The 72,089-nt window shown below is 37.1% G+C and overlaps 1 long non-coding RNA gene and 3 pseudogenes across 4 annotated transcripts; 2 read left to right on the forward strand and 2 right to left on the reverse strand.

Annotated features, from left to right (window-relative positions):
* Positions 1–6,468: 6,468 nt before the first annotated feature.
* On the forward strand, positions 6,469–18,928 carry LOC120099256 (uncharacterized). Of its 3 annotated transcripts, XR_015647085.1 has the most exons (5): positions 6,469–6,586; positions 15,408–15,584; positions 16,614–16,821; positions 17,558–17,613; positions 18,285–18,928. It is a non-coding gene; the product is annotated as an uncharacterized LOC120099256 (long non-coding RNA). The 3 variants fall into 3 exon arrangements; XR_015647083.1 differs by lacking the exon at positions 16,614–16,821; XR_015647084.1 differs by lacking the exons at positions 15,408–15,584; positions 16,614–16,821.
* Positions 14,016–14,862, reverse strand: Rps2-ps23 (ribosomal protein S2, pseudogene 23; annotated as a pseudogene). Its single transcript, XR_015646629.1, has one exon. The product of XR_015646629.1 is annotated as a ribosomal protein S2, pseudogene 23, transcript variant X2 (transcript).
* Positions 18,929–39,101: 20,173 nt separating the features above from the next.
* Positions 39,102–39,699, forward strand: LOC147998283 (glyceraldehyde-3-phosphate dehydrogenase pseudogene; annotated as a pseudogene).
* A 28,285-nt stretch (positions 39,700–67,984) lies between these two features.
* LOC134484088 (large ribosomal subunit protein eL29-like) lies at positions 67,985–68,452 on the reverse strand (annotated as a pseudogene).
* Between the last annotated feature and the right edge of the window lie 3,637 nt (positions 68,453–72,089).

Here is a 72,089-nt window from a genome sequence, read left to right on the forward strand (position 1 = left end):
TGGTAGGGGATGTTCTGGGCTTGGAAAAGGGCCAGGAGAAGGAGCACCACCCAGTCAGCACCAATCTCCAAGGTCAATTTAGTTAAGGTCTTCTTTAGGGTTCTGTTCATTCTCTCTACATACCCTGAGCTCTGGGGACTATATGCACAATGGAGCTTCCAATCAGTCCCTAATATCTCTGCCAATCCCTGACTTACCTTAGAAATAAAAGCAGGACCATTATTTGATTCAATAATCTTGGGCACTCTGAACCTCGGGAAGGTTTCTTCTAATACCTTCTTGGCTATAATAGTAGCTGTTTCTTGCTTAGGGGGAAAAGCCTTAACCCATCCAGAGAAAGGTATTTGTAACACTAGAAGATATTTGTAACCATATTTTCCTAGCTTAACTTTTGTAAAATCGATCTCCCACTATATTCCAGGCTTCTTTCTCCTAGGTCTCTTGCCCTGTTTGCTTTTTGCTGCATGAACATTCAATTGCTGGCATAACTTACACTGTTCTACTGTTTCTCTGACTAAAAACCTAAGGTCTGTTACATATACCTTAGATCCCTTGAGTACTTGGATGAGCTTCTTATCTTCTAAATGAGTTCATTTATGCATTTTGCCAAGTACATCTTTTGCTTCCTTTCTGGGGAGTATAGTTCTCCCTTCTAGTGTGTGCTGTTGTCCTTCCTTCTCAAAGTAATAGTTGGTAGGGTGGCTAGCAATATAGACAGGTCTTTTCTTTTGTATATTCTAAATGAAGCCTTCCTTTTTAGTTCAGTCCCATTTCCCAGCAGGTGTTTCTTGCAGATCCATAACCTGGATAGTATCCTGCATAGCCACTTCTCGAACCACTTGATATGCTTGGTTGTTGCCTCAGGCCACTGAGTCTCTTCCCATCTGATGTCATGGTCAATGAATAATACGCATAGTTTCTGTGGCTTCATCAGGGCATTCACAAAATCCAAGATATCTTGATTGTTTTTTTATTTCTTTTCCCTTTGATGTGACCAGTCCTGTCTCTTGGTATATAGCCCCGTGGACTGGACGTGGACTGTGGCAAAAGCATAACTGCTATCTTTGTATATGTTAATTGTCTTGTTGGTCCCAAGTTTCAAGGCATTGGTGAGGGTAATTAGCTCTGCTTTCTGCACTGATGTGCTGGTGGTCAAGGGGTAGAGGTTCAGCCTAGATGACATCTATGCCATCCACCAAGGCAGCACCCACTAGTCTCTGACCTTCATAGAGAAAACTGCTCCCATCTATAAACCAGGTAATCTCAGTTCCCAGCAGGGGCTGGTTGGAGAGGCTTTTCCTTCACCCATGGGCTTCTGGCAGAATTTCTTGACACTTGTGCTGTGGTAGCTCAAGGTGGAAATCAGGCAGCAAAGTGGCCAGATTGAGACCAACTGGTAGAGAAAGGTGATTTGGTTAGACTTCAGAAGCAGAGTCTGGTAGTGGGTCACCCTGGCATTCATCAGCCAGCAGTCAGGATGTTGCTTTATTACATTCTCCAGAGCATGTGGTGTAGCCACCATCAAGCTTTGTTCCAAAGTCAATTTATCAGCATCTTGGACCAAGGTGGCTACTGTTGCAATAATTCTAAGACATAGGGGTCACCTAGCTGCCACAACATCCAGCTTTTAGGATAGGTAGGCTACTGATCTTTTTTTCCAACAGTCCAATGTCTGAGTCAGAACCCCTTTGAAATTCCATTATTCTCAGCCATATAACACTGAAAGGGCTTGGTGACACTGGGGAGCCCAAGTGCAGGGACAGTAAGTAGGGGCCACTTGATGCTATCAAATACCTCCTGTTCCTCTTTTCCCCTCTTAAAGGGCCCATTACACTTAGTGAGCAGGCAAAGATGGGCTGATAATTCTGCAGATCCCGGAATCCACAGGTGACAAAACCCAGCTGTGCCTAGAAACCCTCACATCTGCTCGGGGCCTGAAGGTGGAGGGATGTGGAATATAGTCTCCTTTCTGACTTCTGAGAGCCAGCACTGCCCATTCTTTAGGAGGTACTCCAAGTACCTTACCTGTTTTTGGCAAATTTGAGCCTTCTTACGTGAAGCCCGATATCTCAGTGTACCCAACTCTGATAGTAGGTTCTTAGTCCCTTTAAGACATTGTCTCTTGCTTTTGGCAGCCAGGAGAAGGTCATATACATACTGCAAAGAGTCACCTATATGTTGGCCTCCTAATAGGGTCTCAGGTCCTCACGAAGTGCCTCTTCAAGGATGGTGAGTGAGTTTTTGAATCCTTAGGGTAATCTAGTCCACATACCAGTAGTCCCACCCTCTGGGTCTTTCCATTCAAAGGTGAACTGTTCTTGACTTTGGGGTGCCAAGCACAGGCAGAAGAAAGCATCTTTCAAGTCTAAGACTGTATACAAAATTCTGGAAGGTGGCAAGAACTCAACGGAGTGTAGGGGTGAGGCACAGTAGGGTGAATAACAACCACACAATGGTTTACCTTGTATAAATCCTGGACTGGGTGGTAATCATTAGCGCCCAGCTTCTTAACTGGCAGGAATGTTATATTTCAGACTGAACTGTACTTACATAACGCTTCAAGCTGGAGGAGCCTGGAGATGTGTGGCTTAATTCCTTCTTATGCCTCTCGAGACATAGTGTATTGTCTGAAAGACACTGGGATAACCTGCAATTTAAGTTCTACCATGATGGGGGCAGGAGTTCGGGGGGAAATGACATTTTTCTTTGCCCATCCCTGCCGCTTCTGCCCAGGCTGACAGGAATGTTTCCAACTGACAAGTCAAGTCCTGGTTCTGAGTAAAGGTAGTTTCAAGTAATTTATACTCATCATCTAGTCCAGTAGTCAGAACGTGTATGAGATCTCCTGTATGAGTTAGTTGCAGCCCATCAGGCAGGAAATGTATCTGGGTCCCCATCTTGGAGAGTTAAGTCTCACCCCAACAGAGGGTAGGGACAGTCATGGATGACCATAAATGAATGGGAAACCCAGTCCATCCCTAGGTCCACTGTTCTTTAGGTAGTCTATGAATACATTTTGGTACCAGTTGCTCCTTGGACCCAAGACTTTTTTCTAGGAAACTGGTCCATCAGCTTAGAGGAGGACTGAGTGTTGAGTCCCTGTGTCCACCAAGAATTGAGTGGGTTTCCTCTCCACTCTCAGAGTTACCATGAGTTTGGGAGAGGTGGTCCAAACCCTGTCTCTGCTAATTACTGTCTTCACCCAGAGCCAACACTTTTGCAGTCTGGGCTCTCTTTTCCCAAATCTTGGAGCCTACCTGCTTCTGCTTATTGGGGCACTCCCTGGCCCAGTGGCATTTTTCCTTGCAATATGCACATTGATTTTTTTTTGAGAGATTTTCTATCCCTCCTGATGGAAGGGGTCCTTTCTTCCCTAAACTCTCTGACTACCATAGCCAAAATTCTCTGCAAATTTTTCCTGTCTTTTTTCTTTCTTCATCTGCCTTTCGTCCTCTTCCTTTCTCTTTCTTTGCTCCTCTTCCTCTTCTCTTTCCCTATTATGATAAAGCTCAGCAACCCACACAAAATCTCTCAAGGACTTATCCTATAGTCCCTCTAGCCTCTGAAGCTTTTTCCTGATATCTCTAGTAGCCTGGTCTATAAAAGCCTAGATACAGTAGTTTTATGCTCCTCACTTCTGGGGTCATAGGGTATATACTGACGGAATGCCTCCATTGAGTCACTCTAAAAAGGCTATAGACAACTTGTCTAGTCCCTGCTTTAAACTCAGGTACCTTGGTCAAATTAGTGGGTCATTGTTCAGTGCCCTTGAAACCTGCCAACAGAGCCTGGTGCTAGATCTTTAGGTGCTACTTTCCTTCTGCCATATTAAAGTCTCAGTCAGGTATTGTCAGGGAAAATCTTCTGTAGATGACAGCCTGGACAATTGATGGTGCCCCTGTGTCTGGTGTCTGAGGGAACATTCTTTCTAGCTTCCTGCATTATCCTCTCTTGCTCTTCGGTCATGAAGAGCACTCTCATGAGTTGTTGGACACCATCCCAGGTGGCTGATGATTAAAAACAGTCTCAAAGAGATTAATCGTCCCCTTGGGTTATATGAAAGGGAGGTGGGCTTACCAGTTGTACAAGCTGGCCAAAGAAAAAGGCCAATATTGCATGGCCTGATAACCATCCTCATCTATGAGCCCGTAGGCTCAGAGGGGGAGGGCTACTGTTGTATCTGGTGACGTGGCCCTTTTGGTTCAGATATTCATGGTCGGTTTTGGTTCTCAGGGTTCTGAAGGTTCCGAGAGTTCCGAGGGTTCCTCCCCACCCTCACCCCTTGCTAGGGCCAGAAGAAGGGGATAAGGGGATGCTGGACAAGGGTTCAAGGAAGATCCTTGAGGAGAGTCTGTGGGAACTGGGGCCATGATAGGGGTAAGTGGGTGGAGCATCTATTGGCAGCAGGTCCATTGTGGTAGGGTCCTAGGAGGATGTTCTTTACAGACTTGCTGGACTCTATGGGTTCTCTTCTCATTCATGACCAGGGCCGTCAAGAGTCTCGGAGACAAAAAGTCCTTTATCCAAGGGGGAAGGGGTAGGAGTCCTCCACTAGATACTTCCAGGAAATTATATAGGGCACTTGGTCTGGATGCCCGAGGGATCCTGGCTTAAAAACTCTTTGCGTTATAGCTTTGATCACCTGCAAGTCGAAAGTCCCTATGGGTGGCCACCCACTCCGAAGGTTGGCCATTCAGAGGAGCAGGGAATAACTAACTTGCATTTCTTTACTACTACTGACAAGTCTTTCCCTAATTTCCCTCCAGTAGTTAACTAGGGTGTTTAACAGGGTAGATTCAGTTTGTTCCATGTCCAAAAATAATCTCAGTCTAAGTCCAAGAATACACATAAAGACAATCAATGCACAGACAGCTCACCCCTGCCACGGGCACAGAAACCAGGTTATAGCAAGACTTGGTCAGCTCTTGCCAATACTGTGGCTTGCCATTTCCAAAAGAAGCAGCTTCTTCCCAACTCCCTCCAGTGGGCTGAAGTGTCCTCCAGATTCCCCACGTCACAGCTTTAAGGCATGTCTGCCTGCTGCAATTGACCACACCAGACCAGAGGTTTTCCTGCAGACACCATGCTCCAGCGCCAAAAGTGGAAGCAAAAGACAAGAGAGACAAACACAATTAGGTACCTGTTGCAGAGCTCAATCTTTTCCCCTTCGATCAGTATAACTGGTGGTCACTCGGGGGTGGGAGGTCTACTTGAATCCCTTCTTTTTTTTGTATTATTTTATTTTTTCTTTATTAACTTGAGTATTTCTTATTTACATTTCAATTGTTATTCCCTTTCCCGGTTTCTGGGCCAATATCCCCCTAACCCCTCCCCTCCCCTTGTATATGAGTGTTCCCCTCCCCATCCTCCTCCCATTACCGCCCTCCCCCGAACAATCACGTTCACTGGGGGTTCAGTCTTAGCAGGACCAAGGACTTCTCCTCCCACTGGTGCTCTTACTAGGCTATTCATTGCTACCTATGAGGTTGGAGCCCAGGGTCAGTCCATGTATAGTCTTTGGGTAGTGGCTTAGGTCCTGGAAGCTCTGGTTGCTTGGCCTTGTTGTTCAGATGGTCTCGAGCCCCTTCAAGCTCTTCCAGTCCTTTCTCTGAGTCCTTCAACGGGGGTCCTGTTCTCAGTTCAGTGGTTTGCTGCTGGCATTCGCCTATGTATTTGCTGTATTCTGGCTGTGTCTCTCAGGAAAGATCTACATCCGGTTCCGGTCGGCCTGCACTTCTTTGCTTCATCCATCTTGTCTAATTGGGTGGCTGTATATGTATGGGTCACATGTGGGGCAGGCTCTGAATGGGTGTTCCTTCTGCCTCTGTTTTAATCTTTGCCTCCCTATTCCCTGCCAAGGGTATTCTTGTTCTCCTTTTAAAGAAGGAGTGAAGCATCCATATTTTGGTCATCCTTCTTGAGTTTCATGTGTTCTGTACATCTAGGGCAATTCAAGCATTTGGGCTAATAGCCACTTATCAATGAGTGCATACCATGTGTGTTTTTCTGTGATTGGGTTACCTTACTCAGGATGATATTTTCCAGTTCCCTCCATTTGCCTATGAATTTCATAAAGTCATTGTTTTTGATAGATGAGTAATTTGAATCCCTTCTTGAATTCCAGATGAATCCCCAAATGTAAGCCCTCCCTCCCGATACTTGGTCAATGTTACTTACTTCAAGATGCCCCAGAGTGAGACAGCAAGATTCAGGTCAATGCAGAAGCAAGAGGTTTATTTTCTGGTGTATCAGGATGATCCTCAATAAGTCCCTCAAGGAAAGTGACCCAAACAGCTATAATAAGAAGCTTTTATACTTTTTAGGGGTACAGGTTACATCAGCAGGGTTACAGTTTAAACTTATTGCCTAAGCATATTGACCTTTGAAACTATTGGCTAGCAAGCGTGGGCAGATTATGACATATATTCAAACTCTATCTGGAACCAGAGGGTCAGGTGACTATCAGTCAGTACATTCTGCAGTTTTTCAAGAATGTTCCTGTTCCTCTCAGATGGAGAATGGAACTTGGCCTATCTTTGACCAGAGGCAGAAAGCTGGGACTTGGCCTAGTCTTGACCCAAGGCAGGTGGGTATAAGGCTGGCAAAAGCCTACAGGGTCCTTCAATGTGTGTGTGTGTGTTTGTGTATGTGTGTGTGTGTGTGTGTGTGTGTGTGTATCAAACAACTCTTTTTCAAACCTATATGAATTTCTTTATGTTCTTTATGTATGTAACTTTTATTTGCCTGATGTAATTGTCATCTCAAATGCTTACTGCTTAGAGGTCTCACCCTTCCTAGTTCTTTCTGAATTCTAACTGGCTGGTTCAATTCAGCTGCTGTGAATTTAAAATCTCTCCAAGATGACTGGTTCAAATATGCTTTTCTTGGCTTGGGTCTCAATTGCTTTCCTTGGAAAAAATGACCCTGAACTCTATGACTGAACTCTCAACTGAACTATATGGAACTATATGGAACTGACTGACTGGTTCAGCTGATCCTGAGTTGCTCTTAAATAGACTCTTTTCCTGATTGTTCTCCTAAAAGTTGGGTATATATTCTCTCTGACTCATCCTTTTTTATTTGATAGAACCTAATTCTATTATACAGATATTATATCTATATCAATATATTAGATATAGATTGTATCTATAATGTAGATAATATAATATATAAACTAAAGACAATGTATAATTTAATTAAATATATATTTTATGTATTATATAATTATGATATATAGTACATATAATTATAATTTGTTATATTTTATAATATATTTTATTATAGAATATGGTTATAGACATCTATATCTGAATTATAGAATTCAATTCTATATAATTTAGAATTTATAATTATATTTATATAATATAGATAATGTAGTATAATATAGATGTAAATAAATCTATTTAAGGGGCAGACAAATTTGTCACTTCATCTGACCCTGAATTAGACATTTCCTTCGAACATGGCTGTTTCCTTCTACAAACTAATTTTACCTTCATTGTTTGGTATAAAAATTTGTCCGAAGGACATTTCTGTATTCCAGACAGAAGGATTAGTGTTGTGTCATTCCAGCTCAAAAACAGATCTAAAAGGTCTTTGGATGTGACCCTTTGCTAGAACAGCCAAATTGTTGGATTAAAATTCCTATACATCTTGAAAAAAAAAACAACAGTAGATGAAGAAGTAAAAAGAAAGTAGAAGGGCAAGAAATTCAAGGGTATGTTAGTGAGTTTCTTCTTTACATAGTGCAGTTTAAATAGAGGGAGTGGTATCATTAGAGAAAAATTCTATCCAGGTAATCTTGTAACCTATAAAAGGAAGTAGCCCAAGGGATTTTCTCCATCTAAAAGGAATCAACAATCCAAAGCTTGTGCAAATCCAATTCAAGGAGGGGGCCTCATTGAATTCCAAGCAAATAGAAACATTTGACACCTTTGACCACCCACTTAGATCAGGCTTTAAACTATAACACTACTGGAGAAAGGGGTTGCTGTATTTCTTCCTACATTTAAGGAACTCCACTGATGCATGTGGCAGTAGAGTACTTGCTTGGAGGGCTAGAAAGGACATTGCATGATACTGTAAAGGTGAGATGTGGCTTGTTTTGGAGACCCCAAGTTGTTGGAGATGTCAGAACGATGGGACACCTGCCAGGGAAAACTACATTCTATGGAACCAGCCAGGACAAAGAGATGTGTTGGAGTCCACAAAGCTGGATGGAGATATAAAGAGATATCACAGTCTGGATATGAATTTTTTTTCCTGCTTTTCTGGGATTTGGTCTTGTTTTCGTCCAGTATTTTCTCATTAAAGAGTAGTCTTTTTGTACTTTTAGAATGGTAATGTATATTCTGTCATTGGATATGTTAGAGATAAGCAAATTAATTTTTGCTTATACTTGGTGTACAGTTAAGAGATCACCTTAAATCTCAGAGGAGTTTTAGACTTTGGGGGTTTAAATAGTCTTGAGACTGTGAAAGACAGCGATTTTTGAAGTTGGACTAAGTACATTTTGCATTATGTTATGGCTACAAGCCTATGAGGTCCAGGGAGTGAAACGTGGTGGTTTAAAAAAGAATGATTCCCAAAGACTCATATATGTTAATGTTTGCTTTCTAGTTTACTGACTGTTTAGAAAGGATTAAAAGGTATGGCCTTTTTTGGATATGGTGTGTCACTGGAGGTAGACTTTGAGGTTTCAAAAGACTGGTGTCTGGTCTAATCTCTCTCTCCCTCCCTTCCTCCCTCCCTCCCTCCTCCCTCCTTCCCTCTCTCTCTTGCTCTCTGCTTCCTATATAAGCACTTAGCTATATTGCCTTAACTCCAATTCTTCCTGCCTTTTGCTATGATTTCTACTGTGATGATAATAGACTAACCTTCTGAAACTCTAAACAAGTCCCAAATTAAATGCTACCTCTCATAAGTTGGTCATGCTGTCTCTTCAAATCAATGGAAGAGTTTCTTGAACTTTTCTTATAGTTTTAATTTATAAACATGAGACCAGTACTTTCATAAAATAAGTACATAACTGCCTATCTGTTGACTGTCTTAATGAGTGAATGTACCTCTTAGACTGAGTTCTTGTATTGATGATAAAAGATACTAATTTAAATTTAAATAGAATCTAGAATCAATTAAAATATTGAAGAGTTGGATAATAAAAGAGAAAAATACAACAGTAGGATAAGTGACTAGTATGTAAAATTATAACACTAGCAGAACTGTTTAGAAATGTTTCTTGCTTATGTTGTCATTAGGGTTTTTAGAAGAATAAGTGAAGAGTATAGGAATATCAGATAAGTAGAGACAATAAAGAATGAATTTATCCTTCAAATGGAGTTCTTTTATAAGAAACTCCACTGTCTTAGTTACTATTCCATTGCTGTGTAGAGAACCTATGACCAAAAACTGTATAGAAGATAGCCTTTAATAACAAATAACAAAAAAGATTTCAAGAATTTGAAAGGAGCTAGGGAAATATGGGGGATGTTAGAAGAAGGATAGGAAAGCGAGTATTGATGTAACATTATCTTGATTAAATATTTAAGTAATAAAATACATATGTATATGAAAAACACAAATTATAATATATGCTATGTAACTCACATGTGCCTCAAGGACACATGCAAACAGAAGGCAATGAAGTGGGAAGTATAGTCCATGTATAAGAGAGTATGAATATCTTTACACTTATTAAAAAGAAGGACTTTTCATCAAAATCTCGCAAAATAGATAAAGGGTGTACTTAGATAGTTCATCAAATGGACTTAACGATTCTAAGAATATATGTCCACAATATCAAAGCGCAAAGATGTTGGAATAGTAACAAAACTGAAATAAGAATTAACAATATAAGAGTATGCAGTATCAATAACTCATCCTCAATGACAAATCACGAGTGTCTTTTATTCACATATGTTTAAAAGATAAGCTTGAAAGATATAGACTAAATGTATCCAAAAACCACAAAAAGCATGACATTTATCTGCAGCATTACATACATTTTCTTAAGTATTTTCATTGATAATTCTTCAACTACATCATAGATTAGAAAAAAATCACATTTTCATAAACTTGGTAATGGGACTGAAATTGTAACAAATACTTTTGATCAAATTACTTAAAAGAAATAAACAATGAAGCACATTAGGACATTCACAAATACATGGAAGTTAATCATCTGTTGATTAACTAATGGATCAAAGACAATATGAAAAAGGAATAAATATTGTAAGACAAATAAAATGGACATATAAAATACCATTGAGTGTGAAAAGTAGTTCTAATAAAAAATCTCTATAAATTGAATAATGCTAAGAAAAACATTTTAAATGAACTTCTTAATTTTACAACTCAAGTTAGCTGAACAAAATATGTAAAAGAAGACTCAATGCAGCATAAAAAGTGAAACTGGAAATTCACAGAGGCAATAAAAAACAAGTACTAAAATGACCACAATAAATAAAAAGAAAAAGAAATAATGGATTTTAAACACAAGGACAACAAACTTGTTAGATTAACCAAGACAAAAGGAGAGACAAATCAAAACAATGAATGAAAGAAGAGAAAAATACAATTTTTGTCAACTTGTAGACAACATATTATTTTTTTATTTCTGGATATTATAATTTCACCATTTCCCTTTTCTTCCTCTAGTCCATACTATATAAACTTCTTGTTCTCCTTGAAATTCATTGTTTCTTTACCTTTAGTTATATATGTCTGTGTGTATATCTAAATATAGGATAACACAAATTGACATGGTAAAATGAGGGAAATGTAAACATAGAATTACAGTCAACTATGAAATGATGAGAGCAGGACAAATAATCTTCCTCAGTGGAAAGCACTGGATTCAATACCAAATGCTCATCCTGCAAACATACCTGCAAGAGGCTTTATATGGATATTACAATTTATCTAACTTACATAGGGAGCATTTCCAGACAGCTATTAATGAGGATTACAAAACTTTAAATAAGCAACTTAGAATAAACGGATATATTCCTAGAAACAAGCTATCAGGGCTACATTATGAAAAAAATACAGTATCTGAGCAGATAGTAAATAAGACAAAGAATGAGTAGCTAAAAAGCCCTATCATGTCATTTGACTATTATATTCTGTCAAGATTAAGGAAATCAATTTGCACCTTTACAAAAAATGGCAAAAAAAAAAAAAACTCATCTAAACCCATTTCAGAATCACAGCATTGCATTGCCCTCAGAAAAAATATACTTTGAGAAACGAAAATCATAGGTTAATGTGTCTGGCATATCTAGAAGTAAAAATACTCAAAAAATCAATGGCAAACAAAATTAAATGGCATAAAGAATGATCATACATTGAGATTAAGTGAAATTTTCCTCTGGGATGCAAAGGTTTTTGGGTGTGTGTGTGTGTGTGTGTGTGTGTGTGTGTGTGTGTGTGTGTGTAAATTAATGTTACATACCAAAATAACAGACAAATGGATTAAATTTTCATTATCACAGATGGATGAGAAAGTTATTTTTAAAATTTAATAAAATTTTATGATAAAAGGTCTCAACAAGAATAATGGTTTCAAGAAATATATGTTCAATAGTAGATATAAGTGCTAAATACTAATATCTTCAATATGCAATTTTAATGTTTTTCCATTCAGCTAATAAACAAGATATATGTGTTCATTTTACTTGATTTCATTCTGGTCTCTGGCTAGAGAAATTTAGCAAGAATACATATAGATCATCCAATATGAAAAAGAAAAAGTTGACTTGTATTTTTTGTTGTTTACTTGTTTATTTGCTAATAGAATGATCTTTGTACTGAAAACCCAAAATGTATACTTTAAAAGTACTAGAACTGATAAAAAATTTGAGGCATATCAAATCAAGTTTAAAAATCAGTTACATTTTGTAAAATACAAACTATTCATAAAAACAATCTGGAAAAGATGTCATTTGAATTGAATCACAAAGAGTGACATGCTTAGAAATAAATTTAATCAAAGAGTTACCTGAAAGGTCTTTAAACTGAAATGAATAAAATGTTAACTAAAAGCACAGAACTAGAATTCTATTTAATATTAACGAATGGTGAATCAATATTGTTAAAAAGTTTATATGTCCCAGAGAAATTCAGAGACTCAATGCAATCTCTATCAAAATTGCAATGGCATTTTCACAGGTATATGAAAAAGATCCAGAACTTTTCTGTAAGTACAACTGGGTCAGAATAACCTACATAATCTTCAGGAAGGACGAAGCTGAAAATACCTTATTCCCTATTTTTCTAATAAATAACGAAGCCATAATAATAAAAAATAACAATAGAACAACATGTGTATATTCTGAACAAATTTTTGACAAGAACTTCAAATAGGAATAGGTATTCTTTTAATTATAAAGATCTGAAATCATGAAGAAAGAAGAAAAGGTTTTTGATATTTGTTTTCATAATAACTTTTGGGATATGAATGTACATGTATCAGGATCAAAAGTAAATATATGTACTGGAGAGTTGGATCAGCAATTAAAAGCATGTTTTCCTCTTACAGAGGACCCAGGTAGGCACCGACCACCCACATGAAAGCCTATAGTCACCCATATGAAAGTCTACACTAACCCATAACTCCTGTTCCAATGGATCTGGTGTCCTTTCCTGACCCTTTTTGGCACCAAGCATGCATGCGTACAGTACACATACAAACATAAAGGCAAACATTCATTCAAGTAAAAACTAAATAATTTTAAAAAGCTTTTCAAAGTAAAGATAAATAAGTGAGAATACACAAAATTTAAAACAACAACAACAACAGCAACAACAACAACAACAAAACAGTTCTGCAGAGGAAAAAGTAAACCAGTTATCAAGGAGGAACAAAGGCAATATGTGAAATGGAAGAAAATATTTGTAAACCAATATTTATTCAATAGAAAAATATACTAATAATTTACAAACCTAAGAAACTAAACATACAACATTTTTCAAAAATAAAGAAAGATTCAGACAACCTTTAGGTTGTTTGTGGGTTCTAAAACTAAAGTCCATTGTCTGAAGCTGTTAAACATCACTGATCAGCACAAAAATGAAAATGAAAACCAAACTTACCTATCACCTCAACCCATAAGGACAGCTACTATTAAAAAGCAGGTAATAAATGTTGGAAAGCATAAAAGAAGCAAAGAGGGCTCTTCATAAACAATAATGAGAGTGTAAATAGTAACGACTATGGTAATATGTAGTACTTTCTAAAATATTAAAAAATATATATAAGTATTACTTGAGTCAAGTATCTTACTACTCAGAACATATCCAAAGAAAATGAAATAAATTTGGGAAACTATATGTGCTGATAGTGTGAGATTTTACTATTATAATCAATTCAAAATGCCTGCCTACTATCAAACTATCATACTGCATATTTTAAACACATTTCTGTCAGTTATAATTAAGTGAAACTGAAACAATTATGGTTTTAAATTAATGATATTTGTGTTTCATGAATTCCTCTTGTTCTGAAATGAGCACTTACTATAGATTAATTACTATATTCAATTATATAAGCTATATAATTTCCTTATACCATAGTATTTAATGGTTGTTATCTCATGGCCCAACAACCATTTGTGAAACATTCCTTCTAGAGAGTGAATACTCTCAAATCTACAAAGACCTTATATTGGAACATAGCTAAAAAATCTCTGGGAATCATCATAATCATCATGTTTAAAATGAGAAAAACTATATCCCTTGTGTTCTCTCTCTCTCTCTCTCTCTCTCTCTCTCTCTCTCTCTCTCTCTCTCTCTCTCTCTCTCTCTCTCTTCACCCCTCTCACCCCTCTCTTGTTTACATGAAATCGGCAGCAAAAAAGTTATTCTGAGTTATTCAGCTTCTGTGATATTAAGTAGTTTTTTAATTGCTTGTACTACAAGCAATTAAGGTTAAAGGAGTTATTGTGGTGAATTGGTGATCCCATGTAATTAATTATTTTTTAACAGACTTAATTCATTTATTTTTCTTGTATAAAAACCCTTATGTGGTAGCCACAGCTGGAGCCTGGGTCCTCTGAACAGAGACTCTGGTGTGGGTTTTCACAAGATGGTCAGTGAATTCCTGATAAGGAGACTTGGTGAACACAGTCTCTTTCCAGAGGTCAGGGGTCAGGTAGCTGTAGGTCTTGGAGATGGCATCAAAGGTGGCCTTGGCAAAGTTGCCCAGGGTGGCAGTGCAGCCCCAGGCTGAAGTGTAGCAGTCATCTATACCAGCCAACATCAGTAGCTTCTTGGGCACAGGAGCAGAGACAATGCCAGTGCCTCTGGGGGCACCAGCACAGAGTCCCAGCGGCCTGTCACTTTCCATGGCACAGTGTGGGACTTGCCAATCTTGTTCCCCCAGTAGCCTCTCCGCACTGGGACGAACAAAAGCTTGGCCAGGATGATGGCCCCTCGGATAGTAATGGCTACCTCCTCGGAGCACTTAACACCAAGACCAACGTGGCCATTGTAGTCCCCCATAGCGACAAAAGCCTTGAACCTGGTCCGCTGGCCAGCCGGAGTCTCTGTCTGCACTGGCATGATTTTCAGAACCACATCCTTTAGAGATGCACCCAGGAAAAAGTCAATAGTCGGAGACTCCTTAATGGGCAGCGAGAACAGGTAGATCTCCTCCAAGGACTTGATCTTCATGTTCTTAACCAGGCGGCCCAGCTTTGTGATGGGGATCCACTCCTTGTCTTCAAGGAGGGCAAGGCCATGGCCTCGGGCAAGACTGAGACCTCTAAGGCCGCTGCTGAATCCTCCGCGGAAGCCGCCTAGGCCTCCTAATCCTGGGCCCCCGGGTCCTAAGGGCCCTCCCGCTGCACCGGTGTCATCCTCCATTTGGTGTTTTCCCGAAGAAGAAGTGATTATTTATTTTTTAAACAAAATAAACACACCTCTCTCTCTCTCTCCAAACTATAAAGATATTCTTTGCCAAAGAATGTTGAACATGGACTCATAATTCTCCAGAGGGAAAAATAAACAAACAAAAACTTTGATATTTTAGCTCCACTCCCACCAAACTGTTTCTTTGGTTGATCAGTGTCACCTACTCTATGGATATGCAAACTGACCACAGCTTTCCTGTCTGTCTCTTGCTTCCCTTCTCTTCTCAGACTAGCTGTGTGTGTGTGTGTGTGTGTGTGTGTGTGTGTGTGTGTGTTTGAGAAAGAGAAGGTAAGGGCAGGAGTTTGGTACATTGGGAGAATCTGGGAGGTTTTAGCGAGGGGGATTATGATCAGAATATAGTGAATGTATCTTCAACAAATATATATATATATATATATATATATATATATATATATATATATATATATATATATGCTGTAAAAAAGCCCAGAATGTATAGAATTCACATCCTAATATATTTTGTACTCTATTTTCAGGTAATGATCTACTAGATGCCTGTCCGCATAATAAACTACTTTCTGGTAAATGAAGACTTGAGATCTCATTTCCTGGACAAGAAATCCTACAACAATGGAGTTCTATTATTTTGGTCAAGCTGAGCCATATTATGATGGGTCCCATCATCAACAAATTCCACTCTTTCAACTTTACAGGTACAACAAAAACACATATAAAGGCTCAGTAATTTTAACAGTAAACACTGAGAAAATAAAAGAGATAAGACTAAAACAATTTTAAGTGCCAAAACATGGACTAAAGTAGCACAGTATATTAAGCAATATGTTCTGTGGAAAAATACAAATAGTCTACTTTTTAAATTCTCGTAAAACAAATATTATTTCACTAATATCACAAAATTATGATCTACATTCTAAATATACCCACACCTGTAATTCTCACCCTATACCAAAAGACAAAACAAAATAAAACAAAACTTTTGTGCAACTGTTGGGTATTGTGGGCTTACATTTTTCAAAGACTACTTTAATAAGAATTCTTAAAGTCTTAACCTCCCTTCTAGCCTACCGTGGACCAAACATAGTGGAAAGGAAAGGATAGCAGGGCAAAAGAGAATGTGTATCTGTTTAGAAATAGTTCTTTGGTGCTTCGGGCTAATCCAATCTTCATTGTCAGAATGCCAGGGTTCACTTCACAGGAATCATCAGTGGTAGGAACATCCACTCACAAACACCATTAGCAAGTCAGCAATGGCAGTTCGATACAGAAGAAACTGAGACACTCTGACAATCAGCGTGATTCCACAGGGAAGTGGCAAGAAGCCATTGGAATATCACAAGAAGTTCTATGACTTGTTTCTCTCTATGACATCAGCAAAGAAGGCAAAGTCAGTATCACTGCATTATCTGTGGAGAACAGTGTCAACAATGCCCAATGAAGATTAGCAAATTATGTCAGGGGGAACTAATACTATAGCACAATCCACTGTCTGTTGGGTTATTCATATACTTTCCCAACATCACATAACCTCTCAAATGTCTGCTCTAGCAAAATGTCACATGCCCCTTTTCCAAGGAGCATCCAGGAAAATATCACATGTCTGTTCTTAGTAAAACAACCTCTCACATGTGGGTCTCATCCAGACAACAGCTCATAAGATGGTTTCCAGAAAAAAATACACATGATGCAACTGAGTCTCCAAAGAAAACACATTTTCTTTTCAGGATACTATTACAGAAAACTACAACTGACAAACTATGTAGTTGTGTAGAAGACTCAAGCTAAAACGCCTACAATATTGTCACCTAAAGCTCAAGGATCATTCTGGCTGATTGTCTAAAAAATTGGAAGAACTAGAGAAAGTTTACTATGAGATTATGTCTCCCAGGAATGTTAGAAGCAACACCCATGAAGTACCACCAAGATGGCATGGTATGAGTTGAATAGAAAAATACCAATAGAAATCATCTTCCCTAGGGAAAAGCATACCAGTTCATTATCTAATAACAAATATCCTTAAAAACAAGTAAAAGAATAAGAGGGAGAGTGCATAAGAGGGTTTTGAGGGAGGAAAAGGAATAAAGAAATGATGTAATATAACTTCATGTAAAAGAAAGTAATTTTTTTTATTAACTCGAGTATTTCTTATATACATTTCGAGTGTTATTCCCTTTCCCGGTTTCCGGGCAAACATCCCCCTCCCCCCTCTCCTTCCTTATGGGTGTTCCCCTCCCCATCCAGAAAGTAATTTTTAAATGTAACAGAATATCCACTAAAACAAACCAAAATATTTCAATAAGGTAATATGGAAATGAAAGAGCAAGTTGCTGCTAGTTGCTAATAAAAGGCATTAAAAACTTGAAAAGTTTTCCTAATTGTCTCCCAATAATTACACCAAGGTGGGATGAAGTCTTCCACACTTGAAGCTTTTAGAGAGATACTTCAGTATTCATTTTTGTATACTGTTGAAGAATGCTTCTGATTTCTGAGCTATTTCCTGTTCTTTCCTGCATTTTTGTCCACTATGAAATAAGCTGCTTTATTCTACTATAGGCTTCTTGCCTGAGGTTCAGAGGAAATGCTAAGTGATCATGTGTTGGAATCCTTGAATGTGTGCCAAAATAATTTTTTTCTGCTTTACTTGCTTAAACTACGTGTTTCTTCACAGTTTTATATTGACAACACACACGGAAAATAATGTTATGGAAGAGTGAATTGACACAGGTAAGCATACACGCGATACAGAGATACTCTTTTAGTAATATTAATTTATATGTTAACTTTACTGGACTAGAAGAATGTCTAGATATTTGATAAAATTTCATTTGTAATTAGCAGGAAGGTTCATCTTTACCTTTTTGGATAGGTAAGGGACAAAAATAGACCAAAGTATGGAGGGAAGGCAAATATATTCTCTGTTTAAATTGATACCCATTTTTTTCCTTTCAAATGATATTGCTGCTCTTGGTTCTTAACCTTTTAAGCTCAAAGTAATATAAAATTGTTCAACTTAAGAGGCTCTTAAGTTTAAACTCAAGTTATTCTATCATTTCCTTGAGCCATTGCCTTTAAAACTATAAGTCAAAGTTTTGAAAAACTTTATACAAGCTGTATATTGCATAGTACATCACAGCAAACAATTTCTTTCATGATGTAATTCTACTAAGTTATATAAGACATGTAATATCCCTGTGTTGTGATGCTTTTAAGGGAAAGAAATATAAACACTATTGTGATTCAGGGACAATGTAACTTGGTAATTATTCTAGAAAGTCAGCTGTGTGACGGTTAGAAGTGTAGAGACCATCTCCAGTAAATAGGCACAGCCCACAGGTGAGGGATGGGGCCACCCACCCATCTCAAAAATTTTAATCCAGAATTGTTCCTATCTAAAGGAAATGCAGGGACCAAGAATGGATCAGAGACTGAAGGCAAGACCATCCAGAGACCATCCCACCTATGGATCCATCCCATCTGAAGACACCAAATCCAGACACTATTGCTGATGCCAAGAAGTGCTTGTTGACAGAAACCTGGTATAGCTATTCTCTGAGAAGCGTTGGGAGGCCCTTACAAATACAGATACAGATACAGTGAATCATTGGACTTAGCACCTGGACCACAATGGAAGAATTAGGGGATGGACTATAGGAGCTGAAGTGGTTTGCAACCCCATAGGAAGAAAAACAATATCACCAACCAGATCCCCCAAAGCTCCCAGTGACTAAACCACCTACCAAAGAGTACACATGGAGGTTACCCATGGCTCCATCTACATACATAGCAGAGGATTGCCTTAACTGGCATCCGTGGGACAGCCCTTGGTCCTGTGGAGATTCAAAACTCCAGTGTAAGGGAACGCTAGAGAGGTGAGGCAGAATGGGTGAGTGGGGAACAGCCTCATAGAGGCAAAGGAGAGGGGAAATGGGATGGGGGTTGTACAAGGGAACCTGGGAAGGGGGACAACATTTGAAATGTAAATAAAATAAGCAAAAAATATTTCACCTTTTACTTTCTATAAATAAATGAAGGATGTCTACTATCTGGTAGCTTTCTTGGATTCTGGAGGTAGAACATACACAGATATATAATTCGGAAATCAAATGGATACAAATTGGAAAGGAAGTCATAGACGTTAGAGGTGAAACAATAAACACCTTTATACTAAAAGAGCTTACTTAATTCATAAATATATACTCTAAATATTTATAATTATGGTCACAGTTAAGTATAGATCCTACCCTCTCATAACAGCAAGATCTCCTCGAAGAGACAGACCATTACAGAAAAGCACAACTGGGAGAAAATAAGTGAGGATACAGTCTCCAGCTGATATGTCTACAATACTACACTTTCACCTAAGGCTCAGGCATTACAGCCAAAGAGGGGCCAGGAATATGATAAGACCCAGAAGAACTGGAGTTTTGTTATTAGACTGTATAAGCTAACAATGTCCAAGAAGCTATTCTCTAGAAGTCTCAATATGGCTCTCTCCCCGATGGGATTTGGGTACAGAGCCCTCAGATTCCTTCTATCTTGGATAAAAGCATAGTTGACCCACACCAAAGTCCTATCACATGAAAATTAAGGTTTTAATAATGTCACTATTTGTGTCCTTAATACTTTCAAGTAGTAATAGTTGAGAAGAAATAAAGTAATAATAAAATAAATAGTAGAAAACAAAACAAAGAAGCAATTCATACTCAGACAAATTGCAAAGAGAATTTTAGTTCATGCTAATGTCTTACTCTCTTTACATTTGGGTCAAAATATCAGCCAACTGTTGTGATTGGTTCTCTGCTACTATACAAAATACCCATGTAGGAAAGAAAGGATATTTATTATTCAATACAGCTTCAAGTCAATATTCTCACGTCAGTTTTAATGGGCTAAAGTATCCACAAACTTGCCCCCTTTAGTATGGTTCTAGGTGAATGAATTTCCATCTCTCATTTAGCTTCTTACATCTATTTAATTGGGATAGTCCACTCCTTTAATTTAAAAGCCAGTTGTGTAGCAACATCTATCTTTAACTGTGGCCCTTTATTATTATATATTTCTTATCCTTTCTCTGCTTTCAAAACCGTATCTTTGACTCTGATCCTCCTATCCCTCTTGTCTTTAAATTTACAGGGTTACATTTCCTATCTCCATAGGTAACCTTGACTAATAACACTATATCAAGACTCTTAGGTTAGTGACATTTTCAAGTCTATTTTACCACGAAATAAATATTCACATTTCTCTGGAATGCTCAGTTGTGCACATCATTAACCAAGCAGTATTATTTTGCTTGCCAAGTTGCCCCTCTGGCTATCCATGTCCTTTCCACATACAAAAAGAAGTACCTCTTTAAAGCCTTAATTCATTACATAAGTATAATGGAGGAGTTGTTCAAAAATCTGTATAGAAAAGAGATGTAAGGCTTGTATAATAGCCCATGAGGGTTGTGAAATTGTCACTTGAGTATCCTTTAATTAGGAAACATAGAATACTCAAAACTCCAAATTCTATATGTCTAGATTTACTATTACGTCTGTGATGAGGCAATGTGTACAATTATGCAGGAAAAAAATCCAGAATTCTAATTTCAAATTAAATTTGAGTAGCAGAAAAAACAAATGAGTAATCTATGAAATAGATTTTAATAAATGTATTATTTATTAAAAATTCAAATATTTTAAGAAATTGATGCTCAAACACTCAGCCTTGCAGATATAATTCAGTTATATTCAAAACCTGTAAAATTCTAATTTTATTAAGTGTTTTGATGCTAAGCTGGAAACCTTATCCAAAATGGGGTCTCTAGCTCTTCAAATACTCACTTTCCTTACGTCTATCTTGATTTAAACGCAAAATTAAAATGTTTCTGTAACAACATAGAAATACACAAATATTCTAAGTATTATATTTCATTAGTAATTAATACCTTAAAATTTAGTGTCTTTTGTTCTATAATCTTCCATTTAAGTGGTAAGCCTCTATGTACAGAATAGAATAGAAAAGTTGATTTGTAATGAAATATGGCTATTTTTTCTAGAGAGGTTTTTTAAATGTGATTCAACTTCAAAAGACTAAAAATGCAGAAGATGATAGCAAGAGAATATGAGAGGGTGATAGCTGAACAAAGGTCATATTTTATGATAAGATTTCTACAATTTTCTCAGCCTTTCAAAAACTGGGAGGTATGTGTTCTCTTCAATTCAGCTACACTTTAAGTTGGCATTAAAAGATAATCCAGAAATGAAAATAAAATTGACTGACCTTAAAGGTTCACTATTTGCTTTTGACTAGCTTTTTGTGATACTCCTTCTGTTTTCACTATTAAAAATGTATTTAATATTCTACTTTTTACCTAGATTTTTTCTGTGCAAAATCACCTTTATATCCCTCTTCTCTCCAAAAGAAAAACAAAAGAAAACAACAATGCCCCAATGCTTAAACAAGACTCTTCTGCTCACTAATTTCTGACTCCAATCTTTTTTTTAATGTTCTCTCTTTTAATCTCTTCTGCTGGGTATCATACATCTAACAAAAGAACCAGCCATATGTCTACAATTTTCCTGGCAACAAGATAGCACCAATTTCACATAAATTTCTTACAAGTGCTCCCCACCACTATCACGAATCAAGGACCAGAAAGGAGCTTTCCTATCTCAGCTTCAGCTTTGTACTTATTGTCTCTTGTGTCTCTAGCAAGTATGCATTTTTTTTACATATTATCAACTTCCTAGAATATGGGATATTTTTATTACAATATTCATGACCTCAAAGTGCACAGTATAATTACATTCGATTAGAAAGTCAAGCCTAGTGTTTGAGTCTTACTGAGTTCATCTTTAAAGACTGTAAAGTTTCACTACCCAATTTTATTTTCTGTCATATTGGTTTGAGTAAACAATATTTGGCATAGTTCAAGAGTTGTCACTTTGTTGTAAGACTTCAATTCATAGATCTCTTTTGGGCCACATGGGGTTATGGCAACAATTTAAGGAATACTTAGAATATTTCAAATAATTCTAGATATTCTTGAACACTAAGACCTGTCAATTCTAAGTATAAATCCTTAGATACCTAGAGTCATCAGGAACTGTCTTTAACTTCTTGAATGTCTTGACATGATATCATTTTATGTGATTTCAGTACTTTAATTTTGCTACTCTCCTAGTGTAAACCTTTTGTTCTCTACCACTGGATTATTCTAAATCAACAGTTTTCAACCTATGAACCTTGACTCCTTTGGCAAACCTCTTCCTCTAAAAATATTTACATAGCAATTTATAACAGTAACAAAATTATTGTTATAAAGTAGCAACAAACATAATATTATGGTTGGAGGTCATCACAATTTGAGGAACTGTATTAATGAACTGCATCATTATACAGGCTGAGAAACACTGCAAACAATCTCTAAGAATGCTAATACAAATAACGATCTTAATATAAATAATTCCAGTTCTCTCTCTCTCTCTCTCTCTCTCTCTCTCTCTCTCTCTCTCTCCCCCCCCCCCCCTGTTGATGGTCATATTTTTTTTAATGTAAGTTTTTCTTTTTTACAGTCTAGACTTTATCCCTTTCCCAGTCCACCCTCTGACTGTTCCACATCCCATACCTCCTCCCTCATCTCTAGGAGAATGTCCCCATCACCCCCTGACCCAATCAGACCATCAGACCTCCCTACTCCCTGGGGCCTCCAGTCTCTTGACCATTAGGTGCATCTTTCCTGACTGAGTCCAAACCTGGCAGTCCTCTTTTGTATATGTGATAGGGCCTTCATATCAGCTGGTGTGTGCTACCTGGTTGGTGGCTCAGTGTCTGAGAGATCTTGAGGTTCCAGGTTACCTGAAACTGCTGGTGTTTTTATAGTGTGGCCCTCCTCCTCAGCTTCTTCCAGCTTTTTTCTATTAACCACAGGGGTCAGCAGCTTCTGTTCATTGGGTGGGTGTAAATATCTGCATTTGACTCTTTCAGCTATTTGTTGGGTCTTTTGGAGGGCAGTAATGATAGGCCCCTTTATGTGAACACACCACAGCATCAGTAATAGTAATGGGACTTGGGGCTTCCCTCAGGGTTGTCCTAAAGTAAATTTCACTAGGACTCTGCATAATGTGCTTCCTCAATGAAATGACTTTTTGTATTAATTTTCTCACCATAAGCTTTTTACCATTGTTAATAGGAATATATTAATTCAGTCTTCTCTGAATTCTTTTTAGTTCCGCAGACTCACTATGGAAAGGGGATAACATTTGAAATGTAAATAAACAAAATATACGATTAATTAAAAAAAAAGACCTGAAAGCCTGCCTCCACGGTGACACACTTCCCCTAACAAGGCCACACTTCCCCCAGTAGGGTTATAACTCCTATAGTGCCACTCCTTATAGGACAAGCATTCAAATACATGACTCTATGGAGGCCAAACCTATTCAAACCACCACATACTTTACATGAATATGATTTGGATGAAATGAATTCTATGCTCCAACACAAGATTTTATATGATACAAACTTGTTTGATTACCTTATTCCATCTCTGTGACAACATTGGGTATGTAGCCAAAGAAGATTCATTAAAACCCAGTCTTGGGGCTTGTTCTGAATGTTTATTATGACCTGGAATGTTTCTCTAATGGAAAATAAAACTGGGTCTTTCAAATACCTGTTTTGTAGAAAGACTTGAATTAGAATGAACCAAACGTGGAACATGGTAGAGTGAAAGAAGAGGAATAAAGAAGGAGGTCTGTCTTATTTTTTAAAGTTATTTGAGAGTTTCTTACCTTTTAAAGTTGATAGTTATTCAACTCATGTATAATTTTTAGCACTTTCAGAATTTTGACAACATACTATCATATCTATCCCTTCCATGATTCGAAATTTTTCCTTTCATGGTTTACTTTTTATCTTGTATTATTCTCTAGTATGTACATTCAAATTTCATATTTTATCACCCCCTATTTCTTCAACAAGCTACCTCTTTTTCCAAATATTATAGGTTAAAAGTCTTTCTATGTATAGGATGATGTCATACAGGTGAAGGCAGGTACAAGATAGAATGAGGACTGTCATTGGATGAGAAGGAAGGATGGGAGGGAGAAATGTTTGAAGAAAGAGGAGGAGACTGGAGCAGGAGGAGACTGGAGAGAGGAAGCCACCAAGAGATCATGGAGGCTGATTTAAGTTTACATTCTGTACCTTTACAGGTTGTTTTGAATGTTCTTAAGGGATGGATGTGGATAGGGCTTTGTGTGTCAAGGTGGGCAATTTTATCTTATCAATTGGATCAGAGGTTGCTGTGTTGTGTGTTCTTTCATGTGGCAGTTTAAGTTTGAGAAAGTTTGTGGTGGTGGAGACTCTGGGCCACCACAGAATTGGGATGAATATTTCTGGCATGGTGGCAGCCCTGCCTTGGGAACTGGATGGGTAGAAAGATTATTGCCAGGCTTAGAGAGAGACCATTGGCAGTGAGATAGGGGATGGAGCAAAGTGGGTGAGAGGCTTTGGTGACTGAGATAAAGATATCTACCACATCTCTTGGGGGCACTACAGTGCTGGACCTAGAGCAGGATAAAATACAGCATTTTTTTGGGGGGGGAGGAAAGGATTTATTTGGATTATACTTCCATATCATTGTTCATCATTGGAAGAAGTCAAAACAGGAAATCAAACAAGACAGAAAACTGGAGGCAGAAACTGATGCTGACACCATGAAGGAGGGCTATTTACTGACTTATTTATCATGGATAATTCATACTGATGTCTTTTTCTTCCTTTTTTGGATAATTTATGTATCTACATTTCAAATGTTATAGCCTTTTCCCCGATTCCCATACATGCTTCCCCTCCCCTGAAGATGACCCCACTCCCACTCACTGACTCCCATCTCATCACCCTGGCCTTCCTATACACTGGAAAAATGAACCTTCACAGGACAAAGAGCTTCTACTCCTATTGATGCCAGACAATGCCATTCTCTGCTACATATGTAGCTGGAGCCATGGGTCCATCCATGTGTACTTATTGGTTGATGTTTTAGTACCAGGGAGCTCTGGGAGGGGGTTGATTGGTTGATATTGTTGTTCTTCCTGTGGGGATGCAAACCCCTTCAACTCCTTCAGTCCTTTCTCTAAATCCTCCTTTGGGATACTCATGATCAGTTCCATGGTTTGCTGCAATCATTCTCATCTTATCAGTATGGCTGAGGCAGAGCCTCTCTGAAGACATCCATATCAGGTTCTTGTCAGTAAGCACTTCTCAGTGCTATATCATTAGCAATAATAACTGGGTTTGGTGGCGACATATGGGATGAATCCCCAAAGGGGGTGGGCAGTCTCTGATGACCTTTTCTCCAGTCCCTGCTCCACATTTTGTCCCTGTATTTCTTCCCATGAAAATTTTTTTAAATTTTTTTTATTAACTTGAGTATTTCTTATATACATTTCGAGTGTTATTCCCTTTCCCGGTATCCGGGCAAACATCCTCCTCCCCCCTCCCCTTCCTTATGGGTGTTCCCCTCGCAACCCTCCCCCCACTGCCGGCCTCCCCCAACCAGTCTAGTTCACTGGGGGTTCAGTCTTAGCAGGACCCAGGGCTTCACCTTCCACTGGTGCTCTTACTAGGATATTCATTGCTACCTATGAGGTCAGAGTCCAGGGTCAGTCCATGTATAGTCTTTAGTTAGTGGCTTAGTCCCTGGAAGCTCTGGTTGCTTGGCATTGTTGTACATATGGGGTCTCGAGCCCCTTCAAGCTCTCACAGTTCTTTCTCTGATTCCTTCAACGGGGGTTCTATTCTCAGTTCAGTGGTTTGCTGCTGGTATTCGCCTCTGTATTTGCTGTATTCTGGCTGTGTCTCTCAGGAGCGATCTACATCCGGCTCCTGTCGGTCTGCACTTCTTTGCTTCATCCATCTTGTCTAATTGGGTGGCTGTATATGTATGGGCCACATGTGGGGCAGGCTCTGAATGGGTGTTCCTTCAGTCTCTGTTTTAATCTTTGCCTCTCTCTTCCCTGCCAAGGGTATTCTTGTTCCTCATTTAAAGAAGGAGTGAAGCATTCACATTTTGATCATCCGTCTTGAGTTTCATTTGTTTTAGGCATCTAGGGTAATTCAAGCATTTGGGCTAATAGCCACTTATCAATGAGTGCATACCATGTATGTCTTTCTGTGATTGGGTTAGCTCACTCAGGATGATATTTTCCAGTTCCAACCATTTGCCTACAAATTTCATAAACTCGTTGTTTTTGATAGCTGAGTAATATTCCATTGTGTAGATGTACCACATTTTCTGTATCCATTCCTCTGTTGAAGGGCATCTGGGCTCTTTCCAGCTTCTGGCTATTATAAATAAGGCTGCAATGAACATAGTGGAGCACGTGTCTTTTTTATATGTTGGGGCATCTTTTGGGTATATGCCCAAGAGAGGTATAGCTGGATCATCAGGCAGTTCAATGTCCAATTTTCTGAGGATCCTCCAGACTGATTTCCAGAATGGTTGTACCACTTTGCAATCCCACCAACAATGGAGGAGTGTTCTTCTTTCTACACATCCTTGCCAGCATCTGCTGTCCCCTGAGTTTTTAATCTTAGCCATTCTCACTGGTGTGAGGTGAAATCTCAGGGTTGTTTTGATTTGCATTTCCCTTATGACTAAAGATGTTGAACATTTCTTTAGGTGTTTCTCAGCCATTCGGCATTCCTCAGCTGTGAATTCTTTGTTTAGCTCTGAACCCCATTTCTTAATAGGGTTATTTGTTTCCCTGCGGTCTAACTTCTTGAGTTCTTTGTATATTTTGGATATAAGGCCTCTATCTGTTGTAGGATTGGTAAAGATCTTTTCCCAATCTGTTGGTTGCCGTTTTGTCCTAACCACAGTGTCCTTTGCCTTACAGAAGCTTTGCAGTTTTATGAGATCCCATTTGTCAATTCTTGATCTTAGAGCATAAGCCATTGGTGTTTTGTTCAGGAAATTTTTTCCAGTGCCCATGTGTTCCAGATGCTTCCCTAGTTTTTCTTCTATTAGTTTGAGTGTGTCTGGTTTGATGTGGAGGTCCTTGATCCACTTGGACTTAAGCTTTGTACAGGGTGATAAGCATGGATCGATCTGCATTCTTCTACATGTTGACCTCAAGTTGAACCAGCACCGTTTGCTGAAAATGCTATCTTTTTTCCATTGGATGGTTTTGGCTCCTTTGTCAAAAATCAAGTGACCATAGGTGTGTGGGTTCATTTCTGGGTCTTCAATTCTATTCCATTGGTCTATCTGTCTGTCTCTGTACCAATACCATGCAGTTTTTATCACTATTGCTCTATAATACTGCTTGAGTTCAGGGATAGTGATTCCCCCTGAAGTCCTTTTATTGTTGAGGATAGCTTTAGCTATCCTGGGTTTTTTGTTATTCCAGATGAATTTGCAAATTTTTCTGTCTAACTCTTTGAAGAATTGGGTTGGTATTTTGATGGGGATTGCATTGAATCTGTAGATCGCTTTTGGTAAAATGGCCATTTTTACTATATTAATCCTGCCAATCCATGAGCATGGGAGATCTTTCCATCTTCTGAGGTCTTCTTCAATTTCCTTCTTCAGTGTCTTGAAGTTCTTATTGTACAGATCTTTTACTTGCTTTGTTAAAGTCACACCGAGGTATTTTTTTTTTTGGGTCTATTATGAAGGGTTTCGTTTCCCTAATTTCTTTCTCGGCTTGTTTCTCTTTTGTATAGAGGAAGGCAACTGATTTATTTGAGTTAATTTTATACCCAGCCACTTTGCTGAAGTTGTTTATCAGCTTTAGTAGTTCTCTGGTGAAACTTTTGGGATCACTTAAATATACTATCATATCATCTGCAAATAGTGATATTTTGACTTCTTCTTTTCCGATCTGTATCCCCTTGACCTCCTTTTGTTGTCTGATTGCTCTGGCTAGAACTTCAAGAACTATATTGAATAAGTAGGGAGAGAGTGGGCAGCCTTGTCTAGTCCCTGATTTTAGTGGGATTGCTTCAAGTTTCTCTCCATTTAGTTTAATGTTAGCAACTGGTTTGCTGTATATGGCTTTTACTATGTTCAGGTATGGGCCTTGAATTCCTATTCTTTCCAGGACTTGTATCATGAAGGGGTGTTGAATTTTGTCAAATGCTTTCTCAGCGTCTAATGAAATGATCATGTGGTTTTGTTCTTTCAGTTTGTTTATATAATGGATCACGTTGATGGTTTTCCGTATATTAAACCATCCCTGCATGCCTGGGATGAAGCCTACTTGATCATGGTGGATGATTGTTTTGATGTGCTCTTGGATTCTGTTTGCCAGAATTTTGTTGAGTATTTTTGCGTCGATATTCATAAGGGAAATTGGTCTGAAGTTCTCTTTCTTTGTTGTGTCTTTGTGTGGTTTAGGTATAAGAGTAATTGTGGCTTCGTAGAAGGAATTCGGTAGTGCTCCATCTGTTTCAATTTTGTGGAATAGTTTGGATAATATTGGTATGAGGTCTTCTATGAAGGTCTGATAGAATTCTGCACTAAACCTGTCTGGACCTGGGCTCTTTTTGGTTGGGAGACCTTTAATGACTGCTTCTATTTCCTTAGGAGTTATGGGGTTGTTTAACTGGTTTATCTGTTCCTGATTTAACTTTGGTACCTGGTATCTGTCTAGGAAATTGTCCATTTCCTGAAGATTTTCAAGTTTTGTTGAATATATGTTTTTATAGTAAGATCTGATTATTTTTTGAATTTCCTCTGAATCTGTTTTTGCATTTTTTTTATAATTTTACAGCAACATCTATGTTTTGGGTAATTGATGGTTAATTTACTCTCATGTTATCTAAACCTCTAATGTTTTTTGTACAGTTAATTCAAATCAATAGAAGCTACACTCTAAGGATCTCATTCTCCATGGCTGCCTTGGTACTTCAGTCTCAGAAAATATACATAAAATTTCTATGTGAGTATTAACTCAATTTAAGCACCCTAAATTTGACCAGTAGAGTTTAGAAAACATTTAGTAATATATCCTTCAACATGTGTGTAGGGTTTTCACCTGAGTTTTCTCTTTCACTGCTACAAACTGTTGAGTATTTTCATAGTATATATGATCATCTTATTATCTTTTATGTTGATCTTTAGACAATCTTTTATTAATTTTTAAATTTATTCTTTTCTCATGTTTTACATTCTGACCACAGTTTCTGGTCCTTTCTTCACTCCTAGTCAACCCCTTACTACTTATCCATTCCTTCCCCTTTCCCTTTAGCAATGGTCTTCCCCCTCCCTCAGAGATATTAGTCAAACATGGCACAGAAAGGCACATTAAGTCATATGACTAGGCACCTCTTCTCATATTAAAGCTATGAAGAATGAAATCAGAAAACAGTATTAGGAAAATATCAATGTATAACCAGTTCTTTTTGCTTTTTCATTTTTTCAGACAGGGTTTCATATGTAACACTGGCTCTCATGGAGCTAGTTTTGTAGACCAGGCTGGCCTCTAACTAATAAAGATCTTCATACCTTTGCCTCTTCAGTAATGGGATTCAAACTGCATGCTACTACCTCCTGGCTTTAGACAATATTTGTGCATAATTATTTTCATATTCTAAATTTTCACAATAACATCCTTCTTTTCTAGATACTCAATCTCACTTCTTTCTAATTTCACTAGTTCATAAAATGGTTTTTCCATTAAAGTCTCTTGACAATTCTACATTCTATTCATAAGGGAACTATGTTATCCTTTCTTAAAAAGCCTTTATCTTGACCCGCTTTTAAAGTTTTCTATGGCTCACATTGCTAAGACCCAGCAGCAATTCACTGTCCTGACATTGTATTATTTTAGCTTGTTTTTGACTCAGTATTAAAAACAATTTTTATAATATAGTTACCTATGATTTATAACATAAAATCAATGTTTCTTTTTTATCTTAAAATTTTATTTCTTGAGTATCAAGAGTTTTCCTTTACATATGATAATGCACATTTTACTTTGAAGTACCCAAACAATAATCTATAATTCTTGAATGTACATAAAAATTAAATGTAAAACATAAAAATTAATAGGTCCGATACTTCTAAAAAGTAATTCGCATGTCAAAATTTTGAAAACATTATTTGATGTAATAAAATATCTGTTAATAAATACAAAACTGTTCATATTTTATTTGATATTTTAAGAAAATTATTAATACTGCAAATTTATAGTGATTGTTTTCACTTAGTTTATTGACAATTTCTTTTGTGGTGGTAATTTCAACACTAGTTTATCAAATAACAACCAGAGCTTTTCATGTAAAGGGACTGCTTGTATCTGTTTGGTAATTAGGAAGAAAACACAAATCTCTGTAGGTACAGTGATTAAGGACAGCACACCTGTCACCATATCAAATTAGCTATGACATGGTCTTAAAACATGTTTCTAACATGCTCTTAAAAACAGTCAAGTTTTACTTTTCATGACAGTGTGCTGTACTCTTTATGTATTTTAGTTTCTAAGAATTTCAAACATGAGTACAGTGTTAACATTCTTTCTATCCCTACTTCAAACCTCCTGTGTGCCCCTCTTCCTCCCATTCAAATTTGAGATTTTTTAAAGTTATTGCTACATACATTCACACACACACACACACACACACACACACACACACACACACACACACACACTACTGAGCTCACTTAGAGTTGCCCACATGCATTTGTGTTTCAGGCTGAACAATTTAGACAAAATAGCCTATAGTGGGTGTATCCCTCCCACTCTCAGAAGCTAATGTTTACCTGTAGCTCTTAATTAGAGGTATAACCTTGTGAATTTCTACTATCCATGTTTTCTGGTGTTGTCATTGTGTGGTCTGGCTTAGGCAACAGTATTGATAAAATTTCATGGGTGAAGCTTATGATGACATATAAGGTAGAAAACATTTGGTAGATAACACCAAACTCTAACAAACTTCCTGGTCCTTTGGCTCTCAGAATCTTTCTGTCTCCTCTGCTGATTGTCTTAGTTGGGGTTTCCATCGATATGAGACTATACCAAGAATAAGGCAACTCTTCTTATAAGGGACAGGATTTAATTTGGGCTGGCTTACAGGTTCAGAAGTTCAGTCTATTATCATCAAGGTGGGAAACATGGCAGTGTCCATGCAATCATGGTGCGGGAGAAGGTGCTGAGAGTTCTGAATCTTGATCAGAAGGCAGTCAGGAGAAGACTTCAGGAAGCTAGGAGAAAGCTCACCCCAATGGTGACACACTAATTTCACCCAGGCCACACCTACTCCAACAGGGCCACACCTCCTTATAATGAATGCCACTCTCTGGGCCAAACATATTCCATTCACCAAAGTGATACTCCCTGAGCATCAGTTATAGGGGTTACATTTGGGATGTGTGAGTTTGGCATAGAGAACTCACTTGTCCCCTGTGTTTCTATCAGTTGTAGATAGATCTCTGTAATGTTCTAATCAACTGCAGAAAGAAAATTCTTTGATGATGGATGGAAATTACACCTATCTGTGCATATAAGAATAAGTATTTAGAGTAGAGTTAGGAATAATACTGCTTTCAGAATGGCAGTAATAGGTCATTTTCTAGGATGTATGACCTCTCCAGCCACGAGGAAACAATTATTCACTATCTCCTAATATGTCACTATTAATATTTTGTGAGCCATGACAAATTAAAAATTCCCTATTTAGAGATCACCATTATCAGTCAAATAAGACTTCTTTATTGTGATCACATGATCATTATCTTCATTAGGGTCTGATTACATGCATTTGCTAGGTTTTGGGAAATTTATAATAGTAATAAATTGTGAATGTATTTATTCTTTTATTCTGAAGCCTGACCTCTTACAAACACTCTTCTATTACATGTTTATTTGTACTTATTATTTATAAAACTTTGTATATGTATTTTTATTTTTATTGCATATTTCTTCCATTATATATTCTTCTTTATGGTTCAGCCCATCACATATTCCAAAGGTATCTTAATGTATCAATATTGCTCTAGATTCCTAGTAAATGATTAATGATAATGAATAAACTTTCTGCCCTTTTGAAAAAACTAAAGCACTTTTGAGACACATTTACTGCAGGCTTTGCATTTGACTTGGCAGGTTATTTAAATCATTATGCACGGTGTGGGAAAACTATAAATATTTGTGTAACCCCAACAAATGACATGCTACAAAGATTGTTTTCTATTGAAATTTCCTTTCAAATGTACATGTTGCATAGAAGCGAATTAATTTGCTTCTAAAATTTAATAAATTTGAGATGGCAGTTAGCCTCAGTAAAACCACTTGGAAAATCATTACTATATAAAGTTTTAAGTTCTTCTTTTTTAGTCATAAAGCAATTACTGTAGAGGTATGAAGTCTAAAGATTACTCATTTCAATGGTAGGGTCAGTTCTGTTTATTTTTGGTTCTCTTGAATTATTAATATGTACTTAGGTTATGGTTTCATACCATGAATTTATGGATTCATAAACTTTAGATTACTGTTGAAGTTCTAAGCAGCATAGTCATAAACACAAGCAGCAAGAATACAAAGGCAAGAATGCAACCATCTCTTAATTGAGTCAATCAGGGCTTCTCTGGAACAGTTTCCCAGAGTATATACTTATATATCAAGGGTCACCTGTCTTTACAATAGCCTTAAAATATCAGGATAACATTTTCTTCTTACAAATCAGCATTCTATTGTTAATGTAAAAATGAATTGTTAATTCTAGCCAATTGTTAGTGTTTTCTGTAATGATAGTTGAATATTGTAATTATATATTTATTTTCAAAATGGATTATAATTTGCCTTCCCTCTTTTAGTATAAAGTAGTGTGATTTGTTTTTGTTCTCATATGACCTATACTCTAACTACAAAACCATTTGCATTTATTTTGATTATTATTTATTCCTTAATATCTGAACACCAACTCCAGCTATGAAAACAAATTTCCTGTAAATATAAAATATTTGGCTTCCCAGGCGTGTCTGCCCCTCTGAAGGTCTAGCTCTCCCTCCCATGGGATTTGGGTGCAGGGAGCTGTTTAAGCGGGTCCCTTCAGATCTGGAAGGTGTCTAGACCGCAGGGGACCTGCCGCTCCAGTGCCCCTATCTTCTGGTTCCCAGAGGCCGTATACAATTTCTTCTTGGGCCAGGGATGTGGGCATGGGTGGGCAGTATTAGTGGTCTCTCCCGCTCTGCAGTCTCAGGAGTGCTCACTTGTCTGGGCAGTGAGTTCTCTCTCCCAAGGCGTTTGGGAGCAGTGAGCTGTGGGCCGGGTTCAGCGAGGTTGGGGCTCCAGCTAAAAACCGGAAGTGTCTGGTCCCAGAGGAATTTTGCCTTTGTGTGTCCTGAGTCCAACAGGCAGGTCACTTAGAGGAGAAAAGTTGGTCTTACCTCTGGTCTAGGGTCTGAAGTCGTTCCTCTATCAGTTGTACTATTGGTGTGCATGAACTTTTTAAGTTTCCTTCAGAAGGCGATGGTTCTCTAAATAAGGCTTGGAGATATTTTTATGGAAGCAACTATATTTGGGTTTTATAGTGTTAAAGCCAATGCTGCTCAAAGACATATTATTTGGAAAGGTAAAAACGACACATAGGATTTCTTGTGGCTTTGTTGCTCTTTAAATATGAGTCTATCCTGACGCACGCAAAAAAAAATTAAGAATTTAGAGTTCTAAGAGGTAAGTCAATGAAGCTCTAGTGGAATACCACATATCCAAGAATATTTGGGCAAAATAAATTCATCTTGACAAATTAAAACAAAATAGGACTCAAAGTTGGGTAGAAAGGGAAGGGTGGTAAATCTCATAAATATTGGATAGGGTGATGAATATGATCAAACATACTATATGAAACCCTCAATGACCTAAAAATGTGGCATATATAAATAAAGTGGATAAGTGATTTAGAAAAACATCCTGAAGTTAAACTCTAACTTCTACACATAGCCAGACAGGCAAACAACCACACACACACACACACACACCTACACATACACATAAACACACACACACACACACACACACACACACACACACACACACACACACACACACACATAGCAGAGAGAGAGAGAGAAAGAGAGAGGAAAAGAGAATTTGTGAAATCCTATGCTATTTCTAGGCAGAGTACCTATAAATTGCTCACTGGCATATAATAAATTGAAATAACTTTGGAGCTTTCTTTTCTTTCTGTCCCCACTTCTAACTACGTTCATTAACTTTATGTCTCTGTTCCCATTCAGATTTATATTAGAAGTCCCATGGCTTTACTATCACTGAGTAGTTGGCTAGGTTTTCAGTGACAAAGATGTTTTCCCGACTGTTGAATGGGTCCTGAGTCCAAATCAAGAGTGGTTGGTTATTGATTGGGTATTTATGTCACTACTGCATGTGTAATGTAGTTATACCATGCTGGTCATTGATGTGGCTGATATGTATAATAGCTTGGTGGGACTGTTGTTTGAAAGCTTGCATGTCACCTATTGGTACCATGAAAAGCTAGTTCTCAGCTCAATTCAAGCTCAGGGATCACTAAGTCCTGTTTCTGAAGTATATGGTGTCATCAGTAGTAGGTCCTTCCATATATTTATGCAATAAATTTAAAAGAGAGTATGTAGGAACATATGTTTGGGAAGAGGAAAGGAATGATAAAAGTGTAATAATTAAAATAAAATACATTTAATTTAAAAATATATGGTGGAAAGATCATTTAGTGAAGTCTTTTTATGAAGTCTTATATAACAAGTAACTATTACATGTTTACTTTTTGTACTTAGAATGCTTAATTTTTCATTGATCTGATTACTGAACATGTTTAAATAAAAGTGCAGGATACTACATCTTATTAGACAGGCCTTCTAACTCTTATTTGTTTATGTACTCCCATTTGTGTGTGGATGTAGTGTTTAAAGTGAAATAAGATAATTTTCATTCTGATGTCATATTATAGAGCAAATGGACTCTAGCTGCTTGAATTAAATATAAACATGTGAGGTATTTAAAAGAAGAAACCTTTATTCAGTGTTTAGAGAGATGAAAATGTAATGACTTTGGATCAAAACAAGTATTCAATGTATGTAAGGTACACTATATTAAATGAGATGAAACTTGTGAAAGTAAAAAGAACTGAGGAAAAGGTAACCTTAGAACATAGAACATCAGGGACCATGTTTATCTAATCAATTCAATAAGCTTAGAAATGGATTTGCTTTAGATTTTCTGGAAAATTCAAATTCATGTATCACCTTGATTTTAGCCATGGAAAAACCTGAACAGAGAATTTAATTCAGCTTCTGAAGAATTCTTACCTCAAAAATTCTGAGCTAAAACATGGGTAGTGTTTAAGATGACAATTTTCTGAATACTGATTATGCATTAAAGAAATTGATCATTTGATACATATTATTTAAATTAACAGGTACTCACAAGTATGAAAAATAGTGGAAGATTGAAAAATAAAAAGAAAGGATCTAATTTAATGTGGCTCAATAATCTGTGTAACGATTTTGTCACAATTTATTGCAAGTTGCTTTTCAAGATCATTATTACTCAGGTATTCGTCTGTTTAGAGAATAAAACCAAATGTCTTGAAGCAAACTTTTTCAACAAACCATTTTTTTCATTTTCAAATGTCTACATTTCTGTGACTATTTCCATGTCTAGGCTTTAAAAGGAAATATATTATGCTGTTTTTGCACCTGAAAATATTAAACTGTGATTTTCCTCCTACTTTCAAAACATTTTATTCAACAACTATGCAGGGGATATATGTCATTTTTAGGTAATTTTTTAAATAATGTGGAATAGAGACATCCATGCCACAAATAATATTTTCTGCAAACTAGAAACTGTTCAATTTCTAGAAATTTTTTACTTAATAAGGTTGGAATGAAATATCTGAGATGAAAGTAAACCAACTGTCTTCTGACTTCAACCTGAAGCCTTACAGTAATGGCATATTCTGCTCCTAAGGTCATCTTATCAAGAAACATTTTACTGGGTAAGAAGTCTGAGGCATATGCACTGTTGACTTTTGCAAACATTGTTTCAAGGATGCTATCATAAAATGTGCCTGTATCTAAGATAGATTGTAGAGAATCCATAATTACCATAATAAAGATGACATATTTCTCAAAGCTAGAAAGAGTTGAAATTGAAATGAGAATTTCAGTGTTAAATTAAAGAATATAGAAAATACCATGTTGCTTAACAGTTTTCTCCCTAGAAGCTTGGTCAACATTTTCTGGGGCATACATTATCTCTTGCCAAAGTCACAGACTGTTTCATAAAAAATAAATCTGACTTAAAAATCTGTCATTCAATGACCCTTATGTAAGTATTTACACAATAAGACACTTTGAAAGTTCAGTTCCTGGGAATATTTCTTGCTCCCTGTGAGCCTCCATTTCCGTTATCAGGCTACTTCTTTTATTTATCTTTAGCTGTGCCTAGCATGACTCTCGGAGTTAAAATAATGACTCAAAATCTCTGGTACCTTAATCATAAAGTCGGTTTATGTTCTTCAATTTTAGCTTTTATTATTTTTCACATTAAAGCTTTATTAGCTTCTCACACTTTTTAAGACTATTTTATGTTAAAAAAAACAAGACTATAGGACATACATAGATAAACCTTTCCTTAACTATTTTGAAATGAGCATTATAGATATATCAAGAAAGTAATAATGTAAATTAGAGATTGAAACCATTTCTACTGCATTTTGTTTATAATACTTTAAAGAATGAAAATTCAGAGACATTATTTCTTTTTTTTACCACTATATAAAGAAATTCACTTAAGTTTTATCATTATTATTAATTTGAACTCAGGAAAAATTATAAAACCTTATGAATAGTTGAAACATTCAATTATTTCTATTATTTTATACAAAGGAATTTATTTGTAGGACAATAGATGGAACTGTAAATCATTATGTTGGGAGAGATAAATTAGGTGGATAACAACAAATACTGAATATTTTTATGTATATTTTTATGTATATTCTAGATTTAATTATATGTGTATATACCAAGGTATGTGTGTGTGTGTGTGTGTGTGTGTGTGTGTGTGTGAGAGAGAGAGAGAGAGAGAGAGAGAGAGAGAGACAGAGAGACAGAGAGAGAGAGACAGAGAGAGACAGAGAGAGACAGAGAGAGAACCAGAAAGAGGACTATGAGATGGGAATAAAAGACATTACCAGGACAGTTGAGAAAGTAATATAACATATATGACAAAAACAGAATTTAGGAGGAGGTAGGGAAAGAGAATGGAAAGGAAACTGTGAAGCAAAAAGATTAAGAAGAACAAAACACATTACACATTGATATACATATATATACAAGAAAATGTCATGAAATATCAATTTACCGAAACCGGGAAAGGGAATAACACTCGAAATGTATATAAGAAATACTCAAGTTAATAAAAAAAAAAAAGAAAAGAAAAAAATTTTAATTTAAAGAATGGAGTCTCGGGTGATAATTCAGAGACTGAGCATTTATACAGAATGGATTTTATTTTATTTTATAAATAATAGTGATATTGGAAAATAACAAAAAAGAATCAAGGAAACTTTCCCTGTTTTTCTAATATACAATGCTTTGTGCTCTAGAGGTGGTAGACCTAGGATAACAGAGTTGATAAATGAGGCAAACTAAAGTCTAACTTTATCCAGATCATCAGACAATTTATACTCTTAATTAAGACAATCACATAAGAAAATGTATAATCACAAGGGTAAACTGCATGTAGTAAAAGCATGATTTTCCATGGAGGCATTTAAACAAATCACAGCAGTCAGTAGTGATGAATGATCTGAAACAAACTCGTGCTTATTCTCTACACCTGAGAGAGGCACGAAAATAAAATCTAAGAACAATTCCATGTTTTTGAAAAAGAAAAACTGAGGTCACAAGACGCTTTTTTTTTTTTAGCATTTTCTCAAAGCATTCATAATTCTCTTCACAGGATTTCTCTCCTGGATTGTATTCAGAGAATAGTCTCTTTTCAATTATTTTATTTTGCCAGGTTTTATGGAATAGATGATCTCAATTTTTCAAAAGAACATGATCAGATTTTCAAGATTTATTGTTTCTAGTCCAGGCTCCTTTGAGTCCAATTTTTTAAGTACAAAGTAAGCTAAATGTGTCATATTGAGTCAATAATTTGACATAGTTTAATAATCACATATTTTATATTGTCGTGTTAGGGCTGGATAGTACAGTACTACTAAATCAAAAACAAGGTCTCCATTTTCTTGTAGTGTCCAACCAAACCCCACCAGAACTCCCAGAGTCTAAACCACCAACCATGAGTATACATGGAGGGACCCATGACTCCAGCCACATATGTAGCAGAGGATGGCATTGTCCAACATCAGTAGGAGGGAAAGCCCTTGGTCCTGTGAAAGCTTGTTTCCCCAATGTAGGGTAATGCCAGGATGTTGAGGTTAGTGTGAGTACGTGGGAATGGGAGCATCATCATAGAAGTAGGGGAAAGGGCATGGGAGAGAGGGGAAAGGGGATAACATTTGAAATGTAAATATATAAAATATCCAAGAAAAATAAAATTTAAAAAAATGTAGGTAAAAGCTCTTTGCTCATTTCTGTTCCAGTCATAGTTGCATCCTTTTGAGAATTTATTGCCAGCTTGGAACCTGAGGTATGATTGTGAAAGTTGAAGTAGATGGAAATGGCCATATTGGGTTCCTGTTTATCAGGACTGCCTTCAGTTATGACAATGTATATATTGTTTTCATAAATGACAATTCCACTGTCCTCAACTACATTGTCTACTTGTTCTAATATGACTCTTTCCACAGCAAGTTTACCAGCATAGTCAAGGCTGAGAATGGAAAACTTATGAAATCAATAGAATGGCCTTTTCCATCATCCAAGAGCCAAATCCTGTCAACGTCAGGTGGGGTGATACAGGTTCTGATTGTAAACATATCTTTTATTCACCTGATGTAATTGTCATCTCTGAGTCTTATTGCCTCCTTACAATCTAATCTAAGCCTAGTATGTTCTCAGCCTCTGAGACTTACTGCTGAATATGCTTACCCTTTCTAGTTATTTCTTCTTTATTTCAGCTGATCTGGCACAAACTCTTCTCCAGGCAGGCTGATTTCAATCTAGCTTCTCTCACTCTCTCCTGAATTGTTCTTTTTGGCCCCATACTAACTTTGACAATATGTTCTAAACTTCTGGTACCTTCTCATTCTCTGGTTCTGTGAACCATGACAACCATTCAAATTCACTCAGGATTGCCAGTCATTCTTCTTGTACCACCAAGTAGTTAGCTGTTCCTGGCCAAGGTAATAATTGACAGCTTTGGAATTGTGGAAGGACTTATGATCAAAGTCCATGTCATTACTGCCACTCAGAAGACTGTGGATGCCCTTATGGTAAATGGTAGAGTGATAGTCATGAGGCTGCCTCAAATATCATCCCTACATCCACTGATGATACCAAAGCTGTAGGCAAGGTCACTCCAGATTTGAACTGGAAACTCACTGGCATGGTCTTCCATATCACTAGCCCTAGCGTTTCCATCATCCATCATGAATCAGACATGCTACCTAAATAATGCTGCCAAGTATGATGACATCAAGAAGCTGGTGAAGTTGGCATTGAGGGGTCTATTAAGGACTGCCCTGTGCTACACTGAGGACCAGGTTTTCTCCAATGACCTAAACGATGACACCCACTTTTCCACTTTTGATGTCATGGCTGGAATTGTTTTCAATGACAACAATCTCATTTCCTGCCCTCCAAAGAATAAGATGCCCTGGAACATCTGCCCTACCAAGAACATGAGATAAAGAGAGAGATCTTCAGCTGCTGAAAAGTCCTGTTCCAAATCAGACCCCATCACTAAGAATCTGTCCACAATCTCCACCCTAGAGCCCCAGAAGAAGGGAAGGAGCTTAGGAACCCTTCCTTCCTTGAGTACCATCAGAAAAATTTACTATACTCACAAAAACAAATAAAAGAACATAGGAAATTTATTTCCTAACATGATGTATAACTTGATATTTACTTTCTATCTACACCATGGCATAGCCATGAACCTAATGTCATAAACTGTGTTTTTTATTCTAGGAAGAAACAGGATTGAGAAACACATTTATATAGGTATAACATTCTAATTTATAGATGTATAATTATTGCACATAGTGATGGATTGACTTGGAAGTATATTTCATATACATGGTCTTGTTTATAAAAATCTAGAAAGTATAAATAAAAGCAAAATAACTACATAAAGTTATATATTCTATATTTTAAGTGTATATATTATTTTTATTTAAAATTTTCATATAGAATACTTTGGTCATGATTTTCCCTCCTCAGACTTCCCAGACATCCCTACCCACCTAACTTTGTTCTCTCTCTCTCTCTCTCTCTCTCTTCTTTCTCTCTAAAAAAGAACTGCACAAACACACAAAAAAGATAAAAAATCAATAAAACAAAAATGCCAACACAAAATCACACACACACACACACACACACACACACACACACACACAAACACCACCACCACCACCACCACTACCACCACTATCAACAACAACAAAAATAAAACATGGAGTTTATTTATGTTGTCTAACTACTCCTGGGCATAGAGTTTATCCTGAACTCTAATTGATATACTCACTGAGACTCTAATGGAAAACTCTGATCTTTTCTTTGCTACTGGGTATCAATTACATATAACTTCTTAGTTAGGGGTGAGAGCTTGTATCTACTTGTTCCAATCAGTGCTGGGACACTGTCCTCCTTGAACCTTAAGAAGACCTTTTATGCATGCTGCCACAATCTCTGAGTTCATGTGTATATCATATATCCATTTAGTTGAGACTGGAAATTACAATTTCCTTGGAGTCATGGTCTGACACTCTTACAATATTTCTGACCCCTCTTTCCACATAGAACCCTGAGCCTTAAGGAGAGGGGATTGAGGAAGATATCCTATTGAGAACTCACTGTTACAAAGTCTCTCATTCTCTGAAAACTGTCCAGTTGTGGACCTTTGTGTTAACTTACATCCACTGCAGGAAGAAACTTGATGAGGGTTTCTTTGATGAGGGTTAAGCAAAATAATGACCTGTAAATAATAGTATGTGGTTAGCAGTCATTTTATTGCTCTGTTCTTTTAGTAGAATGATAATAGTAGGTTTTCCTGTAGGCATGTGATCTACTTAGTTTCAAGTTATTGGCCACTTTACTCATTTTGTAGTAAATAAGGCACCTCACCAGCCTGCTTTTCAGTGAATCAGTGCCAGCAGTTTATCATTACAAGTCATGTATTTTCCTATGGAACAAGGACACCCTTTAGATGATCTTCTTGGGCATCACAATGCTCTCTCTCTCTCTCTCTCTCTCTCTCTCTCTCTCTCTCTCTCTCTCTCTCTCTCCTGGTCTTTCCATCTGTCTGTCTGTCTCTGTCTCTCAGATCCGCACTCCAAGACGGCCTTTCATTACCTCCCTCCCCCAATAAACCTCTGGTGATATATTTAATACATTGTGTAATCTCTTAAGAGCACACATTGGCCCCAAGCCGCCAAGAAACCTTTAACTCATGTCTATCCTAACACATGTTAGTTATGAATTACATTATCGCATGAAGTTGGCCTTAAATCCAACAAGGAAGTAGTCAGTTACCCCCATAACATTTGTGCCTTTATTGCACTACCATGTCTTGTAGTGACGTTGTTGCAGGTTGCAGTTTGTTAATATGGAAAACAACATCCTTTAAAATTCTTTCACATAGTAAAAAACACAAATCAAACAAAGGTGTTTTATGATAAAGTCTCCCAGTCTTTGTAGAAAGAAAATGAAGAAGGTATCTGAATATGGAATGGAAGTCTTCCATGTTAATGGTTTGGTAGGATTAACAGTAAAAATGGCAATACAATTAAAAGCAATCTACACATACAATGTAATCGCCATCAAAGTTCCAACATAAATTTTTACAAACTGTGAAAGGGAAATTTTCAACTTCACAGCATGGCTAAAACAATGCAGAATAATAAAAGACCTACTGAAGGCATCGTGATCCCTGATTTCAAGTTTTACTACAGAGCTAAAGTAATACAAATGTCATATTGACAGAAAACCAGTCACATTTTCATGACAATTTGGGTGTAATATTTAATGGATATATGATAGATACATTTGATTTATGTTATCTAATTCCAGTGTTCATCTGTATAGATTTTGTCTGAATGACCTACCTTCAGCAAGATTTAGGTATTGAAGTCACCAACTATCAATATGTAAGGATCAATATGTGGTTTCAGGAGTAATATAGGTGCCCCATTGTTTGATGCATAAATGTTTAGAATTACAAAATTCTTCTTGGTGGAATTTTTACTTATTATACCGTGTCCTCCCTTATTGTTTTCAATTACTTTGTTTTGATATATATTCTGTCAAATATTAAAATAGCTATACCTTCTTGATTTGAGGGTCTCTTTGCTTGGAATAGTTTTCCCCATTCTTTCTCATTTAAGATGATGTCTGTGTGTAGTAGTGAGTATGTTTCCTGAATACAGTAGAGAGATATATCTAGTTTTCTAATCAAATCCATTACCTGATTTCTTTTCATTGAAAATTGAGACTAGTAACACTAAGAGTTATTAATGAGCTGTGTTTATTAATTTACATTATTTTATTGTAGTTGTGTAGGTCACTATCCTTCTATTGATTTACTCTTCTTGGAATATTTATTCTTTCTTTCTTTATGGGTAGAGTTAACTTGTTTAGAAAGAAATTTTCCTTCTAGTACATTCTGGAAACCCGGTTTCATAGTTTGGTAGATATATCTTAATTTTTTTTGTCATGGACTTATTTTCTTTGTTGTTTAATGGAGTCAAATTTTAAGTTAAAATATTTTCATAGAAAGTATGCTAGAAGCTGGAAAGAACCCAGATGCCCTTCAAAGAGGAATGCATACAGAAAATGTGGTACATCTACCAAATGGAGTACTACTCAGCTATCAAGAACAATGACTTCATGAAATTCATAGTCAAATGGATGGACCTGGAAAATGTCATCCAGAGTGAGGTAACTCAATCACAAAAATACCACACATGGTATGCACTCACTGATAAGTGGATATTAGTCCATAAACTCGAATTACCCAAGATACAATCCACATACCACATGAAGCTCAAGAAGAAGGATGACCAAAGTGCAGATACTTCAGTCTTAAAATGGGAACAAAAATATTCATAGGAGGAGCTATGGAGACAAAGTTTGGAGCAGAGACTGAAGGCAGAGCCTGCCCTATCTGGGGATCCAGCCCATATATATATATATATATATATATATATATATATATATATATATATATATCTCCACCAAAACTAGACACTATTGATGAAGTCAAGAAGTACATGCTGAGAGGAGCCTGATATAGCTGTATCCTGAGAGGCTTTGCCAGAGCATGACAAATAGAGAGGCAAATACTAGCAGCAAACCATTGACCTGAGAATGGGATCTCCATTGGAGGAGTTAGAAAAAGGATTGAAGGAAATGAAGGAGCTTGCAATCCTATAAGAACAACAATAGCAACCAACCAGAGCTCCCAGACACTAAACCACTACCCAAAGAGTACACATGGATAGACCCATGGCTCCAGCTGCATATGTATCAGAGGATTGCATTGTTGGGCACCAATGGGAGAGAAACCCTTGGTCCTGCCAAAGCTGAACCCCCCCCCCAGTGTAGGGGAATACCAGAGTGGGGAGGAGGGAAGGGGGTTGGTTGGGGAGGGAAGACACCCTCATAGAAGAAGGAGTATGGGGATGGGATAGGGGGCTTATGGATGGAAAACCTGGAAAGGGAATGCCACTTGAAATGTAAATAAAAATACAATAAAAAAGAAATTATGAAGTTTGCTGAACAGTTAAACAAATTACAAATGACAATCTTTTTATGACACTTTTGTAGATTCTCATGTGAAGAAAATTAAATATAATTTTTTTGGTTTTTATTTCAGGTTTTTTTCATGTGAGTGTTTCACCTGCAGTTATGTACATGCACCACCAAATGATGCCTAGTGTCAACAGAAGTGAGAAGAGGTCATGAGATCCCATGGAAAGAAGAGATACCAGTAGTTTTGGATACTAGGATACAAACCCAAATCCCTGCAAGAGAGTCCAGTGCTCTTAACTGTCAACATTTTTCTAGCTTTCAAAGACTTGCATTTTAAGCTCATCTTTAAATAATGCTATTTTTTTTAAATCTTCGATGTGGATACTGAAAATATAAATTTCATTATATAGTATTACATAATATTACATAGTCTTTCAGGTAAGTATTAAAATGTATTATTTATATTAGTCCTGTCAGGAAAAAACTTCAAATTAAAATTTGTTGAATGAGTTAATTGGCTTCTATTTTAATTTAGTCACACTAATGTTACACAACATATACATTGATGATGTTCAAAGCAAAATGACTTTATTTCCCAGCAAAGTTGAGAAGTTCAGGAGAAAATGATTAGCAAATTCTGTTTCTCTGGAGAGTCATTTGGATGTTATAAGCACAGTGTTTTCATACCATAACCACACATAGTAGGAGTCTCAAAAGAAATCTATTGAAACTTCTTATAAGAACATTAATCCTATTTTGACATATAAAAATGTAAGCTCTTTATCTTTCTTTTTTTTTTTTTCTGGAGCTGAGGACCGAACCCAGGGCCTTGTGCTTGCTAGGCAAGTGCTCTACCACTGAGCTAAATCCCAACCCCTCTTTCAAAGCCCTCCATTGATAATCTCCTGCCTTATCCCCTTGATGGTTAATATTCCAACATAACAAGATATGGATTTTCAAGGGACATAAGCAGTCACTAAATTATATTTTTATTTACCTTACAAAAAGCAGGGAAACATTTTTCATATAAACTTATCAAGACCATGAAATTTGTATTTGAGGTAAAAGATATCAGTTAATTCTACAGCTATCATGAGTATGCTATGACAGTATAATTATCCTATTATGAGGTAACATTTTGAAAATAAAATGTAATAATCCTTGTGTTCCAAAATGAATAAAAACAAAATGCTGGCAAAAATTTCTTTCTAAGTAAAGCAAATATTTACATATATAAAGCAATATTTTAAATGTATTTTTTTGGTTTGCAGTAGCCTGAAAGTCAAGAAAATTGATGCCATTTTTTTAGTATTTGTTTTTTGCACCGAGAGAATGGCATTCTGCTAATAGACCATCATTCCATATAATCTTCACAAGAGACAACTAAAGAAGAAAAAGTATTGCAAACCAGAAGAACCTGGTTTAAATTTAAATTTCCATGCCAATTATATCCCCCATATTGTATCAGACAAGTTTAGTAGTTATTGAATATCCTACCAGGCCAGTATTATTAAAAGACACATTTGGTAGTTATTAACTATACCTAAAAATGGCATACTAGAGTTTAGAAAACCCAACCCCTATATAGTCTTGTATTTTAAATTGTTTAACTAAAATGAATTGTGTATAAGAGTTAAATGTTATAGAGACAAGAGAAAATTGCACTAGAACCAGTGCATTCATTACGCACCAAACCATTCATTATTATCCATCTCATCTTTATCTTTAAATTTCATCTACATTGTTCATTTCAATTTTCACTTATTATTCTTCTTACCTATTCAGCTGTAATAAAGTTTACCCATCTGCCTTTCTCTTTATTTCTTTTGTGACAGTATGCTTTCCTTCAGCTTACTCTTCACAAGATTATATGCTCAATTCAGAATTATTATACTGTTTCCTTCTCAATTTATTTATAATATAAATGAACAATCCTTTTAAAGCATTTCCTTTGCCTTTTGAGCAATATTAGAAACAAATCAAGAAAAGGTCCTAAAGACATCTTTTGGATACATTATGATCCTTAACCAGATTTATTTCCTTCTCAGGACTGATATGCAATTCTTACAATGGGCCTAATCTGCCCCTGAAAAGTTGGAAAACACACCGGGTGATGCTCTGTTTTCTTCCTCTTGGAAATTTTACACAACAGAATATGCAATTTGATTTTGCCTCTCAGTATTTTCTCATCACTATTCTCCATGTTTATTCATTTCACTCCAGTGAGTAGAACAGTCAGTGCAATTATGACTTTCATAGGAACTAACACAGCAATATCTTTGGAACTTTTTATTAACTTCCTGCAAAAGCAATCATTGTTAGTACATAAAATTGGAATTAGTTTTCTATGCTGATATTATATTCTATAGATTTTCTGATTTAATTTGTAACTTAGGTAGTATTGTATAATATCTATAAGGTTTTCCATATGGAATGGTTATTATTTTAACAGGGTAAAGTTTATCTATACAGACGTATTATGTATGTAAAACTTATTTCAACTCTTAGTTAAGAGTGTTTTTATTATGAATGTGTCTAATTAATTCAGCTTTGGTATTGTTTTTTTGTCTTTCATTTGCTGACAGTAGTGTATTTTATTAATTCATTTGATATAGTGAGAGTTTCTCGTGTCACAAGAATAAATTTTACTTGGGAAAGGTATTTCATAGTTAATAAGCTCACTCCTCACTTGCTGTACTTTACAAACTTTGTAGCTGGTGTCTTCAGAAATACTGATATGACTATTCCTTTCTAATAATATTCTTTTCTGATTTTAGTTTGAACTTAAGTTACTCTGACTTCATACAATTTGAAAGCCACAGTCCTTTGCCATATTAAAAATAGTGAGAATAATCAATTTTAGTATTTTTTCAAAAACTTGGCAGTTTATCTTTAAAATCAGTGGGCCCCCCGTTGTTCTTTGATTAGAGTGCTTTGGTTATTGATAAAATCAACTGATCTCTGTCAAGTTTACTGTTATTTTTTTTATTTTTTTTCATGATTCAGGCTTAGTATCCCATATATTATAAAACACATATGCATTTCTTCCAGGTTATTAAATTTTGGCATATAATTTTTTATTGCAATCTCTTATCCTTTTAATTTTGTGTAATAATTTCCTTCTACTTTCTTTGCATCTTTCATTTTATTTCTTGGTTTAGTCAAATATTTATGAAATTTGTTTTTCTTTTCAAAATCAATCTTTAGTTTTATTGATTTCGTATTTTGCTTTGCATACTGCTTTTCTAGTATCCATTTATTTTATTTTATTTTCCATTTATTTTTCATCTAATTGCTATTATTTCGTTTTTATTTCATGATCTTGATCTTGAGAATTTTTTCCCATTTAACTTTTGAGATGTAAAATAACTTTATTTGCTTGAGGCTTTTTCCATTTTACTGTAGGCATTTTTTGCTATAAATGTCTTTCTAACATATCTCTCAGGAATTGTATAATTTCAGGTATGTTAAATTTAATTTTCATTTTTCTTAAGCTATTTTCTTAAATTGGTTTTGAATATCATTCATGACATATTGGTTGAATTTTTGGGTATTAGCCAATTTACATATTTGTAAAGTTTACAAATATTCTTCAATTATTGATATTTGATTTTATACTTATAGACAAAACCAATAGTTCACATTATTTCAATATTCTTCTGCTTTTCATGATACTTAGAAATCACAACAATGACTAGCAAGGCAAAAATATTCCTAAAAATGCAGTAAAAATGCTCATGTGTTGGTGTCAATGGACAGCTGTATAATTTGACCTAAGCATTATTCAAGAATATAGAAATTATGCCTGGTACTGAAAACATAGCCAAACTTTTGAGGTTGGTAAGTTCATGAACCTTGGAAAAAATCAAATACCATTATTTTGATAAAACAACAGAATTCTTAACCATATTCTAAATCTTACCCTTATAGCCACAGATAAGTATAGCTATCTATCATCAGAATGTCTTCTCTTTATAGAAAATGGGGACCATCACAGAAAACCACAACTGAAGACAGTGTAAAGATCAGTAGATGATAAGGAATCTCAGTCCTAGTAGGTACATCTACATCAGAGCTTTGTATCTATGGCCCATGGACCATCAAGGAAAAAGGAGCAGAAACATTCTAAGAACCAGAATACCAGGAAATTTTCTGTGAAAAAAACCAAACAATATTGAAAAATAGTAATATCAATGAACATAAAAATATGGAAGGAAGTCTTGTAGAGTCACATTCTTAAACAAACAGTTGCAGGATACTATTGACTACTGGAAGAAGAGCTAGTCTTTGCCACAGATGGAGCCCTCTTGTTGATTATCTCATGCAGAGTAGTCTGCCTTGAAGCCATATACACAGAAAAAAAATAGATTTCATATGTCATATGTGTATTTGCAAGTGTGTGTGTGTGTGTGTGTGTGCGTGTGTGTGTGTGTGTGCGTGTGCGTGTGCGTGTGCGTGTGCGTGTGTGTGTGTGTGTGAGAGAGAGAGAGAGAGAGAGAGAGAGAGAGAGAGAGAGAGAGAAATATAATCAAAGAATAAGAGAATATAACTTTGAAAGTAGAGGACATGGGAAGGGTTCAAGGAAGAGTAACTTGGAGAGGCTGGAGGGAGAAAAGAGAATTGGGGATAACATAATCATATTTCAATTAAAATGATAAAAATAAGTGTGTTCTTGAAAAAAGTATGTGAGTAGAGATTCATGTTTCTGGATGTGAAGCTTCTGTTATATAGATGATATCACCATTTTTTTCTCTCTGAAACTTAATGCATTTATGATCAAAACTACAAAAGAGTTTATCACTATAATATAACTGTAATCCCATTCTAAAAATGTTACCTCTAAAGTCCCTAGTCATATTTTTACTCTCATCTTAATAAGTTATAATAGAATATCAACATTATTTCACATAGATAAACCATATTCAAACCATAGAATTATTACATAACTCACAAATTCCTGTAAATAACTCCCATATTTATTAGAGACATAAAAAGGGAAAGCATACTGATACTAATCTACATATATAGGCGTAGAATAATTTTATGAACAAGAGAAAAATGAATAGAGCAGAAAACAACAGAAAATATTGATAAAAATATTACATCAAAACATTAACTTATCTGTCTGAAAAATATGAATAATGTGAAAGTTCATGCTATAATCTAAAATAATATATTTACAGTTGATAAAGCTTAAGATTTATAAAACTATAAAAGAGTCAGTAGTGGTTTGAAAGAAATTTATATATATAAATATAAATATAAATATAAATATATATATATATATATATATATATATATATATATATATATATATATAGTCCCCAGTTGGTAGAACTTGTTTGGAAATTATTAGGAGGTATGACCTTTTTGGAGGATTTATATCACAGGTTGGGGGCGGAGCTGGATTAGAAGTTTCAAAGTACTCACGACATTCCCATGACATTGTGTCTCAGAATATGCTATTAGCGTCTACTCTAGTACCATGCTTACCTGCCATGCTCACCTCTTGATTGATGGCCATCAACTCTAATCCTCTAATACTGTAAGTTTAAAATCAAATCAAATCTTTCTTGGTCATAGTGTTTAATCAGAGCAGTAGAAAATAGCTACAACAAAAATTGGTACCTAGGTGTGACTTCTTGATGTGGCAATCAGGAAGAATATGGAAGACTGAAACTTTTGAACTACAAAAGTGATTTACCAGTATAAGTAGAGAGTTTAATGGGTCATCTTGTAATATATTGATGCAAAAAAAAATATGTGGCTGCTTTCTACCCATATCCTAAGTATCTGCCTTAAGTTAAATTGAAATGTGTTGTTTTAATTTCCTTGTCCAAGGATATTGTGGGACAGCCCAACATTGACTCTATTATACGGTTATTAGTAATCATGCTTATGCAGCTCTATGATAAAAAGTAGTAAGGACAAAATAAAAAACAAATTGTCCAATTCGAAACAAAAAAAAAATGTAGCAGGAAATTTAGTATTCAAGCCCAGGCTTCTGTTGAATGAGATGAAAAGATTAAAGAAAGGCCTATACTTTAGGCTTATACTTTACTTTTTTTTTGTTTTTGTTTTCTTTTTTTTTTACTTTACTTTAAAGGGGGCCAAGATCCATGCCAAAGGGGTGGTCATGCTTAGGAGTATTATGCACATGGTTGTGGCTTTTAAATAATGAAAGATGCATAAAAAAGGTTGTGGAATAATTTCCCTGTGTTCGAGGAGCATTGCAGAAGCATGGCTTGTATAAAAGAAGGCCCTACACTGAGGACTGGTAGAAAGCTGTGAAAATGAAGCATGGATTGCTTTGGATACACCAAGATATTGGAGATATCAGAGTCATAACAAATCTTCCAGGAAGAGCTGTGCATAGAGAATGGGACCAGAGAGAGGGGAAAAAACTGAACATAGAGAATGCGACCAGAGAGAGAGGCACATATATATTATTTGTGCAAAGTTGTAGCATTCTAAACATTCTGATATCAATTAGGGAGCTGCAGGATTTGGAGATTGCCTTAGTGAGGTTTGGTCTTGCTTTAGTTTTGTATTTCCTCAATGTCCCCAATCCTACCATTTGGAATAATAGTGTATGTTCTGTGCCCTTAATATGATAGAAGTATGTCATTTGCATTTTTATTACATGAAGAGTGTATATACTTAAAACATTGTCTTGAGTGTGAGAAGAGACTTTGGATTTTTAAATTGTGTTGAGAGTATAAAAGACTATCGAAACTTTGATATTAGACTGGAATCATTTTGCAAGGGCAATATATACTTGCCTACTTGTTTCTATGCTGGTAGAACTATCTGGGAACTTTAAGGAGTATGACACTGTTTGAATAGGTATGTTGTTGAAGGCTGGCTTGGAGGTTTCAGACTCCCACCATTCCCAGTCTCTCTATATGTCTTTCTCTTTGTCTCTGTCTCTTTATTTATCTCTGTCACTGTGTCTCTGTATCTCTGTGTTTGTCTGTATGTGTCTGTCTACCTCTGTGTCTCTATTTCTATTTCTCTCTCTCTCTCTCTGTGTGTGTGTGTGTGTGTGTGTGTGTGTGTGTGTGTGTGTGTATGTGTGTGTGTGGTGTCCTTTAAATGAGTTTAAAAATGCTAAATTAAAAAAATCAAAGTACAGGTAGAAAAATATAGTAATAAATATGCATCGGATTATTCAGAGAAGAAGAGAGACAGACAGAGAGACAGAGAGAGAGACAGAGAGAGAGAGAGAGAGAGGCAGAGACAGAGACAGAGACAGAGAGAGAAAGCCTTGTTAGAGGAAGTATCCCACTGCAGGATTGTTTTAAGAGTTCACAGTCTTGTTCTCCTTCCTATTCTCTCTTTCTCTCTCCAGGCTTCATATATACGGATAAATATATCACCAGCAAGTCTCTTGCTCTTTTCTACCATGTTTTCCTTGTCTGTTGTTATGATGGATTCTATTCTTTTGAAACTTTAAACCACAATAAGCCAATATTTCATCAAATTTGTTATTGTTATAGTATTTTTATTACAACAAAAAGTAACTAATAAAAGTTAAAACAATTATTTTTCTTTTTTGAAAATTTATATGGGATATAAATATATAAACATCTAATGACTTTGTGATATAAAATATAGAAAGAGAAGAACTTGTGATATGATAATACTGAACTTCACAATATATTAGGAATCTGAATTTCCCCAAACACCATAGTTTTGGCATCAGAAAGGAGATCAACAGGAAAGAACTAACTTGTGACACAGTTTCTAAGAACATTCCCTAGAGAAATTATATTTTTTTCTTCTTTTTTTTCGGAGCTGGGGACCGAACCCAGGGCCTTGCGTTTACTAGGCAAGCGCTCTACCGCTGAGCTAAATCCCCAACCCCTAGAAATTATATTTTTTTAAAGAGAAATTTCTCGGGAAATTGAGTCTCTCAGTGCAGAAAGGTGAACCTAGTTCTTCTAATAGTTACGAAAGTCAACTGAAAAGGCTCAGAGTTGAAGTAATTGGTAGAGTTTTTTCCTACCATGTGCAACAACCTGAATTCAATTTCTAGTACTGAAAAAAATAACTTAGAAATGGATTAAAAACTTAAATGAAAGTTCTTATACTAAGAAACTTATAGAAGAGATCATAGAGAAAGTGCTTCCAAACATTGTAATAGCCAAGGAAGTCTTGAGCCAGACTTCAGAAAAATAGAAACAAATGCAAATATAAATAAGATTACTAAACTAAATCAAGTGTTATTTATGAAATGAAAACACTTGATAGACTGTAGAAACAGCATAGAGAATGGGAGTATATAATTCAAATGTATCTATCTGACAAAGAGTTGACATTAAAATCACATGAGGATTTTCAAAAGCTAAATAGTAAAATAACAAGAAAAATCAATTAAAAAGAAACAATAGATCTTACTGGATATTTTCAAAAGAGTATATACAAGAGGCCAGTAGATTAATGAAAAACTATTCAAATTCTCCGCTTATCACAAAAATGCTAATCAAAACAACAGTGAGACAATGCCTTGTTCATTGATAACTATGAGAAAACTATTGTGGTGCTGGACTGGATGCAGAGCAAAGAGGGTACTTGCATATTGTTGAAGAGGAAAGAGTTAATGCATACAATATAGAATATCATATATAGCCCCCTCGACAAAACAAAATTAAAACTATCATATTATGTAGCAAGTAAATTCCTGAAAAAAAAAAAAAAATATATATATATATATATATATATATATATATATATGAAAGTAAAACTGATATGTAGCACAGGCATTTCCACATCCATCGGCCACACAGTACTATTAAGAATAGCCAACCAGGAAACGGCAGCGCAGAACTTCCTGGTTGCTGCCGCCACAGAGAGCTCGTGGGCAGCACCCTGCGAGCAAACTTGAGCCTCGGGACCACAGGTAAGACCAACTTTTCTGCTGCAAGCCACCTGCCTGGTGAACTCGGGACACACAGAGGCAGAATTCCTCTAGGACCGGGCACTTCCTGTGTTTAACAGGAGTCCCACACCCGCGGACCCCGGCCTGCAGCAGCTCTCTGCTCCCAGACCCCGTGGGAGAGAGACCTCAACGCCTGGTCAGGTGGGCACTCCTGAGGCTGCAGAGAGGAAGAGACCACCAACACTGCCCACCCCTGCCCACTTCCCTGGCCCAAGAGGAAACTGTATAAGGCCTCTGGGTTCCCGTGGGGGAGGGCCCAGGAGCAGCAGGACCCCTGCGCCTGAGACACTGCCAGAACCTGAAGGAACAGACCGGATAAACAGTTCTCTGCACCCAAATCCCATGGGAGGGAGAGCTAAACCTTCAGAGAGGCAGATACACCTGGGAAACCAGAAGAGAATGCACTCTGCACACATTACTGATTCTAGAGGAAAACACCAAACGCCATCTGGAACCCTGGTGCACTGAAGCTCCTGGAAACAGCGGCGCAGATCTTCCTGGTTGCTGCCACCTCAGAGAGCTCGTGGCCAGCACCCCGCGAGTGAACTTGAGCCTCAGGACCACAGGTAAGACCAACTTTTCTGCTGCAAGTGACCTGCCTAGTGAACTCAAGACACAGGCCCACAGGAACAGCTGAAGACCTGTAGAGAGAAAAAACTACACGCCCGAAAGCAGAACACTCTGTCCACATAACAGGCTGAAAGAAAACAGGAAAACAGGTCTACAGCACTCCTGACACACAGGCTTATAGGACAGTCTAGCCACTGTCAGAAATAGCAGAACAAAGTAACACTAGAGATAATCTGATGGCAAGAGGCAAGCGCAGGAACCCAAGCAACAGAAACCAAGACTAAATGGCATCATCTGAGCCTAATTCTCCCATCACAACAAACATGGAATATCCAAACACACCAGAAAAGCAAGATCTAGTTTCAAAATCATATTTGATCATGATGCTGGAGGATTTCAAGAAAGACATGAAGAACACCCTTAGAGAAACAGAGGAAAACATTAATAAACAAGTAGAAGCCTACAGAGAGGAACTGCAAAAATGCCTGAAAGAATTCCAGGAAAACATAAATAAACAAGTAGAAGCCCATAGAGAGGAGACACAAAAATCCCTGAAAGAATTCCAGGAAAACACAATCAAACAGTTGAAGGAATTAAAAATGGAAATAGAAGCAATCAAGAAAGAACACATGGAAACAACCCTGGATATAGAAAACCAAAAGAAGAGACAAGGAGCTGTAGATACGAGCTTCACCAACAGAATACAAGAGATGGAAGAGAGAATCTCAGGAGCAGAAGATTCCATAGAAATCATTGACACAACTGTCAAAGATAATGTAAAGTGGAAAGAGCTACTGGTCCAAAACATACAGGAAATCCAGGACTCAATGAGAAGATCAAACCTAAGGATAATAAGTATAGAAGAGAGTAAAGACTCCCAGCTCAAAGGACCAGTAAATATCTTCAACAAAATCATAGAAAAAAGCTTCCCTAACCTAAAAAAAGAGATAACCATAGGCATACAAGAAGCCTACAGAACTCCAAATAGATTGGACCAGAAAAGAAACACCTCCCGTCACGTAATAGTCAAAACACCAAACACAAAAAATAAAGAAACAATATTAAAAGCTGTAAGGGAAAAAGGTCAAGTAACATATAAAGGCAGACCTATCAGAATCACACCAGACTTTTTGCCAGAAACTATGAAGCCCAGAAGATCCTGGAATGATGTCATACAGACCCTAAGAAAACAAAAATGCCAGCCCAGGTTACTGTATCCTGCAAAACTCTCAATTAACATAGATGGAAAAACCAAGACATTCCATGACAAAACCAAATTTACACAATATCTTTCTACAAATCCAGCACTACAAAGGATAATAAATGGTAAATCCCAACATAAGGAGGCAAGCTATACCCTAGAAGAAGCAAGAAACTAATTGTCTTGGCAACAAAACAAAGAGAAGAAAAGCACACAAACATAACCTCACATCCAAATATGAAAATAACAGGAAGCAATAATCACTATTCCTTAATATCTCTCAACATCAATGGCCTCAACTCCCCAATAAACAGACATAGATTAACAAAGTGGATACGCAACGAGGACCCTGCATTCTGCTGCCTACAGGAAACACACCTCAGAGACAAAGACAGACACTACCTCAGAGTGAAAGGCTGGAAAACAACTTTCCAAGCAAATGGTCGGAAGAAGCAAGCTGGAGTAGCCATTCTAATATCAAATAAAATCAATTTTCAACTAAATGTCATCAAAAAATATAGGGAAGGACACTTCATATTCATCAAAGGAAAAATCCACCAAGATGAACTCTCAATCCTAAATATCTATGCCCCAAATACAAGGGCACCTACATACGTAAAAGAAACCTTACTAAAGCTCAAAACACACATTGCACCTCACACAATAATAGTAGGAGATTTCAACACCCCACTCTCATCAATGGACAGATCATGGAAACAGAAATTAAACAGAGACGTAGACAGACTAAGAGAAGTCATGAGCCAAATGGACTTAACAGATATTTATAGAACATTCTATCGTAAAGCAAAAGGATATAACTTATTCTCAGCTCCTCATGGTACTTTTGCCAAAATTGACCATATAATGGGTCAAAAAACGGGCCTCAACAGGTACAGAAAGATAGAAATAATACCATGTGTGCTATCGGACCACCACGGCCTAAAACTGGTCTTCAATAACAATAAGGGAAGAATGCCCACATATACGTGGAAATTGAACAATGCTCTACTCAATGATAACCTGGTCAAGGAAGAAATGAACAAAGAAATTAAAAACTTTTTAGAATTTAATGAAAATGAAGGTACAATATACCCAAACTTATGGGACACAATGAAAGCTGTGCTAAGAGGAAAACTCATAGCGCTGAGTGCCTGCAGAAAGAAACAGGAAAGAGCATATGTCAGCAGCTTGACAGCACACCTAAAAGCTCTAGAACAAAAAGAGGCAAATACACCCAGGAGGAGTAGAAGGCAGGAAATAATCAAACTCAGAGCTGAAATCAACCAAGTAGAAACAAAAAGGACCATAGAAAGAATCAACAGAACCAAAAGTTGGTTCTTTGAGAAAATCAACAAGATAGATAAACCCTTAGCCAGACTAACGAGAGGACACAGAGAGTGTGTCCAAATTAACAAAATCAGAAATGAAAAGGGAGACATAACTACAGATTCAGAGGAAATTCAAAAAGTCATCAGATCTTATTATAAAAGCTTATATTCAACAAAACTTGAAAATCTGCAGGAAATGGACAATTTCCTAGACAGATACCAGGTACCAAAGTTAAATCAGGAACAGATAAACCAGTTAAACAACCCCATAACTCCTAAGGAAATAGAAGCAGTCATTAAAGGTCTCCCAACCAAAAAGAGCCAAGGTCTAGACGGGTTTAGTTCAGAATTCAATCAGACCTTCATAGAAGACCTCATACCAATATTATCCAAACTATTCCACAAAATTGAAACAGATGGAGCACTACCGAATTCCTTCTATGAAGCCACAATTACTCTTATACCTGAACCACACAAAGACACAACAAAGAAAGAGAACTTCAGACCAATTTCCCTTATGAATATCGACGCAAAAATACTTAACAAAATTCTGGCAAACAGAATTCAAGAGCACATCAAAACAATCATCCACCATGATCAAGTAGGCTTCATCCCAGGCATGCAGGGATGGTTTAATATACGGAAAACCATCAAAGTGATCCATTATATAAACAAACTGAAAGAACAGAACCACATGATCATTTCATTAGATGCTGAGAAAGCATTTGACAAAATTCAACACCCCTTCATGATAAAAGTCCTGGAAAGAATAGGAATTCAAGGCCCATACCTAAACATAGTAAAAGCCATATACAGCAAACCAGTTGCTAAAATTAAACTAAATGGAGAGAAACTTGAAGCAATCCATCTAAAATCAGGGACTAGACAAGGCTGACCACTCTCTCCCTATTTATTCAATATAGTTCTTGAAGTTCTAGCCAGAGCAATCAGACAACAAAAGGAGGTCAAGGGGATACAGATCGGAAAAGAAGAAGTCAAAATATCACTATTTGCAGATGATATGATAGTATATTTAAGTGATCCCAAAAGTTTCACCAGAGAACTACTAAAGCTGATAAACAACTTCAGCAAAGTGGCTGGGTATAAAATTAACTCAAATAAATCAGTAGCCTTCCTCTACACAAAAGACAAACAAGCCGAGAAAGAAATTAGGGAAACGACACCCTTCATAATAGACCCAAATAATATAAAGTACCGCGGTGTGACTTTAACCAAGCAAGTAAAAGATTTGTACAATAAGAACTTCAAGACACTGAAGAAAGAAATTGAAGAAGACCTCAGAAGATGGAAAGATCTCCCATGCTCATGGATTGGCAGGATTAATATAGTAAAAATGGCCATTTTACCAAAAGCGATCTACAGATTCAATGCAATCCCCATCAAAATACCAATCCAATTCTTCAAAGAGTTAGACAGAACAATTTGCAAATTCATCTGGAATAACAAAAAACCCAGGATAGCTAAAGCTATCCTCAACAATAAAAGGACTTCAGGGGGAATCACTATCCCTGAACTCAAGCAGTATTACAGAGCAATAGTGATAAGAACTGCATGGTATTGGTACAGAGACAGACAGATAGACCAATGGAATAGAATTGAAGACCCAGAAATGAACCCACACACCTATGGTCACTTGATTTTTGACAAAGGAGCCAAAACCATCCAATGGAAAAAACATAGCATTTTCAGCAAATGGTGCTGGTTCAACTTGAGGTCAACATGTAGAAGAATGCAGATCGCTCCATGCTTATCACCCTGTACAAAGCTTAAGTCCAAGTGGATCAAGGACCTCCACATCAAACCAGACACACTCAAACTAATAGAACAAAAACTAGGGAAGCATCTGGAACACATGGGCACTGGAAAAAATTTCCTGAACAAAACACCAATGGCTTATGCTCTAAGATCAAGAATCGACAAATGAATCTCATAAGACTGCAAAGCTTCTGTAAGGCAAAGGACACTGTGGTTAGGACAAAACGGCAACCAACAGATTGGGAAAAGATCTTTACCATCCTACAACAGATAGAGGCCTTATATCCAAAATATACAAAGAACTCAAGAAGGTAGCCCGCAGGGAAACAAATAACCCTATTAAAAAATGGGGTTCAGAGCTAAACAAAGAATTCACAGCTGAGGAATGCCGAATGGCTGAGAAACACCTAAAGAAATGTTCAACATCTTTAGTCATAAGGGAAATGCAAATCAAAACATCCCTGAGATTTCACCTCACACCAGTGAGAATGGCTAAGATCAAAACTCAGGTGACAGCAGATGCTGGCGAGGATGTGGAGACAGAGGAACACTCCTCCATTGTTGGGGGGATTGCAGACTGGTAAAACCATTCTGGAAATCAGTCTGGAGGTTCCTCAGAAAATTGGACATTGAACTGCCTGAGGATCCAGCTATACCTCTCTTGGGCATATACCCAAAAGATGCCCCAACATATAAAAAAGACACGTGCTCCACTATGTTCATCGCAGCCTTATTTATAATAGCCAGAAGCTGGAAAGAACCCAGATGCCCTTCAACAGAGGAATGGATACAGAAAATGTGGTACATCTACACAATGGAATATTACTCAGCTATTAAAAACAACGAGTTTATGAAATTCGTAGGCAAATGGTTGGAACTGGAAAATATCATCCTGAGTGAGCTAACCCAATCACAGAAAGACATACATGGTATGCACTCATTGATAAGTGGGTATTAGCCCAAATGCTTGAATTACCCTAGATGCCTAGAACAAATGAAACTCAAGACGGATGATCAAAATGTGAATGCTTCACTCCTTCTTTAAAAGGGGGAACAAGAATACCCTTGGCAGGGAAGAGAGAGGCAAAGATTAAAACAGAGACTGAAGGAACACCCATTCAAAGCCTGCCCCACATGTGGTCCATACATATACAGCCACCCAATTAGACAAGATGGATGAAGCAAAGAAGTGCAGACCGACAGGAGCCGGATGTAGATCTCTCCTGAGAGACACAGCCAGAATACAGCAAATACAGAGGAGAATGCCAGCAGCAAACCACTGAACTGAGAATAGGACCCCCATTGAAGGAATCAGAGAAAGAACTGGAAGAGCTTGAAGGGGCTCGAAACCCCATATGTACAACAATGCCAAGCAACCAGCGCTTCCAGGGACTAAGCCACTACCTAAAGACTATACATGGACTGACCCTGGACTCTGACCTCATAGGTAGCAATGAATATCCTAGTAAGAGCACCAGTGGAAGGGGAAGCCCTGGGTCCTGCTAAGGCTGAATCCCCAGTGAACTAGACTGTTGGGGTGAGGGTGGCAATGGGGAGGGTGGGGAGGGTAACACCCATAAGGAAGGGGAGGGGTGTGGGGGATGTTTGCCCGGAAACCGGGAAAGGGAATAACACTCGAAATGTATATAAGAAATACTCTAGTTAATAATAATAATAAAAAAAGACTAGCCAACCAATAAAATCAGTCTAAATGTCTACCACCTGACGAATAATAAATAAAATTTTTGGGGAGGGAAATCCTGAGAACTCACAAATCACAAAGAAAATATTGATGAAAAGCAGTTGCTGGGGGTCATTTTCTTCAGCGTTGTAGTCCCTAGTAAGTACTACATGCTCCAGTAAATAACTTACACATGTTCAAGTAAGTAAACTAATTAAAATTAGTGAGTCAAAAGAAAAGACATCTAAGTAGAAAGGATCAACTTTACAAAAAGAGGCTAGGAGGGGATACAAGAAAATGTAATGGAAATTAATATGATCAAAATATATTATGCACATACATGTCTTTTAGGGCTGCTATTGCTATGAAGAGACTCCACGACCATTGCAACTTTCATATAGAAAAACATTTAATTCTGGATGGTTTACAGATTCAGAGGTTTAGTCCATTACCATCATGTTGGGAAGCATGGCCGTAAGAATACAGACATGGTGCTGGAGAAGGGTTCAAAACTTCTACATTTGAATCTGAAGGCAGTAAGAGGAGAGAGTGACACTGGTTCTGATGTAGACTTCTGAAATCTCAAAGCCCACAAAAATGCTAATCAAAACAACAGTGAGACAATGCCTTGACATGCTTCTTCAAATAAGATTATACCTTCTCCAACAAGGCCATGCCTCCTAATAGGATCATTCCCTACCAGCCTATGGGGAGCATGTTTATTCAATCATATGCCACTCCTATTGAATAGATATCTCCTTTTTTACATATATTAAAGCATTGTTTATAATATTCAAGGAATGAGATCAACTTAAGTGTTAATAAGAAAAACTAATAGTATTTCTGTGTGATTTTGTCCACACATAACAAAAGTAACATTCACCTTTTCATCATTAATGTTTAACTCTTTTTATTGGTTACTTTATTTATTTACATTTCAAATGTTATTCCCTCTTCTCAGTTTCCCCTGTAGAAACCACCTATCCCATCACCTCTTCCCCTGCTTCTATGAGGGTGCTCCTCCAAAGAAGGAAGACCAAAGTGTGGAAGCTTCAGTTTTACTTAGAAAGGGAAAAAAACTAATCATGGGAGAGTATTCAACTCCTAAAACTGGATGAATTTTTATTTGCAACTACATAAATTAATATAAGAGATATTGTGCTAATTGAAATGAACTAAGAATAAACAGTAAATGCTAATGATATTATTTGTAAGGAGAATCTATAAAGTTAATTATAAAAGTATATTGTAGAAGAATATCCATCATTTTTTAGGGGTGAGTTTGAGTGGTCAATTATATATTGACCAAAGAGTACATGTTTAAGCTAGGCAGAATGAATAAATTTTAAAATCTATGGTACCATAAAATATATGTTGTTAATAATAATGTGATTCGGACACCGCCGGAACCTGAAAGAAACAGACAGAATAAACAGTTCTCTGCACCCAAATCCCGTGGGAGGGAGAGCTAAACCTTCAGAGAGGCAGACAAGCCTGGGAAACCAGAAGAGACTGCTCCCTGCACACACATCTCGGACGCCAGAGGAAAAAGCCAAAGACCATCTGGAACCCTGGTGCACTGAAGCTCGCGGAAGGGGCGGCACAGGTCTTCCTGGTTGCTGCCACTGCAGAGAGCCCCTGAGCAGCACCCCACGAGCGAACCTGAGCCTCGGGACCACAGGTAAGAGCAAATTTTCTGCTGCAAGAAAGCTGCCTGGTGAACTCAAGACACAGGCCCACAGGAACAGCTGAAGACCTGTAGAGAGGAAAAACTACATGCCCGAAAGCAGAACACACTGTCCCCATAACTGACTGAAAGAGAGGAAAACAGGTCTACAGCACTCCTGACACACAGGCTTATAGGACAGTCTAGCCACTGTCAGAAATAGCAGAACAAAGTAACACTAGAGATAATCTGATGGCGAGAGGCAAGCGCAGGAACCCAAGCAACAGAAACCAAGACTACATGCCATCATCGGAGCCCAATTCACCCACCAAAACAAACATGAAATATCCAAACACACCAGAAAAGCAAGATCTAGTTTCAAAATCATATTTGATCATGATGCTGGAGGACTTCAAGAAAGACATGAACACACTTAGGGAAACACAGGAAAACATTAATAAACAAGTAGAAGCCTACAGAGAAGAATCGCAAAAATCCCTGAAAGAATTCCAGGAAAACACAATCAAACAGTTGAAGGAATTAAAAATGGAAATAGAAGCAATCAAGAAAGAACACATGGAAACAACCCTGGATATAGAAAACCAAAAGAAGAGACAAGGAGCTGTAGATACAAGCTTCACCAACAGAATACAAGAGATGGAAGAGAGAATCTCAGGAGCAGAAGATTCCATAGAAATCATTGACTCAACTGTCAAAGATAATGTAAAGCGGAAAAAGCTACTGGTCCAAAATATACAGGAAATCCAGGACTCAATGAGAAGATCAAACCTAAGGATAATAGGTATGGAAGAGAGTGAAGACTCCCAGCTCAAAGGACCAGTAAATATCTTCAACAAAATCATAGAAGAAAACTTCCCTGACCTAAAAAAAGAGATACCCATAGACATACAAGAAGCCTACAGAACTCCAAATAGATTGGACCAGAAAAGAAACACCTCCCATCACATAATTGTCAAAACACCAAACGCACAAAATAAAGAAAGAATATTAAAAGCAGTAAGGGAAAAAGGTCAAGTAACATATAAAGGGAGACCTATCAGAATCACACCAGACTTCTCGCCGGAAACTATGAAGGCCAGAAGATCCTGGACTGATGTCATACAGACCCTAAGAGAACACAAATGCCAGCCCAGGTTACTGTATCCAGCAAAACTCTCAATTAACATTGATGGAGAAACCAAGATATTCCATGACAAAACCAAATTTACACAATATCTTTCTACAAATCCAGCACTACAAAGGATAATAAATGGTAAAGCCCAACATAAGGAGGCAAGCTATACCCTAGAAGAAGCAAGAAACTAATCGTCTTGGCAACAAAACAAAGAGAATGAAAGCACACAAACATAACCTCACATCCAAATATGAATATAAAGGGAAACAATAATCACTATTCCTTAATATCTCTCAATATCAATGGCCTCAACTCCCCAATAAAAAGACATAGATTAACAAACTGGATACGCAACGAGAACCCTGCATTCTGCTGCCTACAGGAAACACACCTCAGAGACAAAGACAGACACTACCTCAGAGTGAAAGGCTGGAAAACAACTTTCCAAGCAAATGGTCAGAAGAAGCAAGCTGGAATAGCCATTCTAATATCAAATAAAATCAATTTCCAACTAAAAGTCATCAAAAAAGATAAGGAAGGACACTTCATATTCATCAAAGGAAAAATCCACCAAGCTGAACTCTCAATCCTAAATATCTATGCCCCAAATACAAGGGCACCTACATACGTAAAAGAAACCTTACTAAAGCTCAAAACACACATTGCACCTCACACAATAATAGTGGGAGATTTCAACACCCCACTCTCATCAATGGACAGATCATGGAAACAGAAATTAAACAGAGACATAGACAGACTAAGAGAAGTCATGAGCATAATGGACTTAACGAATATTTATAGAACATTCTATCCTAAAGCAAAAGGATATACCTTCTTCTCAGCTCCTCATGGTACTTTCTCCAAAATTGACCATATAATTGGTCAAAAAACGGGCCTCAACAGGTACAGAAAGATAGAAATAATCCCATGCGTGCTATCGGACCACCACGGCCTAAAACTGGTCTTCAATAACAATAAGGGAAGAATGCCCACATATACGTGGAAATTGAACAATGCTCTACTCAATGATAACCTGGTCAAGGAAGAAATAAAGAAAGAAATTAAAAACTTTTTAGAATTTAATGAAAATGAAGATACAACATACTCAAACTTATGGGACACAATGAAAGCTGTGCTAAGAGGAAAACTCATAGCGCTGAGTGCCTGCAGAAAGAAACAGGAAAGAGAATATGTCAGCAGCTTGACAGCACACCTAAAAGCTCTAGAACAAAAAGAGGCAAATACACCCAGGAGGAGTAGAAGGCAGGAAATAAACAAACTCAGAGCTGAAATCAACCAAGTAGAAACAAAAAGGACCATAGAAAGAATCAACAGAACCAAAAGTTGGTTCTTTGAGAAAATCAACAAGATAGATAAACCCTTAGCCAGACTAACGAGAGGACACAGAGAGTGCGTCCAAATTAACAAAATCAGAAGTGAAAAGGGAGACATAACTACAGATTCAGAGGAAATTCAAAAAATCATCAGATCTTACTATAAAAACCTATATTCAACAAAACTTGAAAATCTGCAGGAAATGGACAATTTCCTAGACAGATACCAGGTATCGAAGTTAAATCAGGAACAGATAAACCAGTTAAACAACCCCATAACTCCTAAGGAAATAGAAGCAGTCATTAAAGGTCTCCCAACCAAAAAGAGCCCAGGTCCAGACAGGTTTAGTGCAGAATTCTATCAAACCTTCATAGAAGACCTCATACCAATATTATCCAAACTATTCCACAAAATTGAAACAGATGGAGCACTACCGAATTCCTTCTATGAAGCCACAATTACTCTTATACCTAAACCACACAAAGACACAACAAAGAAAGAGAACTTCAGACCAATTTCCCTTATGAATATCGACGCAAAAATACTCAATAAAATTCTGGCAAACCGAATTCAAGAGCACATCAAAACAATCATCCACCATGATCAAGTAGGCTTCATCCCAGGCATGCAGGGATGGTTTAATATACGGAAAACCATCAACGTGATCCATTATATAAACAAACTGAAAGAACAGAACCACATGATCATTTCATTAGATGCTGAGAAAGCATTTGACAAAATTCAACACCCCTTCATGATAAAAGTCCTGGAAAGAATAGGAATTCAAGGCCCATACCTAAACATAGTAAAAGCCATATACAGCAAACCAGTTGCTAACATTAAACTAAATGGAGAGAAACTTGAAGCAATCCCACTAAAATCAGGGACTAGACAAGGCTGCCCACTCTCTCCCTACTTATTCAATATAGTTCTTGAAGTTCTAGCCAGAGCAATCAGACAACAAAAGGAGATCAAAGGGATACAGATCGGAAAAGAAGAGGTCAAAATATCACTATTTGCAGATGACATGATAGTATATTTAAGTGATCCCAAAAGTTCCACCAGAGAACTACTAAAGCTGATAAACAACTTCAGCAAAGTGGCTGGGTATAAAATTAACTCAAATAAATCAGTTGCCTTCCTCTATACAAAAGAGAAACAAGCCGAGAAAAAAATTAGGGAAACGACACCCTTCATAACAGACCCAAATAATATAAAGTACCTCGGTGTGACTTTAACCAAGCAAGTAAAAGATCTGTACAATAAGAACTTCAAGACACTGAAGAAAGAAATTGAAGAAGACCTCAGAAGATGGAAAGATCTCCCATGCTCATGGATTGGCAGGATTAATATAGTAAAAATGGCCATTGGACCAAAAGCAATCTACAGATTCAATGCAATCCCCATCAAAATACCAATCCAATTTTTCAAAGAGTTAGACAGAACAATTTGCAAATTCATCTGGAATAACAAAAAACCCAGGATAGCTAAAGCTATCCTCAACAATAAAAGGACTTCAGGGGGAATCACTATCCCTGAACTCAAGCAGTATTACAGAGCAATAGTGATCAAAACTGCATGGTATTGGTACAGAGACAGACAGATAGACCAATGGAATAGAATTGAAGACCCAGAAATGAACCCACACACCTATGGTCACTTGATTTTTGACAAAGGAGCCAAAACCATCCAATGGAAAAAACATAGCATTTTCAGCAAATGGTGCTGGTTCAACTGGAGGGCAACATGTAGAAGAATGCAGATCGATCCATGCTTATCACCCTGTACAAAGCTTAAGTCCAAGTGGATCAAGGACCTCCACATCAAACCAGACACACTCAAACTAATAGAAGAAAAACTAGGGAAGCATCTGGAACACATGGGCACTGGAAAAAATTTCCTGAACAAAACACCAATGGCTTATGCTCTAAGATCAAGAATCGACAAATGGGATCTCATAAAACTGCAAAGCTTCTGTAAGGCAAAGGACACTGTGGTTAGGACAAATCGGCAACCAACAGATTGGGAAAAGATCTTTACCAATCCTACAACAAATAGAGGCCTTATATCCAAAATATACAAAGAACTCAAGAAGTTTGACCGCAGGGAAACAAATAACCCTATTAAAAAATGGGGTTCAGAGCTAAACAAAGAATTCACAGCTGAGGAATGCCGAATGGCTGAGAAACACCTAAAGAAATGTTCAACATCTTTAGTCATAAGGGAAATGCAAATCAAAACAACCCTGAGATTTCACCTAACACCAGTGCGATTGGCTAAGTTCAAAAACTCAGGTGACAGCAGATGCTGGCGAGGATGTGGAGAAAGAGGAACACTCCTCCATTGTTGGTGGGATTGCAGACTGGTAAAACCATTCTGGAAATCAGTCTGGAGGTTCCTCAGAAAATTGGACATTGAACTGCCTGAGGATCCAGCTATACCTCTCTTGGGCATATACCCAAAAGATGCCTCAACATATAAAAGAGACACGTGCTCCACTATGTTCATCGCAGCCTTATTTATAATAGCCAGAAACTGGAAAGAACCCAGATGCCCTTCAACAGAGGAATGGATACAGAAATTGTGGTACATCTACACAATGGAATATTACTCAGCTATCAAAAACAACGAGTTTATGAAATTCGTAGGCAAATGGTTGGAACTGGAAAATATCATCCTGAGTGAGCTAACCCAATCACAGAAAGACATACATGGTATGCACTCATTGATAAGTGGGTATTAGCCCAAATGCTTGAATTACCCTAGATCCCTAGAACAAACGAAACTCAAGACAGATGATCAAAATGTGAAGGCTTCACTCCTTCTTTAAATGAGGAAAAAGAATACCCTTGGCAGGGAAGGGAGAGGCAAAGATTAAAACAGAGACTGAAGGAACACCCATTCAGAGCCTGCCCCACATGTGGCCCATACATATACAGCCACCCAATTAGACAAGATGGATGAAGCAAAGAAGTGCAGACCGACAGGAGCCGGATGTAGATCGCTCCTGAGAGACACAGCCAGAATACAGCAAATACAGAGGCGAATGCCAGCAGCAAACCACTGAACTGAGAATAGGTCCCCTATTGAAGGAATCAGAGAAAGAACTGGAAGAGCTTGAAGGGGCTCGAGACCCCAAAAGTACAACAATGCCAAGCAACCAGCGCTTCCAGGGACTAAGCCACTACCTAAAGACTATACATGGACTGACCCTGGACTCTGACCCCATAGGTAGCAATGAATATCCTAGTAAGAGCACCAGTGGAAGGGGAAGCCCTGGGTCCTGCTAAGACTGAACCCCCAGTGAACTAGTCTATGGGGGGAGGGCGGCAATGGGGGGAGGGTTGGGAGGGGAACACCCATAAGGAAGGGGAGGGGGGAGGGGGATGTTTTCCCGGAAACCGGGAAAGGGAATAACACTGGAAATGTATATAAGAAATACTCAAGTTAATAAAAAAAAATTTACTTCTAAAAAAAAAAAACAAAAAAACAAAAAAAAAAAAGAAAGAAAAGCAGTGGTGAATGTGTCTGTCTAGTGGATATCTTGTTTGATCCAGTGAGTTAATCAAATAATAAGGTGTAATCAAATCAAAAAAAATAATAATGTGTTTCAAAATTGAGTGGTGTCAGTGGAATAAAGTTTAAATGTCCTCTACAAAAGTGTAAGAAAGTGGGTATATATATATACATATATATATATGTATATATGTATATATATATAATTTATCCTAATATACATCCTGGAAACATCATACCCTATCCAATAAGTATACATAATTAATATTTGTCAATTAAAAATAAATTTTAAATTAAGATGAATTCATAAAATGTATTTGTACTGATCATATATTAAAATCTTAATGGAAACATCATGGATTAGCTACAATGTTATTTTATAGAAAATAAAAATGATAATATATTTTAAAGCTTTATATCTTAGTAGGTATATTAGTCTTAGTATTTTGCTAAGATCACAAAAGTGAAAATTCAGAGTAAAGAAAAACTGATTATACTATAATGCTCAGTTAAAAAAAACAACTTTTGCATCTTTTCTCTACAACTAGCTAACTGATGACAGAGATACTTGGTGCAGGGAAGCAATGATCCATTAATTTTATGGTAAGCATTAAGTTAAATTCCTTGTATTCATATATGAGTTATACTATAGAATATAACAATACAATTACTGAAGAAATCATTTCTAAGAATCATTTCTAAGAAAGACTTACTGCCCATCAAGTTTTGTATACTAAACAACATCACTTCGTTTATTTTAATAGTCCAGGTATAGTTCTCAAGTGAATACTTTATCTACCAGTGAAAGATTCATAGAAAAAAACTAAACCCAACACCAGGCAGAGAAGTGAAAATATCTATAGAATATAAATGTGAAGGTAAGCAAACATTTATAACATTTGTACTGACACTCAAAAAGAAACTAGCAATAAAAGTTCAGTATAAGGGTATATCCTTTTTTTTTCTTGTCTCAAGTTTATTTGTAAAATCAGTATAGAATACTGGTCATCTGCAAATAGTGTGTAGGTAGGTGTGTCACAGCAGTCCATCTGTCTTCACACTGGCAGGAGTCTTTTCTATGGGGCCTTCACAGGGGCCTGGGAACCCTTGGGAGCCTTAGCTGGAGCTTTGGCCTCTGCCTTGGTTTGAACCTTGGGCTTTGGTTGGCAGAGCCTACAACTCTTGGCCATGTAGCTTTGAATCCTCTTCCCAAGCTTGGGGTGAGCAATGAAAGCCAGACGGCTGAGTTTGCAGCTGGAGCCCTTTGGCATCTTGGGCTTAACATCATGAGGCTTCAAGAGGGCCTTGATGGCCTCTGCTCGTGCACTCACTGCCTTGGCATTGTTGGCCTGCATCTTCTTCAGGCCTTTCTTGTTGTGCTTCTTGGCAAAGCGCATGTTCCTCAGAAACTTGGGGTCGACCCCCTTAAGAGATTTGTATCTTTGTGACCGGGGTTTCTTGATGCCATTTCTGTGCCATTTGCAGGACTGGTTGTGTGTGGTGTGGTTCTTGGACTTGGCCATATCTGCACAGTAAGCTGCAGCTCCCGCAGTGCCTGGGACCGGAAGAGAAACAGGGTGTATCCTTTGTCAGGCATTCCACACTAATTTTCCTGCTCTGTCTGGAAAGTTCTTTCTCTTTCATACTGATTGATCACATATAGGCTTACCCATCAGTTATTGACCTTCAGAGCATTCATAACACCCTGTGTACTGTATGCCACTGTACTCTCTTCATGGAGAGTCACTTCATATTGCATAGAAATCTTGGATATCTTGACCCTGAATGGGTAAATAGCTAAGTGAATGGGAAAGAGAGTAGCATTTTCACTTTTTGGTATAAGCAGTCACATTTCTTTTGCAATTGGAATTGAAAATTAATATAGTGTGATTGGTATAGCATCTTCATTATCTACAAAAATAGTATCATAATTGCATGCTATTTTTAAAACATCATGCCACTGATCGTCATGCCACACAATATTTTATCACCCTTCCCTGTGACAGGGAAACAACTTTTTTTAAAGTTTTGTATATTTATTTATTCATACATTTGGAGGATTGCTAATGCACGTCAGAGAACAATATACCAAATTTTGTCTTTTCCTACCTTGGGAAGATTTGGAGATAAAAATAATGCATAAAAGGTTACTGTCTTAATTAGGGTTATTATTGCTGTGGTGAAGCACCATGACCAAAGCAACTGGGGGATGATAGGGTTTATTTGGCTTACATTTCCACATCACTATTTATGATTAAGGAAACTAAGATAGAAACCCAAACAGGGCAGGAACCTGGAAGGAGGAGCTGTTGCAGAAGTCGTGGAGAAGTACGATTTCCTGGCTTCTCATGAATTTTTCAGCCTGCCTCCTTATAGAACTCAGGATCCTATTGCTAGGATTCTTTCCTGGGTCTTTCCATAGATTTCTATGGAGTTTACCTTGTAGTACTAGTGTTCTACCTCATCCTAAAATACACCTCAATTCTAGTCATTATTCCCACTATTTTCTCCTCCACCATTTGATGACTTCTGTTCCCAATCCAATCTGCCCCAGTCCATCAACAAAATCTATTCTGTTTATGTTTTCTGTGGAGATTTTTGCATAGCCACCAAGACCCCCTTGTACGTAGCCTCTCTGGGTCTGTGTACTGTAAAATGATTGTATTTTACTTTATAGCTAGTATCCACTTATCACAGAGTCTTAACTTGCCATCTTGGAAGAAAGGATCAGAAGAATTAAAGGTATTAGGGACAGCACAAAAACATAGCTCATACAGTCAACTGAATAGGACTCATGGGGGATCACAGAGATTAGGGAGTCAGTGGGGATATGATCTAGTTCCTATGCATGTAAGCAGCATGGTATTCTTCTAAAACTCTTAAGAGTGGGAGCAGAGGATGCCCACGTCTATTAGGTTGCCTCCTCTAGCCTTGATGTGATGGTATGTGCCTGGTCTTACTAAACCTTTTTATGCCATGTATTGATGTCCCTGGGAGGCCTGGTGTTTTCTGAAGTGCAGAAGAGAGGTGGATCTGTGGAAGAGGGGAAGTTTGAAGGGAGAGGCTGAGGGAAAGGGGGGGATGAAGAAATTCCAACAAGGATGTAGTATATGAGAGAAGAATTTTTTTAAAGTATACTAAAGAAAAAGGACTCAAGACTACCATTCTAGGGATGATATTACCCACAGTGAGCTAGGTCATCCTCTATTAATCACTAATTAAGAAAATACCTTAAGCTGATGCTCATGTAGGAATTTTCTCAAATGATGTTTCCTCATTTCAAATAATTCTAACTTTGGTCAAATTGACATAAAACAAGTCAGCACAATAGCCATAGGTAATGAAAGATGATGGAATATGAATTAGCTGATGAATTCAAAAGAAATAAAAGCTGTGAAACTATAGTGTAGGCTAAGTAGTCACATAGTGCAATAATATTATCAAAACTTGAATAGGTAATATTACTGTGTATACTATACACCATTGAATTAATGATTTTAAAGCCTTTTTTTCTTTTTGCTGAAAGTATTCCTAATATATAAATATGAAAACAGATGATCAAAAAACTTTAGAAACATTCCCTACCTTATAAGTCTAGCACTTGGTAAATAAAGATTTGAAATGTAAAAAATAACCCAGAAGTTCCAGTTTTTGTTTTTGTCTATTATAACAGAGAATAATAGAGAAAAGAAAGTAACATTCATATATTAAAAAAATAATGAGAGGTGATGGAAGCATATGGGCCTGATGTCAGATGATAAAAATACTTGGTACCAAACAAATATCTGAGCATTTTGGCAAAAAACCTACAAAGAAAGAATATTATTCAGAAAGAGCAAGTAAAGTACAACATAGCATTCCTTACAAAAGATATGCCCTTTGCTTATTGGCTGCAGTAGTATTGTTGATTTCTTGTTAAGGACCTGCCAGTAAAAGTATCAGAACTGGCTTCCAGTCTCCAACTGTGCCTCAGAGCTAAGGCTGTCTCACCCCACTGCTTACCCAAATCTTGCATGGAGAGAGATCTGGTCTCTCAGAGAGCTGTCACTCCTATGATCACAGGCGAGACTACCACTTTTGCTCCAATAACTGGCCAAAGCGGGAGCCTCCATGAGTGCACAAGGGACAGAACCATGAAACAGCAAGACACAGAATCCCACTGGTATGCATTCAGTGCCCCAGAGCTAACCCTATGACACATCTCTCCACACCCAAATCCAACCCAGAAAGAACTGGTCTCCCAAGAGTGCTGACACACTTAAGATCACAGCTCTCTGCACCCCATTACCACCAGGAGACAGCAGGTCTCCAAGGAATGCCAACACACCTAAGATCACAGGCTCACAGGTCCACAAGAGGTACAAACTCCAGTCAGAGACAGCAAGACCAACTAACACCAGAGATAAGCAGATGGCAAGAGGCAAGCACAAGAACCTAAGCAACATAAAAAGAGGCTACTTATAATGACCAGGATCCAGTTCTCCCATCATAGCAAGTGCTGAATGACCCCAAACACCAGAAAAGCAAAATTTGGATTTAAAAATCACACCTAATAATGAAGATAGAGGAATTTAAGAAAGACATGAATAACTCCCTTAAAGAAATATAGAGCACAGGTAAAAAGGTAGAAGCCCTTAAAGATGAAATACAAAAATACATTAAACAATTATAGGAAAACACAAGAAAACAGGTAAAGGAATTGAACAAAACCATCCAGGATCTGAAAATGGAAATAAAAACAATAAAGAAATCACAAAGGGAGATAGCACTGGAGATATAAAACCTAGAAAAGAGATCAAGAGTCATAGATGCAAGCATCACCAAGAGAATACAAGAAATAGAAGAGGGAATCTAAGGTACATAGGAACATTGGTACAACAGTCAAAGAAAATGCAAAAGTCTCCTAACCCATAACATTTAGGAAATCCAGGTCATAATAAGATCAAACCTAAGGATGATAGGTATAGAAGAGATAGAAGACTTCCAACTTAAAAAGCCAGTAATATCATCAACAAAATTATAGAAGAAAACTTTTTTAACCTAAATAGAAAAGATGCCCATAAGCATACAAGAAGCCTACAGAACTCAAAATAGATTGGACCAGAAAAGAAATTCCTCTCACCACATAATAGTCAAAACACCAAATGCATAAAAGAAAGAAAGAATATTAAAAGCAGTAAG

This window comes from Rattus norvegicus, chromosome X, assembly GCF_021556685.1.
Source record: "Rattus norvegicus strain SHRSP/BbbUtx chromosome X, alternate assembly SHRSP_T2T, whole genome shotgun sequence".
Taxonomy (NCBI): domain Eukaryota; kingdom Metazoa; phylum Chordata; class Mammalia; order Rodentia; family Muridae; genus Rattus; species Rattus norvegicus.